This window comes from Nerophis ophidion, linkage group LG01 (genome assembly GCF_033978795.1).
Source record: "Nerophis ophidion isolate RoL-2023_Sa linkage group LG01, RoL_Noph_v1.0, whole genome shotgun sequence".
NCBI lineage: Eukaryota > Metazoa > Chordata > Actinopteri > Syngnathiformes > Syngnathidae > Nerophis > Nerophis ophidion.
The window spans coordinates 35,261,778-35,333,866 of record NC_084611.1 but is presented as its reverse complement, the minus strand read 5'-3'; the positions used below and the strand labels follow the sequence as shown (position 1 = coordinate 35,333,866).

Genomic DNA, 72,089 nt, shown 5'->3' with positions numbered 1-72,089 from the left:
ATCCTGGCCAGAACTTAGTCTTCTGTACAATAAGCCAATAACCCAGCTTGATTCTCTCTCTCTGTCTCTCTCTCTCTGCCTTCATCCTCGCCTGATTGAGGTGTGCGCCTCGACTTCCCATTTGGACTTTGGACTGCCACCCTCGATCCTTGACCCCTCGCATGGACACGGACTCTGACGCCTCTCTCTTGCCCTGGATCATCTGCCTGCCCTCGGACTGCCTTCCTGCCTTGTTTCTCCTCTCGCCCAACACATCACGTTAATACACAACAATCAATCATACACATAGTAAAGCACACATGCACCCCTCGTGGATTAGTCACACTCCCTTCTCTTGTTTAGTTTATATTATCATTGTCTGATTATTATATATGTATATTGTTTATATATATAATCAATCATAGAGCTATTCCGTCCCCTTGTGTCTGTGCCGTCAACTCCCTCCAACCATAACAGCATCAGTAATTAAAACATATCTTATGTGGTACTGGCAAAAAAATGTTTGCAAAAAAGATATTAAACGTGAAAAAATGAAGAAACAAATTGGTAGAACCCATTTGACGCCGACTCAGTCAGTGGTGCCGCTCGTTGTGTGGCGGGCATTTCCCTATTTCATCGCTGGGACAGCCGAGCTAGCTTCCGGGGTAGGATAACATCGTCTAACAAGATGTAGTTTGTCTTTAAATATCCTTCTTGAAAATGACCTTGCAAATATATATGGTGTCTTGTCTAATCATAAAGGAGGCAGACAAGGTGTGTTGGCTGAGTTCTTAAAGTTTACTCCACAAGCTGCTCATCAATAACATGTCTACATTCAACAACCTATATGGGGCTACTGCATGCGCTTCTCTACTATGGCATGCTGGGCAATGGAGTTCTTATGTTACTTAGGTCATAACTAGGGCTGCCTTAGGCTATCGAGAAGGCCTTACTGACAACAACGCGTGATCTAATTGGCTATCGCAACTGTCTGTCAAATGTTTGTGTTCGTTTACTTACAGTGCACTGACCTGGGCAGATTTGGTACAGCGTGGCAACATAAGCTATCTGAATTCTGATTGGATAAAAACTCTAACCTAAAACAAGAACACTGGAAGGAGCATAATATGACATCAAGAGAATATGAATACTTTTAGATATTTAGGGAAAGTAAATGAAAAAAAAATATTGGGTCAAATGCAGAGGATAAATTTCACCAAACCTATTGTGTGTGTGACAATCATTGGTACTTTAACTTTTTTAATTATGATCATGATTCCTGGTTATGTTAGGCCAGCAGAGAAGGCCTTGCTGGCCCTGACAGCCCACCACTGCTATTATTAGACCTCTTTTGCAAAACCAACTTTTTTTTTACCAATTGGTAGTTGTTTTTATATATTTGGGATCTTCCTAATTCCCGAAAATCCGACATCAAACCTTGAGGCATGGCGGAGATATTTATAAAAAACAATTTTTGCCTGTTCCATAAACGGGGGCCATAATGATGGAAAGATGCTATCCTGTGACTCTGTGTCTTGACTTTTGGAATAAATATGAGATGAGTGACGGAGGATCTCAGGGCCCGGGAAGGCCCTTAGGGTAAAAGCAAACCTGATAGACACGAAGGCCCAATACCATAAAAACATTTATAAACAATACAAAGAACCTTAAAATTGTTCCTGAAACACACTGGGAGCCAATGCAGAGATTTTAAAACTGGTGTAATGTGAGCCAGCCTTTTGGTCTTCGTCAGGACACGTGTCGCTGAATTTTAGAGTTGTTGTAAAGGTGCACCAACTTTTTTAGGAAGACCAGAAAGCAGGACGTGACAATAATCTATAGCAGTGGACAATAATCTATAGCCGCAGAATAATTTTTTATAATTTTTTTTTTCTTTTCTTTTTTCTTGTTTTTAATTAAATCAACATAAAAAACACAAGATACACTCAAAATTAGTGCACCAAACCAAGAAACCCCTCTTTTTTATGACGAAAAAAAAAAAAAACCCACCCCGCGCCGGGCCGCGGGACAAATTATCAAGCGTTGACCGGTCCGCAATTACAAAAAGGTTGGGGACCACTGATCTATAGGACTTGTAATAAAAGCATGCATTAGCGTCTTCCTGTTGCCCTGGGAGATAATTTGGCAAACTCTGGCTCTATTCTTAAAATTTTTAAAAATATATTTTTTTATATGTGGTATAAAACTAAGGTCAGAGTCTAAAACGACGCCCAGAGTTTTCACTTGTAGTGACGGAGTTAAAGACAATGATCGTAGTTTTGATATGTGTTTCTCTCTCAGGGCCTCAGAGCCAATGACTAAATCTTCAGTCTTGTCCTGGTTAAGCTGTAAAAATTATCTGCCATCCAGGACTTAATATCTGAAATGCAATTAAAAAGAGTATCAATTGGTCTTGTGTCATCAGGAGACGTGGGAAGTCGTCAGCATAAGTGTGGAAATTAATTCCATGTCTCCTGATAATAATAATAAGAGCTAAAATTGATCCTAGAGGCGCACCACATGTGATTTACTACGTCTTTGAGGAGCATGTATCCATACTTACCAAAAATTGTCCGTCCGACAGATAGGAAGTGAACCATTTTGAACAGTACCAGAGAGGCCCAACAGGTGTTTCAGTCCATGTAAAAGAATGAGGTGATCCACAGTATCAAATGCAGCACTTAGATCCAGTAGAACCAAGACTGACAGTTTTTGAGTCAGCACTCAACCTGAGATCCTTCAAGACCGTATCTATACTACCTCTTCTCGCTGGCCTTTGACCTGAGCTGAGTCTGCCCACTAGGCCACAATTTTCTAGTCCTACCCTCCACCCCTTCGCTTTATTTTTTATATTTTTATAAATATATATATTTTTTTCTATTTGTCTCACATTTTTTACTATGATTTTTATTTAGCAAATGTTTTACTTTTTATTCGACCCCTTTTACCGTTTTGCTTTTTACACTATTTTGTTCAGCTCATTCAATGTTTATGTTCTTTGTTTGTTTTCTGTTTCTGTTGCTCTATGCTTTTTTTTTAACCTGTAAAGCCCTTCGGTTGGATTTAAAAAGTGTTGTAAACGTGCTATATAAATAAAATTGACTTGACTTGACTTGACTATACAGTGGTTCACCCTAAAACCAGACTGAAGTTTTCTAAACTATTGCAACTATTTAAAAAAATATATATAATTGTTTAAAATCAGGTTTTTCTAAAATGATACTTAAAAATGGTAAGTTTGATACAGGTCTATACTTATTAAAATTGCCAGAATCTAGATTGCTTTTCTTTAACAGATATTTTAAAAAATCATCAGGAAAGAACCCTGTTTGAAGTGAGCATGTTTGAAATCTCCTCTCTCAAAGAACCTTAAAATATTCACAAAAAAAAATGGTTGGAATCTAAAAGACATGTGGTGGGTTTTATTGTAGTAAAAAACCCTATCAAGCATCTCAGCATGACAAAACTGTCCAAGCTACACGCATCCTCCGCTGTTGCCATTTCTAATACAAAGTAGCAAGTTCCAACTTATATCTGTCAGTAGAATCATTGGGGCAGCGCTAAAAACAACAACATGGCTAATGTGGAGAAGACACAGTCGAAGTGGAGGCACGTAAATAAGAACAACAGCGCATACTGAAGTGATAGTCAGAAAGTGACTTAAAAACGGTCGGCAAAACGTAATCGATGAAACGTTTTTGAGTAAAGAACCACTATTACATGTTGTGTAGACCAGTGTTTTTTTAACCATAAATCTGGGGCCCATTGTTCAAAGTCGTGTATAAAGAGAGGGCCAACTGAAAAACAGGCGCCATGACTGCTACCAAGGACGTGTGCGGCTCTCCACCGTTGTGTTCATTTGACATTAGTTTTTCTGACAAAATACTATATCTATATATAGTTCAAACATACACCAGTTCATAAACTTACAATAAAACATGCTTTCATGAAATTCTTATTTTGCAGCCGTATTAGACATGTGCTGCTGAGCTCTTGTAAAAAGAGTTCAGCAGTGCATGCACTTTTTGCGTCGGATGAAAAGAGCACAGCTCCCTCTCTCCATTTTTACCACATTCTACAGAGGCACTATAGAAAGCCTGCTGACCAACAGCATCTCTGTCTGGACTAGAGCCTGCAGTGCCTTAGACTGGAAGTCTCTGCAGAGAGTGGTGAGGACGGCAGAAAAGATCATCAGGACTCCTCTTCCTCCTATCCAGGAGATCGCAAAAAGCCGTTGCCAGACCAGGGCTCAGAAAATCTGCAGGGACTCCTCCCAAGGACTGTTTTCACTGCTGGACTCTAGAAAGAGGTTCCGCAGCCTCCGTAGCAGAACCTCCAGGTTCTGTAACAGCTTCTTCCCTCAGGGCGTAAGACTCTTGAACGCATCATAATAATCCCCTCAATTCCCACTCAAAAATGGATTCCCTGGCTGGAATAAAAAGACAATATAACATACATCCAGAAACGTGGATGCATATGCAAAAGGGCAATAAATACATCCGTACAGTAATCTATTTATTTATATCTGCACCTTATTGATTTTTTGTCCTGCACTACCATGAGCTAATGCAAAGAAATTTCGTTCTTAGCTGTACTGTAAAGTTAAATTTTGAATGACAATAAAAAGGAAGTCTAAGTCTAATGTATTTAGTGACCAGCAGACACTCTAACACGTACCCGACAGCGCAATAAATGTACAAAATATACACAAAAAAATAACTTATTACCCTCATTATGCAAAAAACCCTCTGAGAAATAGTGACTTTTGTGTGAAGTATGTCAATTGATGGCTGCCTTCAATGTATTTGTAATCCCTGTGTCATTGTGTATTATTATAAAAAAATTTTAAGCTAAGCTAAAGTTAAAGTACCAATGACTGTAACACACACACTAGGTGTGGTGAAATGTGTCCTCTGCATTTGACCCATCCTCTTGCTCGCCCTCTGGGAGGTGAGGGGAGCAGTGGGCAGCAGCAGTGGCTGCGCCTGGGAATCATTGGGAATTTAACTCCCAATTTGAACCCTTGATAATGAGTGCCAAACAGGGAGGTAATGGGTCCCATTTTTATAGTCTTTGGTATGACTCGGCCGGGGTTTGAACTCACGACCTACCGATCTCAGGTCGGACACTCTAACCACAAGGCAACTGAGCAGGTACTGACATCATGTGAGACATGCAAATATAAATTAAATACCCATAGGATATAAGTAAAGGAAATTAAATGAGCTCAAATATAGCTACAAACAAGGCATGATGCAATATGTACATACAGCTAGCCCAAATAGGATGTTAGCATTGATTAGCTTGCAATCATGCAGTGACCAAATACGCCTGATCAGCGCTCCACACAAGTCAATAACATCAACAAAGCTCACCTTTGTGCATTCACGCACAGTTTACAACCTTTGGTGGACAAAAAGAGACAAAGCAGGAGTGGCGTAAAACACGTCTTTCTGTGGCAGCGTCGGAGAAAGTTGCACATGTGAACAAACTAGGATGAGTTAAAGGATCGCTGAAATTAGGTGCTTGCCAAATACTCTCATCAGTGGAGCATGTATAACATAAACAGTGGGATTTCCAACAATTAGGAAGGTTTGTGTCATGTTTTTTCTCCTCCAGAAAATATATCAAAACAAAAAATGTTGGGTTGTTTTCTTCATCTTTTTCCATTTTCTCACATCTCTGAAAGTGAACTGAATTTGTGAAGTGAATTATATTTATATAGCAATTTTTCTCTAGTGACTCAAAGCACTTTACATAGTGAAACCCAATATCTAAGTTACATTTAAACCAGTGTGGGTGGCACTGGGAGCAGGTGGGTAAAGTGTCTTGCCCAAGAACACGACGGCAGTGACTAGGATGGCGGAAGCGGGGATCAAACCTGGAAACCCTAAAGTACCAACCGAGCTATACCGTGAAGTTAATTATATTTATATAGCGCTTTTTCTCTAGTGACTCAAAACACTTTACATAGTGAAACCCAATATCTAAGTTACATTTAAACCAGTGTGAGTGGCACTGGGAGCAGCTGGGTAAAGTGTCTTGCCCAAGGACACGATGGCAGTGACTAGGATGGCGGAAGCGGGGATCGAACCTGGAAACCCTCAAGTACCAATCGAGCTATACCGCCGGAAAGAGGTCCAGGGAGCCACTAGGACCCCCCGGGTTGGACTCATTCTGCTTCAGCATGGTGCAGCGATACGCCCAAATTGCTCTGGATTGATTTTGATGATTTATTTTTTTAATTCGATGAATATCATGTGCTCCGTCCTCCTCTCAGCGCCGTCATCTAATGTTGGTAACGCTCACATATTTGCTTGCTACTAAAAGCAATTCAATAAGAGACTGCTCTTATCTTAGAACACTCTCTGGCACTCAGTATCAAGGGTTGGAATTGGGGGTTAAATTACCAAAAATGATTGCCGGGCACGGCCACTGCTGCCGCTCACTGCTCCCCCCACCTCCCAGGGGGTGCTCAAAGGTGATGGGTCAAATGCAGGGAATAAGTTCGCCACAACTAGTGTGTGTGTGTATGTGTGTGTGACAATCATTGGTACTACATCGACGGTGAGGAGCTGGAGAGAGTCAACTCCTTCAAGTTCCTCGGCACCCTCATATCTGCTGACCTGTCCTGGACCCAAAATACAACTGCAGTCATCCGGAAGGCCCAGTGGAGACTCAACTTCCTGAGCTTCCTGAGGAAGAGCAGACTGGGGAGACAGCTGATGGTGACTTTCTACCGCTCGGCTGTCGAGAGCCTGCTGACGTACTGCATAACAGTGTGGTACGCCAGCCGCACTGAAGCAGACAAACAGGCGATTCAGAGGGTCATAAAGTCTGCACTAAAAATCATCGGTTGTCCCCTGCCCTCCCTGAAGAATTTACACAACTGCCGTTGCCTCAACAGGGCAAAAAACATTACCAAGGACAACACACACCCTGGTTTCCACCTGTTCTACCTGCTACCATCGGGCAGGCGCTACAGGTGCATCAGAGCCAGAACAAACAGACTCAGAGACAGCATCTTTCCCAAAGCTGTCACCATGTTGAATTCTAACTTATAATAATAATAACTCACCCCTATACAATATCAAGCCCTAATACCCTACTGTGCAATACTACCCTTCGAGTGCAATACGTCCGACACTGATTGTTATTTATTACTTCGGTACTCTTGTCTTGTTCTGTATATATACAGTATTTTGTATTTCTATAGTAGAATAGAATAGAATATAGTTTTATTGTCATTATTGCAATGAACAGGTTCAAAGAACAACGAAATTGGAGCAGCTCCTCCTAAGGTGCATATACAATATGGTAGTATAAATTAAAAAAAATAAATAAAATAAATAAATAAATAAAAAATAAATTAAAAAAAAAGATAGAGATGACAGATGTATCTATGTATACATACATAAAACATTATTTCACATTGTAGTCCAAAAAAATTGAAAAACATTTAAACATTACACATGAGGACATGATGGACATATGGACACTCAGTGCCTGTTTAGTGCTACTATGGCTCTTGGGTAAAAGCTATTTTTTAGTCTATTGGTGCTCGCTTTTAGCACCCTGTAGCGTCTGCCTGAGGGTAGCAGTTCCAGGTGGCTGTGCCCGGGGTGGAATGGGTCTTTCAGGATGCTCTGTGCTTTCCTGAGACAGCAGGAGCTGTACAGGTCAGCCAGGGAGGGGAGGGGGCATCCGATTAACTTCTGGGCGGTCTTTATGACTCTCTGGAGCGCCGTTCTCTCTGCGGCCGTGCAGCTGCTGAACCACACGCAGATGCAGTAGGTCAGGATGCTCTCAATGGAGCACCGGTAGAAGGACACCAGCAGTTCCTGTGAGAGGTGGTTGTTCCTGAGTATTCTCAGGAAGTGCAGTCTCTGGTGTGCCTTCTTGATGGTAGCCGTGGTGTTGGTGCTCCAGGATAGGTCGTTGGCCAGGTGGACTCCCAGGGAGCGGAAGTCGGAGACCCTCTCCACACAGTCACCACTGATGATCAGGGGCAGGGTGTCCGTTTTTTTCCTCCTGAAGTCTATGACCAGCTCCTTGGTCTTGGAGGTGTTCAGGGCCAGGTTGTTGACTTTGCACCAATCCGAAAGCTTCTCCACCTCATCCCGATATGCAGCCTCGTCTCCCTCCGAGATGAGCCCCACTACGGTGGTGTCATCCGCAAATTTGATGATGGAGTTGCTGGAGTGGGCAGGTGTGCAGTCGTATGTGTAGATGGAGTAGAGAAGGGGGCTCAGCACGCAGCCTTGTGGAGAGCCGGTACTGAGGTGCAGGCTTGATGACATGTGGCGACCCAACTGCACCCTCTGGGGGCGGTTGGATAAGAAGTCCTTAATCCACATGCAGATGGAGTTCGAGAGACCCAGGTCTGACAGTTTGGACACCAGTCTATCAGGAATAATGGTGTTAAATGCCGAGCTATAATCCACAAAAAGCAGCCGCACGTAGCTTCCCCCCGTCTCCAGGTGACCCAGGGAGGAGTGTAGGGCTGTGGCGATGGCGTCCTCTGTGGACCTGTTGGCTCTGTAGGCAAACTGGTGTGGGTCGAGCTCGGGAGGGAGGACTGAGGTGATATGGGTCCGTACCAGCTTCTCGAAGCACTTCATAGCTATAGGTGTAAGTGCAACTGGACGGTAGTCATTCAGACATCTGACAGAGTTCTTCTTCGGCACCGGGATTATTGTGGAAGTCTTCAGGCATGATGGGATGACGGCCTGGGAGAGGGACTGGGTGAAGATCTTCGTAAATACTCCGGCCAGCTGGTCTGCACAGTCTCTTAGTACCTGTCCCGGGACTCCATCTGGGCCCGTAGCCTTCCTCGGGTTCACTGCCTTCAGCGTGCGTCTCACCTCATGCTCCTCCAGTATAAGGGTGCAGCTGCTGTGGGTGTTGGGTGGAACTGTTGTGACGGCTGCAGGTGTTTTTCTCTCAAATCGGGCGAAGAAGCTGTTTAACTCCCCCGCTCGAGAGGCGTCGCCGTCAGCCGAAGGGTTACTGGGTCTGAAGTTGGTCATGTCTTTTATTCCTTTCCATACCTCCTTGGTGTTGTTGCTCTGCTGGTGGGCTTCCATTTTCCTCCTATGGTCGGCTTTTGCCTCTCTGATGCCTCTCTTCAGATTGGCTCTGGCAGCACTGTAGAGTGCCAGGTCCTGCGCTTTGAAGGCACTGTCTCTCTCTTTGAGTAAGCCCTGGACTGTTTTTGTCATCCAGGGCTTCCTGTTGGGGTAGACTCGGATGCGCTTGTCCACTGTGACAGTGTCTATGCAGTGTTTGATGTACCCCAGGACTGCTTCTGTGTACTGCTCCAAGTCTGGGTTTTCAAAAACTGACCAGTCTGTTGTATCAAAGCAGTCCTGCAGCTGTTCCATGGCTCCCTCCGGCCATGTTTTGACCGTTTTGGTTGTGATAGGAGCACTTTTTCTTATTGGTGTGTAAGCTGGCAAAAGGAGCAGGGATATGTGGTCAGACTTGCCTAATTGGGGAAGTTGTTTGGCTCTATATCCTTTTTTTATGTTGGAATAGACTTTGTCCAGTGTGTTAGCTCCCCTCGTAGCACACTTCACATGCTGGTGAAGTTTGGGGAGCACTTTTTTCAGGTCGACATGATTAAAGTCCCCCGCTATGATGTGGATGCCGTCGGGATATTTGTTCTGTTGTGCACTGATTGTATCGTGCAACAGAGCTAGCGCCGTGCTAGCGTTAGCATCGGGAGCTATATACACGTTTGTGATCAGGACAGCAGAGTGCTCCCTGGCTAGATGGAAGGGTCGGCATTTAACTGTAAAATATTCCAGATCTTGGGAACAGTGGCTGTTAACTACCTTTGAATCAGAAGTCCACTTGTTGTTTAGGTAGGTTAGCAGTCCACCCCCACGCCGCTTGCCGGAAGACACTGCGTTTCTGTCCTGTCAGTGTGCTGTGTTACCGGTTAGCTCCATGCTAGCGTCGGGTATTGAGGACGTTAGCCAGGTTTCCGTAAACAATAGGGCGCAGCTGTCCATCACAGTGTTTTGTGCTACACGGAGCCTCACCTCGTCCATCTTGTCCTCTTCACCATGAGGAGCGAGCGACCTCGCATTAGCCAGGAATAGACTTGGTATCGGTGGTCTGTTTGGGTTCATTTTTAGTCTGGCTAACACGCCGCCCCTTCGGCCACGGCGTCTTCGCCTCCGCCTCCTCCTCGCCGGGCACAGTAGCCATGGAGCTCCAGGGCTACGTGCTAACTCCTCTGGGATGTTGTGTCGGCTTGTAAAATCCACCGAAATAGTCTGCTCAGATCGCAATCCAATCTCCAACAAATCGTTTCGGCTGTACATAACCTTCGCCCAGCAAGTTGCTGACTGGGCTAGTAATAAACTATATAAAAACAATAAAAACAATGCACCTAAGGGGAGAGCCTGAAACATCGCGTCCATGCACGCCGCCATTTTCAAAAAAAAAAAAGTGTTTTGTATATTGTATAGGATTGCTTATTATGTGTATTGGATAGTAGTCTGTTTATTTCAATTGTTAGTTTTTTCCTTTATTACCTCTTGTGTTATTTATTTCACCCCATATTTGTTCCCACTACCGCACCTTAAATTGGACTCTTTAATCCCGTTATATGCAAATATAATGACAATAAAGTCCATTCTATTCTATTCTAGTCTACTTGAACTCTTAGGTTGAGGTACCACCGTATTTTGCCACTAAACACTGTTTGCACACATTTGACCGTATATACTGCATTTATTTTCTACTGAAAATAAATGTCTATTTACTCTTTGCCACAAATCCCGATCTTTCAGCTTACTTAGCTGCAAATTGTCATCAATTCACTGATGGGAATGAGCAGCCATCAAGTGTTTAGCATCCACGTAAAGCCTCATTACGCCCCCCCCCCCCCCCCTTTGCAAAAGTTCAGCGTACAGTAAAAAGCTGAATCAATAAGCAGCATATTTCTTGTATGTGACAGGGAATGACATCACACATCCACACAACCCCCCCACCCCTCATGTCACGTGACGTTTGTGGTGACGCACAGGCATTGCCGCTGAACAGAGGAGAGTAATTATGGAGTGTGTGTGTTTGTTGCACATGCCTCACACACACACACACACACACACACACACACACACCCACGCACACCCACGCACACGCGGCGGGCTCTTTGGCCCTAATTAAAACGTTGTCACAACAAAATATTCCAACTAATTGTCTCCTTCCTGCAGACAAGCAGCGGCCGTTACAAGCGTATAATGAATAATACCATTTTGTTACTAATAAAGCTGCTAATGTGTTAATGACATCATATTATGTTTATTCTAGCTTTAAATATCTACAAGGCCCAGCTACAGATGATACTGATGATGATCAATAAGGATAGAAGCCTACATTAATTACATCTAATTTGATATAATTGCCTGCCTGTGCATGCGAGTCCATATTCCAATACAGTATTGGTGTATTTCTATGAAATTTATTTATCCATCCATCCATTAATGTTTAATTTCAATTTAATTTAAAAATTAATATATTTTTAAATGAGGGTTCGAATCGCCGCCGTAGTGTCCCCAAGTGGAGTTTGCATGTTTTCTTTGTGCATGCGTAAATTTCTCTGGGTTCTCTGGCATCCACCTATAGTCCATTAATTGGAGACGCTAAATCAGAAGTTCCAAAGTGCATTTTTTGGCCCAAGAATCTTTTTTTGAATTTTTTTTTTTCTGTTTGTGTATTTATTATTATTATGTATTTATTGATTTTATATTTTTTTATTTTAGTTGTATATTTTTTTCACACATTTTAAAGACAACATTAAAACGACTTACACAAAAAAATTGAAAATGCAATTTTGGGAGAAATTGCATGTGAACGCTGAAATGTGTCAACAATATATATATATATATATATTATATATATATATATATATATATATATATATATATATATATACATATACATATATATACATATATACATATATATATATATATATATATATATATATATATATATATACATATATATATATACATTAAAAAAATGTATATATGCATTAAACGATGACGAACACACTTCTGGAGAACATCGGCCCTGCAACAAACCACAAACGCAACACAACACCAATCCAGAATGCAATGCATCCACGACTCCTGGCTACACAGCCATACAGATCACACTAATGGTTGTGATATAAAACTTCAACACTCCTACCAATACGTGCCACACTCCGCGAACCCACATTAAACTATGACAAACACACTTCTGGAGAACATCGGCCCTGCAACACATCACAAACGCAACACAACACCTACCCAGAATGCAATGCATCCACGACTCCTGGCTACACCATACACTCGCTGGCAGGTCCATTGTATGTGTCATACTTGATCATTTTGCGATATTGCCATATTTTTGCTGTAAGGATTTAGTAAAGAAAATCAACGATAAAGTTTGCCACTTTTGGTACTTCCTGAAAATGCCTCCCCTTTACCGGAAGTCACAGACGCTGACGTCGCAAGTGTGGGGGCTCCTCACGTATGCACATTGATTTTAATGGGAGCCTCCAACAAAAACAGTTATTCGGACCGAGAAAATGTCAATTTTCCCATTAATTTGAGCGAAGATGAAAGATTTGTATTTCAAGATATTGATAGCGATGGACTAGAAAAAAAAAAAAAAAAAGAGTTAAAAAAAAAAAACGCCATAGCATTGGGACGTATTCCGATGTTTTTAAACACATTTACTAGGATAATTCTGGGAAATCCCTTATCTTTCTATTGTGTTGCGAGTGTTTTAGTGAGTTTAATGTTACCTGATAGTCGGAGGGGATTGTCCACGGGTGTCTTGACGCCATGTCTCACGGGTGTCGACGGCAGCTGTACGGACGACACAATTTCAGCTGATGTCCGGTAAGTGGCAACTTTTTAACCACAATTTTCTCACCGAAACCTCCTGGTCGACATTCGGTTGGGATCTATGTCTGCTTGACCGCGCTGTGATCCATAGTAAAGTTTCACCTCCAGGAATTTTAAACAAGGAATCACCGTGTGTTTGTGTGGCTAATTGCTAAAGCTTCCCAACTCCATCTTTCTACTGTGACTTCTCCAATATTAATTGAACAAATTGCAAAAGATTCAGCAACACAGATCTCCAAAATACTGTGTAATTATGCCGTTAAAGCAGACGTGTGTGCGTAGCGCTCATACTTCCTAAAAACGCGTAACGTCTTGCGTACACGTCATCATTACATGACGTTTCCAAGACAAAACTCCCGGGAAATTTAAAATTGTAATTTAGTCAACTAAAAGAGCAATATTCGCATGTGTTGCAACGTTAATATTTCATCATTGATGTATAAACTATCAGACTGCGTGGTGGGTAGTAGTGGGTTTCAATAGGCCTTTAAAGTTGTTTATATAACAAACATCAGAGTAAAAGGTATGGCTGTTGACCAAGTATGCATTGGAATCTCGTTTAAGAAGCAGCGAAATGCATGCGTCCGGCCAGCACGCAGGCAGCATGGTGTAAAAGTGGGCGCGATGACATGCTGTAGAGCAGTGGTCCCCAACCACCGAGCCGCGGACGCAGAATAATTAATTTTTTTTATTATTATTTTTTTTATCCCACTCAATTTTTTACTGCATGCCATTGGTAACCGCAGGGGTGAGAAGGGGTTTTAAAATTAATAGCGCCTGCTTACTTTTACCGCATGCTTTGAATAAGCGCAGGAGTGAGAAGAGGTTTTAAATTAATAAGCGCCCCGGCGGCTATTCAAGGAAATACGGTATATATATAAATATATAGTCGAGGCTACTGGGGTTTATCCATTATACAGTGCTCAATACCGGGGTACGTTAGGTCAGGAAAAAATACAGAGGCTATTTTATAAGATCCCCTATATATATATATATATATATATATATATATATATATATATATATATATATATATATATATATATATATATATATATATATATACATATATATATATATATATATATATATATATATATATATATATATATAAATATATATATATATATATACACGTATATATATATGTATGTATATATATATATAAATATATATGTGTATATATATATATATATGTAGAAAGTCGAGGTTACTGTGGTTTATCCGTTTTACAGTGTTCAATACCGGGGTCGAGTGGAATATACGTTAGGTCAGGAAAAAACACAGAGGCTATTTTATAAAATCCCCTGAAGAGCGGGGAAACCGATGAAACTGGCTTGTAGGGATGAAATAGCCTCTGTGTTTTTTCCTGACCTAGAGTATACATATATATATATATATATATATATATATATATATATATATATATATATATACATATATATCCCTTGCGCACTACTTGACTGAAAGAGAGCGCATTTGCCTCGCACTCGCCTGACACAGCGGCGCGATGATGTCACGTTATCGTGAAAATGTATTTTTAGACAATTGTAACTGAGATAGGCACCAGCGCCCCCCGCCACCCCAAAAGGGAATAAGCGGTAGAAATGGATGGATGGATGGATCATTTGTCTGAGCGGCTAGAAGACACCGAGAGTAACAAGCAGCAGAAAATTGATTAGAAAGGACAGATTATACGAGATAATAATTTTTAAAAAAAGGTTAAAATTGTTTACATTTTATTTTTTTTACTCGGGACTTCCCGTGGGCCGGATCTTGGACGTTGGCGGGCCGGATCCGGCCCGTGGGCCGTGGTTTTGGGACCACTGACTTAGACAATACAGTTCAATACCGTACATCAGACTGATTGATTGATTTATTGGTTGATTGAAACTTTTATTAGTAGATTGCACAGCTAAGTACATATTCCGTACAATTGACCACTAAAAGGTAACACCCGAATAAGTTTTCCAACTAGTTTAAGTCTGGGTCCAGGGTTTTGCATCAATAAACACTAGGAAAGTAATTAAACCACAAAAAACACAATACCTCGTCGGCTGCCTGTAAAGAAAAGAGGTTCTAACAAAGACTTGTTTAGAGTTTTGCACAAATCAATGAATAAACTTACAATCTGACGATAAAGTACTCATACTTCTTTCCTGTCCTGCTTGTTCCCTCATGTTTATTGTCCGTGGATGCGCAACATCTCAACACTTGTTCCGCTTTGCAACACAATAAAATACATATACATTCTCCCCAGGAGGTTTTATAATCATACACTTTGTAATCATATTTTATAACTCTGCATCATGAACTTATTTATTGATATTTATTTATTAATGACATATATTTAAAGCATACACACTCTATACACTATTGAAATACTTAATGCATTGAAGTACACTTTATATTTGAACGTGAACTGACGTGAACCTGCACTCACCTGTTCATGCTTATGAGAGAAGTTAACAAACGCTGCTCTCTAGTGGTTGATAGTTAGATTGCTTCTGCGTGTATTTTGTCCACCCATTGGTTTGTTGGTTGAAGTTTATTTCGAACATGTATGCATCCTTTCTCTTTCTCTTTGCAACATGTCCGAAAAGTAGGAGGGAAAAGCAAATCTTATTTAATCCTATCCCCTTTTCACTTAATAGCAACTACTAATTACACATGTGTTCACTTCGTTCTCCTTTCATAAAACGATTTTGCAATACAACAGTTCTCCTGATAAACAGTTTAGTCAGTTATGATTCGCTTAATGAGATAAATGATACCTAATTTTCAAAAAGTATAATAATATATATATATATACATATGCATTTATATATACATATATATATATATATATATATATATATATGTATATATATATACATATCATATATATATATACATATATATATATATATATATATATATATATATATATATATACATTCATACATATATATATACGTTTCCCTGCTCTTCAATCAAATCCCCTGAAGGCCAGGGATACCTATGAAACAGGCTTGTCGGGATGAAATAGCCTCTGCGTTTTTTACCTGACCTGTTTTGCAGGTTTCGTTGCTCTTCAAGGGATTTTATTGAAGTATATACAATCCCCTGAAGAGCAAGGAAACCTGAAAAATAGGCTTGTAGGGATGAAATATGTGTTTTTTCCTGACCTAACGTATATTTAGCCCTACCCCGGTATTGTTTACCTGTATCTTACCTTTTTTGTAAGGGGCGCCGGAAGTTGGCAGACCCGTCAGCGATCCTGTTCTGTGTCCCTGTAATGTTTGATCCTGTTCTGTCTCCCTGTAATGTTCGTCTGATCTTGAATGGGATTGTGCAGAAAATGTTAATTTCCCCTCGGGGATCAATAAAGTATTTCTGATTCTGATTCTGATTGAGCACTGTATAACAAGCGCGATGATGTCACCTTATCGATGGGAAAATGCATTTTTAAGCAATATGATTTGCCGGATCGGCTAGGAGACACAGAGAATAACAATCAGTAGAAAATAATTATAATTTCAAAATATATATGTAAATCCTCTGCCGAGGAGGGAAACCTGCAAAACAGGCTTGTAGGGATGATATAGCCTCTGTGTTTTTTTCCTGACCTAACGTATATTCCGCTCTACCCCGGTATTGAGCACTGTATAACGGATAAACCAAAGAAACCTCGAGCTGGGTTTGGGGACCCCTGGTTTAAGACATTAATCAGACTTCTCCTTTGTACTTATACACGCTTGGTTTGAGCAGTCTCTTAAAGGGGACCTATCCAGCAAAACCAACTCCTCTCAACCGCCGGCACCTGCCCATGCGGCTCTGGAATCTGCATAAATCCTGAAGATAAAAAAAAAAAAATCTAACCTAATTTACAAACTGTTGGATCGAGTTGTTGTGTAGCTAGTTTAGCCTTCTATTGTTAGACAAGGGCTTTACCATACCCTGGCAAAATAAAGTTGGATTTTCCTAAGAATTACTTTTAATTGGATCAGTTTCTACTTTGTTTGGCAATGGACCAGTTAGTATTTGCGTTTTTTCAGTCCACCAACGTTGACGTCTGGGTGTGCGACCATTGTCCCAGTGTGCGATCGCTTCATTCATTCATTCATTTGACCTTTGCCATTCAGCTCGTCGCAGTAAGCAAGGGAACGAAAACGAACGCAGGAGTTCAATGAATGAAAAGGGGGTGGAGCCCACATGGAAGGCGGAGCTGACAGGTGTGCCTTTAAAGCTTGGCGTGGCCCCGCCTCTCCTGCCTGTGCTGTCACCAGAGCAGAGAGAAAATGATGGAACTGAGGCCAAAGAGCGAACAACACAACAAAGCTTTCGCGGCTGAGGTAAGAACACTTTTCTCGGCTATATTTTTCCATCCATCCATTTTTTACCGCTTATTCCCTTCTTATTCCCTTTGGGGTGGTGGGGGGCGCTGGTGCCAGGAGGCAACTTGTCCAGAGTGTACGCCGCCTTCCGCCTGATTGCAGCTGAGATACTCTATTTTTTTGAAAAGTTAATTTTTACGTTTGTACATTTTTGCTTTTTCTTCAACTTGATGCTTTGTTTGCTTTAAAAAAAGAGCTAAATTAAAGAAATGGAGTTTCAGGCCTAAGTTGTGTTCTGTACTGTTTGTCTATAACGTTTGTGTCAATATCTGTGGAAGTAGTGCAAGTCTCTTAAACCCCCCGTGTCAATATAGACTCTTTAACTTTTTAAACGTCTTACCTGAGGCTGTGTGTGTGTGTGTGTGTGTGTGTGTGTGTGTGCGTGTGTGTGTGTGTGTGTGTGTGTGTGTGTGTGTGTGCGTGTGTGTGTGTGTGTGTGTGTGTGTGTGTGTGTGTGTTTGCATAACAGGAGGAGGTGTACATCGACGTGGATTCAGAAGTTTCAGAAGATGTTGAAAAAACGACATACAGACACAAATACAGTTTGTGTGTCTTTTTTTCGGACTTGTACTCTTAAACATACTGTAACTGTACATACTATACTCACCTGAAACTTATTTAGGTGCCCCTGCCCAATTCATGAGGTCCCACACAAGCGCTCCTCTCTCCCTTTTGGATTTCAAAATGTACTTTTAGACTTTGACAAACTTAGACTTAAACAAACTTTGATGATCCACAAGGGAAATGGTTCCACACAGTAGCTCAGTTACAAATGATGGGAAAGATGGAGAGGACAATGCAGGTATGAAATAGACTAAAAGCAATATAAAATATAACATACATACGTAATATTTACATAATATATGTAAAGTATAAGATATTTTTGTTTGACTTTTTTTTATAGTGGATGTACTGTATAGCTTGCAGGAGGGTGTACCCACACTGTACTGCCAGAGCTGTTTCTAATATGTTGGTAACTTTGTCTATGTTGATTTTAAAAAAAATATATAATAATGATATTTTTTAATGTAGGCACCAATGTTTTTTGGGGGGGTTTTTCCCCCAAAAATTTAATATATATATATATATATATTTTACAATCCTTTGAGGTTTTTTTGCCCTTTGTTGTAGTTATTTTTTTTTAGGTAGGATGCAGTTCTTTATTTATTTTTATTTTTGTTTAGTTATTTTTTTTGTTGGTACAATCCAATCCAGCTTTATTTGTAACACACTTTAAAAATGACCAATGGATCAACAATCCTTTATTTATTTTTATTTTTTTTAATTTTTTGGTAGGATCCAATCCAACTTTATTTGTAAAGTACTTTAAAATAACCAATGTACCAGCAGTCCTTCATTATTATTTTACTTTTTTGGTAGGATCCAATCCAACTTTATTTTTAAAGTACTTCAAAATAACCAATGTACCAGCAATCCTTTATTTATTTTTATTTATTTTACTTTTTTGGTAGGATCCTATCCAACTTTATTTGTAAAGTACTTTAAAATAACCAATGGACCAGCAATCCTTAATTATTATTTTACGTTTTTGGTGGGATCCAATCCAACTGTATTTGTAAAGCACTTTAAAAATAACCAGTTGACCAAAGTGCTCTACAAAATACTTATTACGATACATTAAAAAAAGGCAGATAATATAACAAAGACAACAACGTAGAAAAAAAAATACACTGAAAAATACATTTGTCACATAATAAACATGGATAATAAGAATAACGAGAAAAAAAACACACTAAAAACAAGTGAAATACAATCAATAAAAAAAACTAAGGATGTGTTTGTACTTATGTATGTGTTTATGTTTTTACATATGTGTAATTTTAAAACAATGATTAATTTATACAAGCTAAAATAAAATACAAAAAATACAAAAAAACCTATTGTCAGGTTCAAACACCGATGACAGCTATTAAACAGACAAAGAATCCAGGAATTAAACAGAGACAGAATTAAATTTGGCTCAATTGAGGAGAAATGTCCGGGCTGTACTCGTGTACAGTGTTCCACCACGCTCTTGCGAAAAATTGTACGAGTCCTCTTTTATTTGGACTTTCCCTGATTACATGGCAACAGCTTCCTTCCCTTTCTGGAGGAATGGGGTTGTAAACAGCCGCTGCCTTTGGTCACAAAACAGTTCAGAGAAAAGGTGCCTGTAGGATAGTCAGGTCTTGCTTCCTCTCCGCTTTGTGGATCTTGTGTAAAAACAAAATCTTCCTGTGATTACAATACATCAAAGAAACCGACACTCTCATGTCGCTTCCCATCCTACATAGTGGAGTTTTACAAGCATTTTGCTTGGCAGGATCAAATACAGCTTTTGTCCTCTCGCCCGGAACTCATGGCAACACAAAGTTTTGTGATAACTTAGATACAATTATCCAGACAACTATTTTGTATAATTGTGACATTATTAATCATTACACATGTCCCCATCATGTATTCTTTTTATTAAGAATGAATTGGCCATTTATAATGAAAATTAAAACAATTACATTTCTGTAATCCTGACAATTCTTATATCACAAATCAAGCAAATTCATTTATTTGCTGTACTTTTGCAAGTTTCTTTTGGCAAAGTGAGTTTTAGCTTAGGAGTACATCAAATGTAACCACAGGATTTATGATAATAGCATGTTGACAATCACATTGCAGTTATTCCAGAAAAAAATGCAGTTTTAAAGTAAATACTTTTATCTTTTTAAGTAATAGGACTGGGCTGAGATTAACTCCTCGGTTAAAGTACAAACTCAAAAATACAAAATTATAAATGTATAAAATTACTTTGGGATTTTCTGATCTGATTAATGCAACTTCCTGTGGACCATGTATGTAAAATGTATTTCTGTGAGAGCCATATAATATTTGTTACCACTGAACACAACAAAATGTGTGCATTTTTAAGTAAGACCTACATTTTTAGAGTATAATAAGTCCCTTATTCTTTTTAAGAACATTGTTATTCTGAGGCTAACCAATAATAAATATTATACTTCTTAATGCGACTTCTTGAACTGGTGGGGTAGCAAAACGGATGGACGGATTAAAATGCATGAGAATGTTTTATATTTTCAACGTAGTTTTTAACACTTTAACACGTGCCATGAATTGATTTATGTGGACCCCGACCTAAACAAGTTGAAAAACTTATTATGGTGTTACCATTTAGTGGTCAATTGTACGGAATATGTACTGTACTGTGCAATCTACTAATACAAGTTTCAATCCATCAATCAATCAAAAATTGGTTACTAGCAGAATTATTCATTACTTATTGTGTTAAGCAATGTCAGCTAAGATTTATCTGAGAGCCAGATGTACTCATCAAAAGAGCCCCATCTGGCTCGAGAGCGATGGGTTCCCTACCCCTGTGTTAGGGTAACAGGACTTAGTGACAAGTGTGACTTTTATTTAAGTTGCTTTTTGTATTAAAAGTAATACAAATCAAAAGTAGAGTTTAAATAAGGGGTAACACAAATATGTAACAAATAAAAAAACACATTTGTGAAGAAATAAAATCATTATTTTTCATGGTAAAGTCAAAAATTAGGAAGCACAGTACAGATAAGTACAGATAAAAAATGTTTCACAGTTACTTTTATAGTGCATTTATACACTTTTATTGCATCCACATACACTGCAAACGGCAACAACAAAAACAAAGATGTTAAAACTAATTAAGTGTCGAATTAAACATTTTTTGTTTTTATTTGTATTTATTTATGTATTTATTTGACAGGGACAGTACAATTAAACATTGCTACCCGCAGGTAACCGATGTCAAAGTACATAAGAATTCTATCCATCCATCCATCCATCCATTTTCTACCGCTTATTCCCTTTTGGGATCGCGGGGGGCGCTGGTGCCTATCCCAGCTACAATCGGGCGGAAGGCGGGGTACACCCTGGACAAGTCGCCACCTCATCGCAGGGCCAACACAGATAGACAGACAACATTCACACTCACATTCACACACTAGATGGTCCCTAGGCGCCAGCGCCCCCCGCGGCCCCGAAAGGGAATAAGCGGTAGAAAATGGATGGATGGATGGACCATTTAGTGTTTCTAGCCACAGGCTAATTTGCGACCCTTGTCCCTGGTTAGGCTTTTTAAAAAAAAGTGAGAAAAGCGTAAAACTCATACAAAAGGATTAAGACAAGTACAAAAAGAAAAACACATAGGAAATAATTGGCCCCATTTGTCCACACTACATCCAGTTCTGGTGCTCACACTTTTGATTATCCTTAAGCCACTTTTTCAGTTTGTTGAGAAAAGTTTAATATTGTTAAGGCATATGCTTTTTTAGAAAACGCAAAATGCTCACACACTAAAGCAAATATATCATAATCAATTTTTTGTTGCAACTCTTGTTTTGGGTCTCGTTCAACAGGGTCGGGACCAAAAATAGGGCAGGGGTCTATTTTGGTTGGCTCACCAATGCATTTTTTTTTTAATAGAATATACACTAAAATGTTATGTATTTAATTGGTCAACACATTCCATGTTTGTTGACGGCGTGGCGCAGTGGGAGAGTGGCCGTGCGCAACCCGAGGGTCCCTGGTTCAAATCCCACCTAGTACCAACCTCGTTGTGTCCTGAGCAAGACACTTCACTCTTGCTCCTGATGGGTGCTGGTTGGCGCCTTGCATGGCAGCTCCCTCCATCAGTGTGTGAATGGGTAAATGTGGAAGTAATGTCACAAAGCGCTTTGAGTACCTTGAAGGTAGAAAAGCGCTATACAAGTACAACCCATTTATTTATTTATTTATCAAGTCTCGTCCAAGTTGTTTTTTTATATTTAGTTGTATGCAGTATGCAGTATTTTAGTGCGTTTTGAGGCTCTTAAGCTTAAAATGGGTGGTTTGACCTGCTTTCAGTTATGCAGGTACACATATGCTCACAGTGTAGCTACTGCATATAAAATATGCATACTTCTATGAAGTCTCACATGTCCTGTCCGTCTTTAGTCTGCTGCTACAGAAAATGGAGTCCTTCGAAAGATTTTTAGGACAACACAGAGAGACATTCCTGCTGGTTATGAAGATATTCATAGCAACATGTGAGTCGAACTATTGCTAAATGAACTTATTGTTGAAATTATTTTCATCATTTTACTGAGTCTGCCCTGATGAATATAACATGCTCACTTTGTTCATAATGTTGTTTAATGCATTTTATTTTCAACCATCCATCCATCTTCTTCCGCTTATCCGAGGTCGGGTCGCGGGGGCAGCAGCCTAAGCAGGGAAGCCCAGTCTTCCCTCTACCCAGCCACTTTGTCCAGCTCCTCCCGTGGGATCCTGAGGCATTCCCAGGCCAACCAAGAGACATAGTCTTCCCAAAGTGTCCTGGGTCTTCTCCGTGGCCTCCTACCGGTTGGACGTGCTCGGGTGGTATCCTGACCAGATGCCCGAACCACCTCATCTGGCTCCTCTCGATGTGGAGGAGCAGCGGCTTTACTTTGAGCTCCTCCCGGATGACAGAACTTCTCCCCCTATCTCTAAGGGAGAGCCCCGCCACCCGGCGGAGGAAGCTCATTTCGGCCGCTTTTACCCGTTATCTTGTCCTTTCGGTCATAACCCAAAGCTCATGACCGAGGTAAGGATGGGAACGTAGATCGACCGGTAAATTGAGAGATTTGCCTTCCGGCTCAGCTCCTTCTTCACCACAACGGATCGATACAGCGTCCGCATTACTGAAGACACCGCACCGATCCACCTGTCGATCTCACGATCCACTCTTCCCCTACTCGTGAACAAGACTCCGAGGTACTTGAACTCCTCCACTTGGGCCAAGATCTCCTCCCCAACCCGGAGATGGCACTCCACACTTTTCCGGGCGAGAACCAAGGACTCGGACTTGAAGGTGCTGATTCCCATCCCAGTCGCTTCACACTCGCCATGCAAACCGATCCATTGAGAGCTGAAGAACTTGGCCAGATGAAGCCATCAGGACCACATCATCTGCAAAAGGCAGAGACCTAATCCTGCAGCCACCAAACAAGATACCCTCAAGACCCTGACTGCGCCTAGAAATTCTGTCCATTAAAGTTATAAACAGAATCGGTGACAAAGGACAGCCTTGGCGGAGTCCAACCCTCACTGGAAACGTGTCCGACTTACTGCCGGCAATGCGGCCCAAGCTCTGACACTGATCATACAGGGAGCGGACCGCCACAATAAGACAGTCCGATACCCCATACTCTCTGAGCACTCCCCACAGGACTTCCCGAGGGACACAATCGAATGCCTTCTCCAAGTCCACAAAGCACATGTAGACTGGTTGAGCAAACTCTCATGCACCCTCAAGGACCCTGCCTTATTCTCATCATTAATTATTATTATTATTATTATTATTATTGTTTCAGCCTGGGTTGCCACAGTGATTGCAGCTTGCGTGCTGAACTTCCATCGGGCCATGGTCCTGTTGGTCCTCACCTTGGTGGTTCTCTTCTTCCTGTTTTGGGATTGGATGATTGGGCGCTATGGCGACTGGGCGATGGAGGCACTTCTTCCTGTCAGAGAGCTCGTCAGCAGACACAGGATCCGATGGTGAGAGATTGATTATTAATAATAATCATAGTTAATAAGAAGACAATGCAACATACATTTTTAATCCAAGTAGCAGTTGTGTTAGTTCCTCATTGCATCCAGCAGATGACGTTGTGGTGAAAAAACCTCCCTATCCACTCAAATGTGCAAAGTTGAAATATGAGGCTTACAAAATGAAAAATGAGTTAATTGCAAATAGTTTATAATATTTTAAAATTTTAAAAATAGTGCAGTGCAAAATATTAGTGTTCAAAAATAAGAAAAAAAAATACAAAAATTAGCGGTATTTTATTTGAACTAAGCAAAATTATCTGCTAATAAAACAATAAAATGTGGCTTGTCAAGACTTTCCAAAACAAGTAAAATTAGCTAACCTCAATGAAACCAAAAATACCTTCGAATAAGTATATTCCCTGTTGTGTTTGTTGTATTCTCCCTGCCTCCTTATCTGGTTTGTCAGTTTTTTCCCCAGTCTATTTGCCCTCAACTAGACACACCTGCTGCCAATCACTTCCCGGTAGTATTTAAGCGCTTCACCGCCAGCTGGTCCCTGCCGACTATTGTTCCTGAACTCCGCTCTGACATGTCCTTTTTGTATTCAGCTCCCCTGGTATGTTGCTCTCATATATTCATGTATTTTGACCTCGTTGTGTTTTTGATTTTTCTAGCCTCCTTGTTTTGAGGACTAGTTTTGCCACGCTGTGTGCGTCCTGGCCTTTTCCCTGCCATTCTCTGAGAGAGACTACCTTTGTTATATTTCCCATGGTGTGCACGTTTTCCCCATCTTCCTTAGTTACCATTTTGACTTATTAAATATTTGATTTTGTTACTATCGCTAGCCTTGCCTCCATTCTCTGCATCTCGGGGTCCACCCTTGAACTATATACATGTTTATATATAACCCTAACATTCCCACTAATAAATGTACTACTATATGAGTACGTATGTTCTATTGTTTTGTTGAAAATAAAACAGCAAAGTCCATTTGGCTGTCATGGGTTCCCTCCGGGTACTCCGGCATCCTCCTACTTCCAAAGACATGCACCTGGGGATAGGTTGATTGGCAACACTAAATTGGCCCTAGCGTGTGAATGTGAGTGTGAATGTTGTCTGTCTATCTGTGTTGGCCCTGTGATGAGGTGGCGACTTGTCCAGGGTGTACCCCGCCTTACGCCCGATTGTAGCTGAGATAGGCGCCAGCGCCCCCCGCGACCCCAAAAGGGAGTAAGCGGTAGAAATGGATGGATGGATGTTTTAATATGAGACACACTTGTGTCAAAGTCATGATTTTTTTTACATGCTTGAAATAAGAAATTATTACTTTGAAAAATCAGTTTTATACTTGTGAGTGTTTATGACACAGCTTTGCAACAGTTGATATTCTACTTTCAAGCATGTTTCACTCAATATAGGTCATAAAATCTCAGCAACAAGCTGTAATATCTTACTGAGATAATTTAGGACCAAAACCCTTAAAGAAGTAAAACACTCTAACATAAAATCTGCTTAGCTAGAAGAAATATCTTATCAGACAGAAAATAAGCAAATATCACCCTTATTTGAGATATTTCATCTTACTTAGATTTCAGTTTTTGCAGTGTTTGTGCATGGTAGTGCAAAGCAGTAACATTATTCACAAACATTAATCTTATAAAAATGTAAAAAAAAACAAAAAATACTTTACACTGTATACATACATACTGCAGGGTTGGTGCTAGGAATTTTCAAAATGGGGTCCCAGGGACCCCATTAAGTCATAAAAATGGGGTCCCACAATACATTTTTGAGGTCCCACTTTTTTGTAAGCGTTTTGAAAACAAATGATAGATGTATGCATTATCCTGTTATACCTCACATTCTATATTGTGATTTGGAAAAAGGGTGACATAAACGTTACTTAATTCATTAAAAATAATACAAAAGAAAAAAAAGTTTTATTCATGTGTAAATGTATTCAGTTATAAACATTTCATTCACTTTCTTCTTTCCTTCATGCATCTAAACCTGGGGTCACAAACCTTTTTGAAACCAAGAACTACTTCTTGGGTACTGATTAATGCAAAGGGCTACCAGTTTGATACACACTTATATAAATTGCCAGAAATAGCCAAATTGCTCAATTTACCTTTAACTCTATGTTATTATTAATATTTAATGATATTTATCTTTTTGGATACACTGATCATCTTAATGATTTCTCACAATAAATATATATTTTTGATGATATGTTTTAAATAGGTTAAAATCCAATCTGCACCTTGTTAGAATATATAACAAATTGGATCAAGCTAAATTTCTAACAAAAACATCTAGATTTTCCAGAATTTTTTTTTTTAAAGAAATTCAAAAGACTTTGAAATAAGATTTAAATTTGATTCTACAGATTTTCTAGATTTGCCAGAATATATTTTTTTAATTTTAATCATAATAAGTTTGAATAAATATTTCACAAATATTCTTCATCGAAAAAAAGAAGCTAAAATGAAGAATTAAATTAAAATGTATTTATTATTCTTTACAATAAAAAAAATAAATATACTTGAACATTGATTTAAATTGTCAGGAAAGAAGAGGAAGGAATTTAAAAGGTAAAAAGGTATATGTGTTTAAAAATCCTAAAATCATTTTTAAGGTTGTATTTTTTTGTCTAAAATTGTCTTTCTGAAAGTTATAAGAAGTAACGTAAAAAAAATAAATGAATTTATTTAGGGAAGAACAAGTCTTTAAAATATTTTTCTTGGATTTTCAAATTCTATTTGAGCTTTGTCTCTTTTAGAATTAAAAATGTCGAGTAAAGCGAGACCAGCTTGCTACTAAATAAATACAATTTAAAAAATGGAGCCAGCTCACTGGTAAGTGCTGCTATTTGAGCTATTTTTAGAACAGGCCAGCGGGCTACTCATCTGGTCCTTACGGGCTACCTGGTGCCTGCGGGCACCGCGCTGGTGACCCCTGATCTAAACTTTTGCAAGCCCCTCGTGGTAAATTTGTCCAAATGCAAACCGAGGCAGTATTTGTGATTAATAAAACTTTCAGCGAAGCAAAATGTATGACCAATAAAAACGCAATAAATGGGGACGGAAATTTGACCCGGCAAATACAAACAAAACAAAACACCGGCAGAAAGTGTTAATCGGATGCCTGATGTTTTCATCTCTTCATGCCAGTTCTCCTTGTCCTTTCTCTGCCGTGTGCGGCAGCAAATCTGTCTGCCTCCATTAGCCTAGCAAACAGTTACGTGATATTCATATTTGAGCAAGAGACAGAATTTCTGCCTAGCAACAAGCACCTGCTTACATTCACAGCCACCACGTTTGAAGTCTTGACTACTGCTGCTGCTGACCGTGTATGTCATGATGCAGGTGTACCTAATGCCGTGGCCGGTCCCATCAGGATTCTGTTTGCCTTCCAGGGTGATGCACGCGTGTGTGGCGGTGGCCATGGCGTGTTGGCTGGCAGTGGACACGGCCAAGCGAGGACCGAGACACCTTGTGTCCTTTTTGGGGTTGCTGGTCCTCATCTTGATCATGTTGGTCTTCTCCAAGCATCCGTTCAGGGTACGAGATCCGCCACATATGAATGAATGTATGGGAAACAATAGCTGTATAGTCCAAGGGGTCCTGAATTGTTTGTTTTTATCCTACTAAAATATATATATATATATACATATATATATAAGTATAAATATATATAGGTGTAACAGGGTCAATTACGTCTTGTAAATAATGTATTTTGTAATGTTTTATTATTGTTATAATTACACAAAATATGTAAGTTACATGTAAATACCTGAATATTGTTTGATGTTTTGTCAATGTGGAACCATTGTCTCGTTGTCCCTCCTACTGCAATAATTACTGTGACACCTGTCTTTTTATATGCGTTGGACACGCCCTCCAACTTCCCTTTTTGTCTACGATAACGGGAGAGGGGCTTGACGATGGTACAAAGTTTTTGATGATAATTGTATTCTGTATTATCAGTAAAGTGCAGTGGAGAAACCCATGGTGTCGGTCGTCTTCCGTAAATCACACACAACGCAGAGGAAAAGACCACTGGTCACATATATATATATATACAATGAGGAAGTCAATGGGAGCCGCAACTATTCTCGTCAATATCTGCTGGTGGTCACCCAGATGACAAGAATAACGGCATGCTATGAAGCCATTGCCTTAAACACCTTCTACAATACAGTATGTACAAACTGCTTGCCAGTCCAGCAACACGTTGTGAGAGGCTTCAGCAGATGCGCGCACACGACTGGAAGGCATACTGGGTGACACAGAGTACACAGATGGTTGTGATATAAACAACTTTAACACTCCTACTAATAAGCGCCACATTGTGAAACCACACAAAAGAAGAATGACAAACCCATTTCGGGAGAAAATCCTCACAGTAACACAACATGAACGCAACACAACAAGTACCCAGAATCCTTTGCATCCATGACAATTCCTGACTATGTTATACACCCCGCGCTCCTAACCCCGCCCACCTCAACCGCCCACCTCAGGGCAGGGGGCGGGGGTTGGTGCTCGCAGGGTGTATAACATTGTCAGGAAGTGTCATGGATGCAAAGGATTAATTGAGAAGTCTGTTTCGATTCTTTGTCAATAATATGTGTGTGTGTGTGTGTGTGTGTGTGTGTGTGTGTGTGTGTGTGTGTGTGTGTGTGTGTGTGTGTGTGTGTGTGTGTGTGTGTGTGTGTGTGTGTGTGTGTGTGTGTGTGTGTGTGTGTGTGTCTTCTAGTGGTCCTGGCAAGCGTTGTTTTGTGGACTTGGACTACAGTTTGTCTTTGGACTGCTCATTCTAAGGACCTCGCTGGGGTTAAAAGCATTGGAATGGCTCGGCAAACATGTAGAAGTACGTGAGAACACACGCACACAACATTAGGCAGTTCAGATAATCCCAGGGCCGCCCCAGTAATCTGCCCCATTATTTCTGCCCCAGTAGTCTATTTCGAGCCCTAATTACAAAACAAAAATGTCTTATTGATGTGAAACAATTTTTATATTTATGTTAATCAAACTTGAATCTAATTTGATGCATGTTTTCTACCTAAACTGCTGCTCGAGTGCTGACTAGAACCAGGAAATACTACCATATTAGTCTAGTGCTTAAGTCACTGTACTGGCTTCCTTTTGCCCAGAGAATGGACTTTAAAACACCTCTGCTTGTGTACAAGTCTTTCCATGGTCTTGTGCCAGAACACATCTCTAACATGTTAGAGACATGCGAACCATCTCGGGCTCTGAGAAGCTCAGGGAGTGGTCTCCTGCTGTTGCCCAGAGTCAGGACCAAACATGGTGGGACTGTGTTTCGTTTTTATGCTCCTAAAAGCTGGAAGTCTTCCTGAATATGTGAGACAGGCTTCAATGATGGCAATGTTCAAATCCAAGCTGAAAACACTTTTGTTAAATTGTGCATTTGACAATTGAAAATATTTTATTCAAACTCTTTTTTAATTATAATAGTTTTTATGATGATTTTATATAATGTGTTTAATTTGGATTCTGATTACTTTTATGATTACTTTGATGTGATTTTCTGTACAGCACTTTGAATTGCCTTTAAATTAACTTGCCTTGCCTAAAAAAAAAAATATATATATATATATATATATATATATATATATATACATATATATATATATATATATATATATATATATATATATGTATGTATGTATATATATATATATATATATATACGTACATACATACATATATATATATATATATATATATATATATATATATATATATATATTCAATTTGCCTAAAACTAATTAATTATGTATATGTATGTATATATATATATGTGTGTGTGTGTATATATATATCAGCCAAAAACATATACACTGCGGTGGCCTCTGCGGTATTCTGCGCCATCGTCTGCTGGCGTAGACACAGGAGCGGATCCAACAAAGCAACCAAGAGCGAGAATGCGTCCAAGGGTTGCACCGGTGTAGACTAACCAAACAAGTAATTCAAATGTCCTCCATGCAGATTTTCATGTCCTACTCAGACGTTGGAGCTCGCTTCATCTTTGGAGAAAGTTACCAGGACCACTTCTTTATTTTCAAAGTACGTGCATGATCAACTTCACTGTACATGTGGTCAACAAAGTCAAGTTTATTTTTTTACGCCCCTCACCCCCCACGCCAGGTAATGCCTGTGCTTATTTTCCTGAGCTCTGTCATCTCCATGCTCTACCACCTGGGCTTCATGCAGTGGTTGGTTTGCAAGGTGAGGAAGAGGATGCAATTGCAAATCACGTGAGGAAGAAGGAAGTGGCGCACACACAAAGAATGTCCAAGCCAGTTCCTATTCGGCTTCCTGTTGTTTCTTTTCGTCCTCAGATTGGATTCTTAATGCAGGTTACCATGGGAACATCGCCAGCGGAATCAATGGCTGCAGCTGGAAACATTTTCTTGGGCCAGGTGTGGCGCCATGACAACAATAATCGCCAATAGAAAGCATAAATAATCCGTAACATGACACAAGTGTGAATGGTCCAATCAACGTTTCTTTTTTTCCCGCCAGACTGAAACTCCTCTTTTAATCCGGCCGTACGTCGCTGAGCTCACGCTCTCCGAGATCCACGCCATACTGACGACAGGCTTTGCCAGCATAGCCGGCACCATTTTGGCGGTCTACATCTCCTTTGGGGTGAGGAAGACTATGTGTCTATCATATTTTTTATTGCTACTTCTACCTAGTGGTTAGTGTGTCCGCCCCTAGATCGGTAGGTCGTGAGTTTAAACCCCAGCCGAGTCATACCAAATACGATAAAAATGGGACCCATTACTTCCCTGCTTGGCACTCAGCATCAAGGGTTGGAATTGGGGGTTAAATCACCAAAAATGATGCCTGGGTGCAGCCACCGCTGCTGCTCACTGCTCCCCTCACCTCCCAGGGCGTGATCAAGGGGGACGGGTCATATGCAGAGAATAATTTCGCCACACCTTGTGTGTGTGTGACAATTATTGGTACTTTAACTTTTACATTGCTTAATCAATGATTATTAGTAGATTTTGTCACTTTATTAGGCATTTATTAATATATTTGAGAAAATATATTACTGTACATTGTAGTGCTGTTTTGTGACTTTAACAACATATCTTGTTAAATGATTTTATTCCTTTAGAAGAAATAGGTTTACAATATTTACTTTTAACTTTCTGCAACTACTTTTAACAGTCAAATGTATAATATTGGTGTGACAATATATAGGTTATATTGATACAATTTTAGATATTTACATTCAAATAATTTATATTAATAAATAATAAAGGATTTTATTATTTTTATTCCTTTAAAAAATAGGTTTACAATATTTACTTTTGACTTTCTGTAACTATTTTTTTATAGTCAAATGTATAATATTGGTGTGACAATATATAGGTTACATTGAAACAATTTCAGATATTTACATTCAAATAATTTATATTAAAAAAAAATAAAGGACTTAATATTTTTTATTCTTTTAAAAAATAAGTTTACAATATTTACTTTTAAGTTTCTGTAACTAATTTTAGTAGCCAAATGTATAATACCGGTGTGATAATATATAGGTTGTATTGATATAATTTTAGATATTTACATTAAAATAATTTATATTAATAAATAAAAAAGGATTTTATTATTTTTATTCTTTTAAAAATAGGTTTATAATATTTACTTTTAACCTTCTGTATCTATTTTTTAATAGTCAAATGTATGTGTGACAATATATAGGTTATATTGATACAATTTTATGTGTTTACATTCAAATAATTTATATTAATAAATGAAAAAGGATTTTATTATTTTTATTCCTTTAAAAAATAAGTTTACAATATTTACTTTTAACTTTCTGCAACTATTTTTAACAGTCAAATGTATAATATTAGTGTGACAAAATATAGGTTATATTGATACAATTTTAGATATTTCCATTAAAATAATTTATATTGATGAATAATAAACAATTGTGTTTATTTTATTCCTTCAAAAAATAAGTTTAAAATATTTACTTAAAACTTTTTGTAACTATTTTTTAACAGTCAAATGTATAATATTGGTGTGACAATATATAGGTTGTATTGATAAAATTTTTGATATTTACATTCAAATAATGTATATTGATAAATGATAAACGATTTTACTATTTTTATTCCTTTAAAAAATAAGTTTACAATATTTACTTTTAACTTTCTGCAACTATTTTTAACAGTCAAATGTATAATGTTGGTGTGACAATATATAGGTTATATTGATACAATTTTAGATATTTCCATTAAAATAATTTATATTGATGAATAATAAACAATTGTATTTATTTTATTCCTTTAAAAAATCAGTTTAAAATATTTACTTTAAACTTTTTGTAACTATTTTTTAAAAGTCAAATGTATAATATTTGTGTTACAATATAAGGGTTATATTGATACAATTTTTGATATTTACATATTTATAAATAATAAATGATTTTACTATTTGTATTCCTTTAAAAAATATGTTTACAATATTTACTTTTAACTTTCTGCAACTATTCTTAACAGTCAAATGTATAATATTGGTGTGACAATATATAAGTTATATTGATACAATTTTAGATATTTACATTCAAATAATTTCTATTAATAAATGAAAAAGGATTTTATTATTTTTATTCTTTTAAAAAACAAGTTTACAATATTTACTTTTAACTTTCTGCAACTATTTTTAACAGTCAAATGTATAATATTGGTGTGACAATATATAGGTTGTATTGATACAATTTTAGATATTTACATAATAATGTATATTAATAAATAATAAACGATTTTATTTATTTTATTCCTTTAAAAAATAAGTTTACAATATTTACTTTAAACTTTCTGTAACTATGTTTTAATAGTCAAATATATAATATTGGTGTGACACTACATAACCTATATATTGATGAAATTTTAGAAATTGACATTAATAATTTATATTAATATGTAAACTTATTTTTACAATTTGGAATATTTGTAATTGATAATAATAAATACTTATTGTGTGCCAATGTAATGAACTTTTCCCCCTTTCTTTCATTATATTTAGTTAAAAAATATATTATTGTAACTGTCCATATGTCCTTTCCAGGCTGATTATGTGGCCTCAATGACTTATATTACAAATTAGAAATGTCTTACCCTAAAATATTTTTAATACACTATAGTGTACTTTAGTAATTTTATCAACAGTTTGGCTTTTTTTTTCATAATATTTTGTGTGTATGTATACTTAAAATGTTATATTACAATATAAAATAATGTAATGTAACATAATATGACAAAACATATTTTAAATGATTAATGTATACATACTATAACATGATACTATTTGTATAATTAATATTTAAACATGTAATAATAATTTGCCAATGGAATCTGCTTTAATTACATTAAATTACAAATACATATATTTATATTTATTATATATTTCAAGGCTACTTATTTTGGCCACTTTTGAGTATTAATCCTCACCCTAAAATGTTGCAACACACTGTAGTGCACATTTGTAACTTTATCAACTGTTTGGTATATTTTTTTAGAAGTATTTTTTTTATATTATATCTATTATTTAATGTATACAGTATAAAGTGTAGTTCAAGATATATTAATGTGCCAAAAAGTCATCCCACATTACAACATTTATATTGTTATTGTTACATGTCATGGGTCCCTTTTAAGGCTACTTAATTGGCGTCATTATTATTCTGACTTTGAAATACTTTTAAAATACCTTTATATGTATATTTTGCTTTTTATATAATTTTTTTTCTTTATATATATATATAAATACCTTTATATATCGTAGAACACAGTAGTGTGCTTTGTTATTGATTTTTTTTTTTTGATTACATTTTATTCTTACATTGTATTTATTAATGCATGTGTATATAGCTATTTAATATTTGTATGATTACTATTTTTAATATATTACCAATATAATCTACCTTTTTTCATTCATTGAGTGAAATTATAATTCAACATTAACATGTATGTTGTTAATGGAGCGTCTACCTCCCATCCGTGCCTACATGGACGACATGACCACCTTGACCTCAACCGTTGCATGCACTAAACATCTGCTGGCAAAGCTTCATGCCAACATTACATGGGCACGGATGAAGTTTAAACCCAGCAAGTCCAGGAGCATATCTATTGTCAAGGGGAAACTCACAGACCAGAGGTACTACATCGAGGGTACTTCCATTCCGTTGGTGTCAGAGCTGCCAGTCAAGAGTCTAGGGCGATTGTACAACGCAAGTCTCAAAGACTCGGACCAGAGCAATCAGCTGAGGGAAGAAACCATCAAAGGCCTTGTCCGCATTGACAAGACCTTACTTCCTGGCAAGTTGAAACTGTGGTGTCTACAGCTTGGATTGCTCCCCCGTTTGATGTGGCCACTAACAGTCTACGAGATCCCCATGTCCAAAGTCGAGAAGCTGGAGAGAACAGTCAGTGCATACATCAAGAAGTGGCTTGGCCTTCCACGGTGCCTCAGTAACATCGGCCTATATGGTCATGGTGCCCTGGAACTGCCCATCTCTAGCCTCATGGAGGAGTTTAAATGCACCAAGGTGAGGCTGAGCATGACACTGACTGAGTCTCAAGATGAGGTGATCCGAGCGGTTGCTCCCAGACTGGTAACCGGGAGGAAATGGATCCCATCTGAGGCTGTGAAACAAGCCAAATCTGCTCTCAGGCATGGAGACATTGTAGGACAAGTGCAGCACGGAAGAGGTGGGTTTGGACTTGGGGCTAGTCGACCCACATGGCACAAGGCAACATCAGCCCAGAGGAGGAAGCTAGTGGTTGATCAGGTTCGACAACAAGAGGAGGCAGACAGATGTGCAACAGCAGTGGCACAATCCAAACAGGGACAGTGGACTAGCTGGGAAAACCTGGAGCATCGTAAGCTCACATGGAAGGATCTTTGGGAAATGGAAGGGAGCCAAATCAGCTTCATCATCAGAGCCACCTATGATGTTCTTCCCACACCCAAAAACTTGAACCAATGGTTTGGAGAAGATCCTTCTTGTGCACTCTGTCAAACCCCTGCAACACTCAGTCACATCCTCACTGGCTGTAAATTCAGTTTGTCTCAAGGTCGCTACACCTGGAGGCACAACCAGGTCTTAAGACAACTGGCGATCACCCTGGAGGAAAGGAGAAATAAAAACAAAGCCCTCTCTCCCCCAATCCCTAGTCACTCAATCACCACTCAGTTTGTAAGAGCAGGACAACTACCACCAAAACCATCTGCAAGAGTGGAGGCAACCCTTCTGGACTCTGCCCGGGACTGGAAAATGCAGGTTGACTTGGACCAGAAACTCATCTTCCCGCCTGAAATCATTACAACTAGCTTCAGGCCGGACCTGGTCTTGTGGTCAACCTCCCAGAAGATTGTGTTCATTGTTGAACTAACTGTACCATGGGAGGCAGCAGTTGGTGAGGCATATGAGCGCAAGCATCTGAGGCATGCGGACATAGCAGCCGAGGCAGAGCAGCGCGGCTGGCGTGCCCGAGTACTACCAGTTGAAGTCGGGTGCTGAGGTTTTATTGCTACATCCACAACCAAGCTCCTGAAAGGAATGGGACTGAGAGGTCAGGCCTTCCGGCGGGCTGTCAAATCGCTGTCTGATGCTGCTGAGCGAAGTAGCAGGTGGATATGGTTCAAGAGAAAGGACCCAAACTGGGCTGCTAAATGACATCGAGGGGTACAGGCAGAGGGGGGCACACCTGGGACGCCAGATGTCGCCGTTGAACCCTTACGAGAATTAGTTTTCTAAATGTTTAATTACTTTAAAGTTGTTGAAAGCTACATTTTTTAACCAAAAATCATTACAAATGTCTTTCAATATAGTTTATTGGTAGTAAGCATATTTTTAAAGATACTAATATGTACAGGTAAGGTGGTGATTATCACTCGTTCATTCGTTCTTTGTTAAGGTGGAAGCGACACACCTGTTGACCGCGTCATTGATGTCAGCCCCGGCCTCGCTGGCCATCTCCAAAGTGTTCTGGCCTGAAACCGAGACCCCCAGCCTGAACTCGAGTCGCGACATCAACATCGAAGAGTAAGAAAATCTCCCTGGGTGAAAGTGACACACCTGTAACGCCTGTTGCGTCCTCCAGGGGGAGCACTAACCTCCTGGAGGCTGCCTCCCGTGGAGCCACCTTCGCTGTGGGCCTGGTGGTCAACGTGGTGGTCCACCTCCTGGTCTTCCTCGCACTGCTGGCCTTTGCTGACGCCGCCCTCTCCTGGCTGGGAGCCATGTTTGACTACCCGCAGCTCAGCTTCTCGGTAAAGGCTTTTTTATACTCAATGCAGAGCAGATTGCGAGATTACATACACATAACCCAAAACCAATAATGTTGGCATGCTGTGTAAATGGTAAATGAAAACAGAATACAATGATTTGCAAAACCTTTTCAACTTATATTCAATTGAATAGATATTTCATGTTTTAACTAAGAAAAACATTTTTTTTTGCAAATAATCATTAACTTAGAATTTAATGGCAGCAACACAAAGTTGGCACAGGGGCATTTTTACCACTGTGTTACATGGCCTTTCCTTTTAACAATAAACACTCAGTGAACGTTTGGGAACTGAGGAGACCAATTTTTGAAGTTTTTCAGGTGGAATTCTTCCCCATTTTTGCTTAAAAGGGCAACATATGTTTCTCCAAAACCTGAATGTACCTTTCAGCATTTATGGTGCCTTCACAGATGTGTAAGTTACCCATGCCTTGGGCACTAATACACCCCCATACCATCACAAATGCTGGTTTTTCAACTTTTCGCCTAGAACAATCCAGATCAAAAGTCTCAAACACGCGGCCCACGGGCCGATTGCAGCCCGCGAGACATTATTTTGCGGCCCGCACCTTGATGTGAAATTTTAATGTTGGTGCAAGTTTTATATGAATGACGCTTAATAGCGCCATACTTGCATACCCTCGATTTTTCCGGGAGACTGCCAATTTTCAGTGCCCCTCCAGGGGTAATCATTCCCCCGAATTTCACCCAAACATCAATATTAAGGGGGCACCGTGGAGGCACTACCTTTAGCGTCCTCTACAACCTGTACCAACAGCGTGACAGCTCAGCCACATGTTGTATTTGGCTTCTGCAGACGCAGTAAGTGACTGCAAGACATAGTTGATCAACAGGGTGGCCGTATTAAACAACTTTAACACTGTTACAAATATGCGCCACACTGTGAAACCACACAAAACAAGAATGACAAACACATTTTAGGAGAACATCCACACCGTAACACAACATAAACACAACAGAACAAATACCCAGAATCCAATGCAGCCCTAACTCTTCCGGGCTACAATATACACCCCTCCCCCCAACCCCGCCCACTATTGTAGCCCAGCAGAGTTAGGGCTGCATTGGATTCTGGGTATTTGTTATGTTGTGTTTATGTTCTGTTACATTGCAGATGTTCTCCCAAAATGTGTTTTTCAGTCTTATTTTGTGTGGGTTCACAGTGTGGCGCATATTTGTAACAGTGTTAAAGTTGTTTATACGGTCATCCTCAGTGTGACCTGTATGGCTGTTGATCAAGTATGTCTTGCAGTCACTTCTGTGTGTCTGCAGAAGCCTCATAAAATATGTGACTGTGCCGGCACACTGTTTGTATGGTGGAAAAGCGGACGAGACGGCAGGTTGTAAAGGACGTTAAAGACAGGGCCATCACGGCACACCCTTAATATTGTTGTCCGGGTGAAATCCGTGAGAATGACTGCCCTGGGAGATTGTCGGGAGGGGCACTGATATTCGGGTGTTTCCCGGAAAGATCGTGAGAGTTGACAAGTATGTTGCTAGGGCGGGAAAGCCATACAAAGAAGGTGAATTCATTAAAAACTGCATGTTAGATTTTTCTAAGAAATCTTTTCTCGCCGCCCAGCCTCACACAGTTTCTGCATCCAGTGGCCCCCAGGTAAATTGAGTTTGAGACCCCTGATCCAGATGGTTCTTTTCCTCTTTGTTATGGAGGACACGGCGTCCAAAGTTGCCAAAAACAATTTGAAATGTGAACTCGTCAGACCACAGAACACATCAGTCCATCTTAGATCAGCTCAGGACCCAGCAAAGCCTGCGGCGTTTCTGGGTGTTGTTGATAAATGGCTTCCGCTTTGCATAATAGAGTTTTAATTTGCACTTACAGTTGTTGCGACAAACTGTAGTTGCTGACAGTGGTTTTCTGAAGTGTTCCTGAGCCCATGAGGTGATATCCTTTACACACTGATGTCGCTTCTTGATGCAGTACCGCCTGAGTGATCAAAGGTCCATAATATCATCGCTTACTTGCAATGATTTCTCCAGATTCTCTGAACCTTTTGATGATATTACGGACCGTACTTGGGGAAATCCCTGAATTCCTTCCAATAGCTCGTTGAGAAATGTTGTTCTTCAACTGTTGGACAATTTGCTTACGCATTTGTTCACAAATTGGTGACCCTCTCACCGTCCTTGTTTGTGAATGACTGAGCATTTCATGGAAGCTGCTCTTATACCCAATCCTGGCACCCACCTTTTCCGAATTAGCCTCTTCACTTGTGGGATGTTCCAAATAAGTGTTTGATGAGCATTCCTCAACGTTCTCAGTCTTTTTTGCCACTTGTGCCAGCTTTTGTGAAACCTATTGAAGGCATCAAATACCAAATTAGCTAATTTTTCCCCAAAAATAACAAGGATTTCCAGTTCTAACATTTAGTATCTTGTCTTTGCAGTCTTTTCAATTGAATATAGGTTGAAAAGGATTTGCAAATGATTGTATTCCGTTTTTATTTACCATTTACACAACGTGTCAACTTCACTGGTTTTGGGGTTTGTACAAGCCCTCACATTTCAACAAGCATTTTATTTATTTTGAATATCCATTTTTCTTTCAGCTCCTCTGCTCTTACGTCTTCATGCCTCTGTCCTTCCTCATGGGCGTTTCCTGGGAGGACAGCTTCATCGTGGCTGAGCTGATCGGCACTAAGACCTTCCTGAACGAGTTTGTGGCCTACCAGAAGTTGTCCGTGCTCATTAATAAGCGGAAGGCCGGGGGCCCGGAGTATGTGAACAACGTGAAGCAGTATATTTCCGTACGTTAAGCAAGAAATGTGCCATAATGCAACTGTCATCCATGAAGTATGCACTACAGGATTCAATTTACCATACAGTAGGAAAGGGATTGTATATGGACCCATTCGTCGTGGTTTACCTGACACATGAAACGTGACAAACTAGGGGCGCACAATCCACTTCAGCCGCCAGAGGGGAGTAGAAAATAGAGTAGCTTAAAATGTGTTTTCCAACTTTGACCACAGCGTCAGTTGCTGTTTAGACTGGCGCTTTCCGTCGTTTTCAGCAGACTTTATTGCAAAAGGCTCTTAACTCAAATGTTTGTGTAGAGGTTACCCTCTAGTGGGTTTTTCAGACCACCACACACTGCCAGGAGAGCCCAGAATTCAGGGTGTACCAGTTTGCTTTCCAGCAAACTGTCTTTCTCTCCCGCGTACGCTTAGCAGCACCTCCATCTCCACTTGTCTCAACCTGGCTGCTGCTAATAAAGGCGACAGGTGATTAGATAACAAGGCCCACCTGGGCCATCTACGTACCTGTCACTGTCTTCGAGGCGGGTCCTGGCACGCCCCGTTCCGCGGCAGGCCCACAGGCCACGCCCCCCTCCACCGTTTTGCTTGCAACTTAAATTATAACAGTTTGCCGAGAGACAGCTCTTATCTCAAAACAGTCTTTGTCGAGGTACCACCGTATAATAATTTGCAATTTCCTGTCCTAGGTTCACTCTGAAACCATCGCCACATACGCTCTGTGCGGCTTCTCCAACATCGCCTCTCTGGGATCGTCGATCGCTGCTTTGTGTGAGTGAACATAGAGCCAATAACTCATTACATCAAAGAAATATACACGTAGACACCAACTATGTAGGACCTCAATTCAGCAAGCATGAAAGGGTAAACAAACTGCAAGTGTGTGTTTTGCTTTTTCTTGACACATCCACGGTTGCCTTGTTTCACGTGTCGGTCAAAGAGCTCTTTCTTTTGAACGCTGGACACCTCCTACGTTCAAGATCATTTCACATCATACCTCAAGTCGTGCAAGAGTAGTTCAAGGACCTTAAGTTTGACAGTCTTTTCCATAAATTCTTGACATTTTCAGGTAAACCTCCCGCGGTTTAGGTAAAGAAGCATGTGTAGTCCAAACAAACTATGTGATTTATCTGCGTATATACATAGTTAATGTGATAATTTTTTTGTGATTAATCACAAGTTAACTCGTTATTTATATATATATATATATATATATATATATATATATATATATATATATATATATATATATATATATATATATATATATATGTGTGTGTGTGTATGTATGTATGGAAGAGGGGATCGAACCTGGAACCCTCAAGTTGCTGGCACAGCCACTCTACCAATCGAGCTATACCGCCCCACAATGAGCTCTAACCACAAGGCCACTTGTGGTTAGAATGTCTGCCCTGAGATCGGTAGGTCGTGAGTTCAAACCCCGGCCGAGTCATACCAAACACTATAAAAATGGGACCCATTACCTCCCTGCTTGGCACTCAGCATCAAGGGTTGGAAATGGGGGGATTAAATCACCAAAATGATTCCTGAGCGCATCCACCGCTGCTGCTCACTGCTGCCCTCACCTCCCAGGAGGTGGAACAAGGGTCAAATGCAGAGGGTAATTTCACCACACCTAGTGTGTGTGTGTGACTATCAGTGGTACTTTTTTTAACTTTAAAAAGAGGACAAACTATCTACCAGCGCACTTGTGTTTTGCTTGTGGGCACAGAAAAGCAAGCCCAAATAAGCAACCGCACGTTCAAAAACAGCAGCGACTCTCGACTCACGAACTTTGCGAAAGAAAAAAAAAGTGTTAACCGCTCACCAAAAGTGATTTTAAACGGAGCAAATGCGATAAGTACGACGTCTGCCCTGTAAAACACATCCGTGAGGAAAACATATTAGAGAAAAAAATCATTAGTTGACTTCATGACGGGAAAGAAAAATAGCCGACCAGGTGTGATGATTTTTGTCTTTCAAGATTCTATTTTCCTAAAGGACATGTGGTGTGAACTGTTATTATGATTATTGTTTGTTTTATTTGCTTGCAGCGTCAATGGCTCCAGCGAGGCAAAATGACATCTCCACTTGTGGCGTGCGAGCTCTGATTGCAGGCAGCGTTTCCTGTTTCACGACGGCTTGTGTCGCAGGTCAGTCACACTTTACTTGCTGACCGCCACCTCCGTCCACTTCAACGTGTTCTATCAATAATTGCCTTTCATTTTATGTGGAAACGGTTTTTCATGATGAAGCTAGAAAGACATGTTGTGCTAGATATGTGCCGCCACTTGCATGAATATGTCAGATTAATTGGCGGCACAGATGCTTGAGGGCAGTGGTGTCAAACGCGAACAGGTTTTATCTGGCCCACGGGATGAGTTTGCGAGTTATAAAAATGAGCCGAATTTTTTGAGTGAAAGAAACCGCTGTTGTAAATGTGCCCGCTAGATGTCGCAATAGAAATTCTTTGTATCTTTGTATATGACGCTACATATGTAAAAAAAAAAAAAAACAATGATGTTAGTGCAATTATCAAACTACACAAATAACATCCTGTAATTTGATTTTGACATTTTTTTTTTAATCTTGATAGATTGAAAATGAACACCAATGAGTTGACAGATGAGCATTATCACATCATTTATCCAGAAAATATAAATAACGACAAATAAATGTAGAATATTATTAACCGCAACGTGTAAGTGAAAAAAATCTGCTTGTTCTATTTTTTAAACAAAAGAAAACAATCTGGAGTTGTCTTTATTTTTAAGTTATTGTGCCAGGATTTTACCAGTCCGGCCCACTTGGGAGTAGATTTTTCTCCCTGTGGCCCCTGATCTGCTGGCCCCACTATGGGCTGGACTCTCACTATTATGTCGGATCCACTATGGTCTGGACTTTCACAATATTATGGTAGACCCACTCTACGTCCATTGCATCTGGTCTACCCTAAAGGGGGGGGTCACCCACATTTGCGGTCCTCTCCAAGGTTTCTCATAGTCATTCTCATTGACATTCTACTGGGTTGAGAGTTTTTCCTTGACCTTATGTGGGATCTGAACGGAGGATGCCGTTGTGCAGCCCTTTCAGACACTTGTGATTTAGGGCTATATTAAATAAATATTGATTGATTAAACATTGATTGATTTATAATGAGTTTGACACCCCAGCATTAGAGTCTGGATGGGAATAAATTTGGGCTCTGTGCTCCATTTAATTGTTTCGTTTTTTTTCCAAGTTCCTTAGTTCCTTTTTAATTGATTTGTATTAATTTGTTGAAACTATCAATAACACTTCCAAAACATGCACCTGGGGATAGGTTGATTGGCAACACTAAATTGGCCCTAGTGTGTGAATGTGAGTGTGAGTGTTGTCTGTCTATCTGTGTTGGCCCTGCGATGGGGTGGCGACTTGTCCAGGGTGTACCCCGCCTTCCGCCCGATTGTAGCTGAAATAGGCGCCAGCGCCCCCCGCGACCCCAAAAGGGAATAAGCAGTAGAAAACGGATGGATAGATATCAATAAAACTATTTCCCCCCCCATAATTAAATTATCATCGGCGGTCACTCGAACGAGTATGACGATCCTCCTGGTAGGGGTGTGTCACACCGCGGTGAATGATGTCTTGTCTTGGTTTTTTGTCTTGTGAATTGCATGTTTTATTTGAAAAGCAGCTCCTCTTGTTTCAGATCACTTGCCCTTGTGTGTCATCAGTCTGACGTCATCCCTGATCCCTGATTGTTTCCAGCTGTTTCCCATTACATTAATGTGTCATATAAGCCCACGCCTCCCCTTGTTCTGTGCCAGATTATCTCGAGTTTTCGTACCTGTCTCGTTTCCATGTCTATGTCCATGCCTTGCCTCGTCCCACGCTTATTTTCCTAAATCCTGAATTCCCACGCTACTATTTTGAGTTTGACCTTTTCTCCTCCTCAGTAGAGTGAACTGTGTTACTTATTTATTTTTTCAACCGAAGTGGTGAGTTATTTTTTTTTCCCTACTAATGTTTTTTTCCTCAAATGTTTGGAGTGATTTTTTTGTTTGCCATTATTAGATTAAGATTAAGTGTAGAAATTTTCATAGTCATTGTTTTCTTCCTCCTGTTGGAGCGTTTTATGTTAAGTTTCATGGCAGATACGGCGCAAATTATAGTTTGTCTTTGTTTTTGTATTTTCCTCCTTTTAGGAGTGATTCTCGGTTATTCCCTTTTTTGGAACCTTTTTCGCCGACAGTTTTTGTTATTTGTAGATATTGTATTACTCTGACTCTGGATGTGAAAGAGCCGTCAAAATGAAATCCCTACGAGGTAGCCCTACTCTGCATCTGAGTTCAATCCTTTGTCCAAGCCTGACAGGGTGTATCCCTTTATGGAGGATGCCTGTGCGTGATTTAGTTTAACGTGGGGAGACTGGTGCACAGACAGTCGCCACACGATCCTTGACAGAATCCGGTCAGGGTCCAGTGGCATGGAGTCCAAGACAACTGGGGACCCTTTTTTGCTGCAGCCTTCTTCCGCCATCGCAGCCGTTGTGGTAGTTCTTAAAAAAACTGCCGTCCTCCGCCTGCTCCACCGTTTAGGTTTTCACCGTATCCCTGGCTAGAGGGAAGTCAGGTACTAGGCCTTTGCCAAGGGCCACCTGGGGTAACAGTAGTAAAGGGGTTAACCTCCTAGTGCCCCAAGACCCCATAGAGGAGCCTCCACTGCCGGATGCACTTTAACGTCATGCCCAGGACAGGCACAATTAAAGTACTAATGCAATAACGATGTCATGTAACAACAAATATGGTATTGGCCAGAGGTGGTCCGAGCCTGTCTTCGGAGTTCATCCTCAGGCACAGGAAAAAAACGCAAATCTTTGCATGCATTTTTATTTATTTTTTCACGTTGATATCAGTCAAGATTCTGGATACATTTCTGTCTAACATCATGGTAAATATCAATACATCGATCAATCAAACTTAATTTTTTTGTTGTACTTATCATACAACACAAAATGCTTTACATCGGGGTGCTTCTCCAACTTTTTTCACCGAGCACCACCTCAGAAAACACTCTCCAAGTACAAACCCTGTTTCCATATGAGTTGGGAAATTGTGTTAGATGTAAATATAAACGGAATAAAATGATTTGCAAATCCTTTTCAACCCATATTCAGTTGAATGCACTACAAAGACAAAATATTTGATGTTCAAACTCATAAACTTTTTTTTGCAAATAATAATTAACTTAGAATTTCATGGCTGTAACACGTGCCAAAGTAGTTGGGAAAGGGCATGTTCAACACTGTGTTACATCACCTTTTCTTTTAACAACACTCAATAAACGTTTGGGAACTGAGGAAACGAATTGTTGAAGCTTTGAAGGTGGAATTCTTTCCCATTCTTGTTTTATGTAGAGCTTCAGTCTTTCAACAGTCCGGGGTCTCCGCTGTCGTATTTTACGCTTTTTAATGCGCCACTCATTTTCGATGGGAGACAGGTCTGGACTGCACTCTTTTTTTTTACGAAGCCACGCTGTTGTAACACGTGCTGAATGTGGCTTGGCATTGTCTTGCTAAAATGAGCAGGGGCATCCATGAAAAAGACGGCGCTTAGATGGCAGCATATATTGTTCCAAAACCTGTATGTACCTTTCAGCATTAATGGTGCCTTCACAGATGTGTAAATTACCCATGCCTTGGGCACTAATGCACCCCCATACATCACAGATGCTGGCTTTTGAACTTTGCGTCGATAACAGTCTGGACGGTTCGCTTCCCCTTTGGTCCGGATGAAACAATGTCAAATATTTCCCCCCAAAAATTGAAATGTGGACTCGTCAGACCACAAAACACTTTTCCACTTTGCATTAGTCCATCTTAGATGATTTCGGGCCCAAAGGAGCTGGCGGCGTTTCTGGATGTTGTTGATAAATGGCTTTCGCTTTGCATAGTAGAGCTTTTACTTGCACTTACAGATGTAGCGACTAACTGTATTTAGTGACAGTGGTTTTCTGAAGTGTTCCTGAGCCCATGTGGTGATATCCTTTAGAGATTGATGTCGGTTTTTGAAACAGTGCCGTCTGAGGGATCGAAGGTCACGGTCATTCAATGTTGGTTTCCGGCCATGCCGCTTACGTGGAGTGATTTCTCCAGATTCTCTGAACCTTTTGATGATATTATGGTCCGTGGATGTTGAAATCCCTCAATTTTTTGCAATTGCACTTTGAGAAACGTTTTTCTTAAACTGTTTGACTATTTGCTTACGCAGTTGTGGACAAAGGGGTGTACCTCGCCCCATCCTTTCTTGTGAAAGACTGAGCATTTTTTGGGAAGCTGTTTTTATACCCAATCATGGCACCCACCTGTTCCCAATTAGCTGGCACACCTGTGGGATGTTCCAAATAAGTGTTTGATGAGCATTCCTCAACTTTATCAGTATTTATTGCGACCTTTCACAACTTTTTTGTCACGTGTTGCTGGCATCAAATTCTAAAGTTAATGATTATTTGCACACAAAAAAATGTTTATCAGTTTGAACATCAAATATGTTGTCTTTGTAGCATATTCAACTGAATATGGGTTGAAAATTATTTGCAAATCATTGTATTCCGTTTATATTTACATCTAACACAATTTCCCAACTCATATGAAAACGGGGTTTGTACCACCAAAATTACCAACATTAACATACAGTAGCATAGTACACCTAAGTATTCATTTAAAAACAAGGAAGAGGTTTTATTTAACAGGTGCATTTCATATATTTGGCCCACTGTAACACTACACACAGTTTGAACAGTAACACTGCGTTTGAATACAGGAAGATAAAACACTGTACTTTTATCAAGTGATTATTTGCCATACCACTTAAGCATCATTGATTATCACCAAAAATAAATAAATAAATAAAAACAACGGGAAGAAAAATAAAACACGCACACACACACTTTGGTGCGTTTTTTTTCCTCCGAGGTGCAAAGCGGCTGGATCGGACATGGCGTGAAGGTAAAAACATGATTTTAATCTTAACTCGAAAAAAGGAACAAACGAAAGGCGCTCACAGCGATGTTCAAAACTTAGCTAAGAAAACAAAAACTTGCAAACCATGGCAAGAATAAAGAAAACTTTCTTTGAACGAGAAAAGAGCATGAAAAGCGCAGCATTGATCATCAGCATGAATAACAAGGGTGTGTAGAGGGTGATGTTGCCAGGCTGAATGCCTGGCTACTACAGGCTTAAATAGTGCTGTGGTGATTAACAGGTGCATGAGTCCAAATGAATCAGGTGCGTGACATGAGGACAAGTGAAAACTAATGGGTTGGCATGAAAACAAAACAATGGAGTGAAAAAAACGGAACTAATGGAGTCTTGAAGTAAAATAACACAACTCAACAAAACACGATCACAAAGACATGACACACACAGCATTATTGACAATAACAAAATATTGCGTGGCACTGAGGATTGAAGAAACACCTTTGAGGCCAGAAAAACAAAAAATGTACGTCATCAAAAAATAATATAAACGATATTTGAAAATATATGTTAAGTTTTCATATATAATTAAGAAATTAACGAATACAAATCGAAAATAGTGAGACTAATGGTAGTATTAATGGCAATAAATAAAATACAAATTAACAGCATACAAATCAAGAACCTAAGTTAGTTTAAAATGTTCTGTAAAAAGTTCGATTTGAAAAAAAGTGTGTTTTTAACTCGTGTTTGTCTTTTCAATTTCAACAGTTTCTGCAGTCCCGTGGCTCCTTACAAATACATGTCAAAAACATTTAAGTCGCCGTGGTAACAAACTAATACGGCATGAAACAGTCAAAAATCAATGCATGCATGTGTGTGTGTGCTGTAATTTACAGTCATGATGTGGACAATTGTAGACATTGGTTATACAAGGTTGTCACGGCAACAACCACCATTCAGTTTTTCTTATTATTACATTATGCAGTTTAAAGTGGTTTTCCTGCTGTCATTTCAGGGGGGATGTTTGGGGTGCAAATGTCTCTTTTATGAAAATAATATTTTGTGTCAATTGGGTACATAAATAAACATTTGTTACAAAGGGAAACAAATCCTTAAATTAATTAATAATATAAAAAAAAACCATACTTTTGCTGAATCAATTTGTTCGAACTTTTTTATCATCATTATTTTAACTTTATTATTCCTGGGCGATATGGCCTTTTTTTGTTTTTTAAATATCTCGATATTTTGCCTTAGCCTTGAATGAACACTTGATGCATATAATCACAGCAGTATGATGATTCTATGTGTCTACATTAAAACATTCTTGTTCATACTGTATTAATATATGCTCATTTTAAACTTTCATGCAGAGAGGAAAATCACAACTAAGACAATTTAGCAAAACTGTATTTATTAAACAGTTATTAAGCAGTGGCACAAACATTCATGTCATTTCAAAACAGAAAGTGCAAGATTGTCAGAGAAACAAGCTATTAGTGCACTTCTGTGCATGATGTCACTAAGATGACATATCAAAACAACACTTAATTAAAGTGCACTTTTTGTACAGACCCACACTGAAATAGTTTAAAACAAATAAAGTGCACTTTTGTGCATGATGTCACACATATTTAAAAAACTGTCAAATAAAAATGAGCTGTATAATAGGAAATCAAATAGTGTATGTCCTCGCTATGTGGTAGGTTCCTGCGGACTTTATCTCCTTCTGTTGTTGACCATTTTTTTCGTACGGTGTTGATGTGGAAATGGTTGCTTCGGCATTTTGTTGGTGTGACATCGAACGAAGATGTTGACATGCGGAGTTTCAAGCACTCTTCAGTCTCTAGTGCAGGGCTGTCAAACTCAAATACAGAGTGGGCCAAAATTGAAAAGTGAACAAAGCCGCGGGCCAAGGTTGAACAAATTAACTTTTTAATAGGGACCCAAACAAGTTTTGCATTGAATATTGAACAAGCAAAGTTTATATAACGTTATAGTGGCATACAAAATTGAGTTTCAAATAATAATAATAATAATAATTGAAAAATATAAATGGCATATGGAGGGGGTTTGAGGCGGACGGGGTTTGGTGGTAGCAGAGGTGTATATTGTAGCGTCCCAGAAGAGTTAGTGCTGCAAGGGGTTCTGGGTATTTGTTCTGTTGTGTTTAAGTTGTGTTACGGTGCGGATGTTCTCCCGAAATGTGTTTGTCATTCTTGTTTGGTGTGGTTTCACAGTGTGGCGCATATTTGTAACAGTATTAAAGTTGTTTTTACGGCCACCCTCAGTGTGACCTGTATGGCTGTTGACCAAGTATGCATGGCATTCACCTATGTGTGTGAAAGCCACATATATTATGTGACTGGGCCGGCACACTGTTTGTATGGAGGAAAAGCGGACGTGACGACATGTTGTAGAGAACGCTAAAGGCAGTGCCTTTAAGGCTCGCCCTTAATATTGTTATCCGGGTGGAATTCGGAAGAAATTCGGAAGAATGATTGCCCCAGGAGGTTTTCGGGAGGGGCACTGAACTTCGGGAGTGTCACCACCGCTGTATAATTCCGGCGGGCTAGCTTTAATCTTAATTTGATATTGCCTCAAGGGCCAAATAAAATTACACGGCAGGCCAAATTCGGCCCACGGGCCAGAGTTTGACTACCATGCTCTAGCGGGTGACTTTTCGAACTATGCTACATACAGTATTAGCAGTAATGCTACTTTTTGTAACAACGCTTTTGCCCCACACTTGAGAAATTACGGTTGTCTGTTCGACATCTTCCCGCTTGAAGCCAAACCACCGACAGACGATGGGATGAATTATTCTTTCATTTGTTACCAGATTCGCACCTTCTTTCTCTCGTATCTGTCACGTCTATGGGATCATGTTTTGTTTTGGTCATGTTCGGTTTTGTTTTTTGGACAATCAGTTCCTAGTTTTGAGCTTCCTGGTTTGTTTTGTTAGCATAGCAGCTCATTAGTTTCACCTGTCATGTCACACACCTGTTCAATCACCTGTATTGTTTAAACCTGTGGTTGCCAAGTGCTCAGCCTGGCGACTTTATCTCTACTCCCTTCATGCCATGCCATGCCTGTTAACCACACTTTCCAAAGTTTCCCTTCTGCCCATGCCACGTAAGTTTTTGGGTTTTTTATGTCACAGTTATTGAGTTTGGTCTTTTGTCCATAGTCATGCCTTTGTGCTAGTTTTTGTTTTCAGTCATGAAGTTTGTTCTCTGCCATTGTGCACGCCTTTTGTTTGCCTTTTGTTAGTTATAGTGTTAAAAATAAAGGATGTACTTACATTCACGTCTTGCTCGTGCCAACTTTCCTTTGCTTTCCGGAAAAACAAACCCCAAAGTCCACGTATTGACAGTATTACCACTCGCACGGCTCCGCTAGCACCACAGCTCACGTGACCCATGCCGCTACCTCTCTGCTCCGCGAGGGCGGATACGTATGTGACGTATGTAAGAAGGTGTGTTTGTTTTACGTCTCAGTGAGAAGGAGAGACAAGAAAGAGTGAGAAACGCCTGTAGTGTAATGCCCGCAGCTAAAAGCAACTGCGTGAGACCGTATACGCGAATATCACAATAAAGTCATTTTCGATATCGCACAGAGACAAACCCGCGATATATGGAGTATATTCGATATATCGCCCAGCCCTAATTACAACATGGCTAAAAGGGTCTGTTTGCAGTGTTGTAAGCGTGATGAATAATGAAAAATGATATTATGGTTTGTTAAACCACTAATAATACCATCAATTGCTTCATAAATAGGACTGAATTGTTTTCGTATTAGTTAAGAGTATTGTGTGCTGCCCTGCAGGTGTGTTGTACATCCCCAAACTGGACTGCCCGCACTTCCTCGGCCGGGTGTTCAACAGTACTAACGTGACACTCAGTATTCAACTACTCAGCTGTTGCACACAACTCTACAACAGGTGTGTGACATTTTTTCTTCATATGCATTGATTCCATTCATCTTCATCACAAACTGCTTATTTGGGTGTTGTGGATTTTTTTTCCTCCACCCAAGCATGACACTACATGAGCCATGGAACTTTACTTTGAAGGAGGAGTTCCCCGTGAGCAGTTTGCAAGGGTGCTGCACAGTTTCACCATCCGTACACATCAACTGCAGCTGGCTGCTTTGACAAATTTTTTATCACACACTTGAGATTCTACTCTCACGCAAAATAGTTATACCTGTGCTTGAGTGTTTTTTGTTGTTGTTTTGTTATTAAAAGCTACTTTATCTTCAGTGGGTTAATTTAAAATCAAACAGAAGCTATGGATTTGTGAAACATGTGTGACACTCCAGGGTGCATCACAGACAATAACGTGACCGCAGTGTCACAGTGGAATGATGAGTAAGTTGACTTTGGTCTCGGAAGCATCCCTTAGCGTTCCTCGTAGCTCTGCTGCGTTTTCATAAATCATATAAATTACATATTACAAAACAAAAATTATTATAACTGCGTAGGATAGTAGAATGCAGTGGAGTGTATCTTGTTTTTTTGAGGGCCACGTCACAATTAATGGCTGCTTGTAACAGTGAATATATATGAATAAGATATATCCATGTGTGTATGTATGTGTATATATATATATATATATATATACATATATATACAAACCGCTTTTCCATATGAGTTGGAAAATTGTGTTAGATGTAAATATATTACAATGATTTGCAAATCCTTTTCAACCCATATTCAATTGAATGCACTACAAAGAAAAGATATTTGATGTTCAAACTCATAAACGTTTTATTTTTTTGCAAAAAATAATTAACTTAGAATTTCATGGCTGCAACACGTGGGCTTCACGGTGGCAGAGGGGTTAGTGACATTTAGAATTAAATTTAAGGTATAGATTCAAGATTTGGGTTTAACATATCTGTGTTGGCCCTGCGATGAGGTGGCGACTTGTCCAGGATGTACCCTGCCTTCCGCCCGAATGCAGCTGAGATAGGCTCCAGCACCCCCCGCAACCCTGAACGGGAAAATGAATGGATGGATGTAGATGTATGGTATTCAGAGTCAACATTTAATTTGAGCCTAAATGTGATGAAAATGAGCTAAATGTAAGGAAAGTCAGGTAAATGTGAGAAATATATCTGCTGGAAAAGTGTGACTGACCTTTGACATCTGGCACCTTTTATACCAGCGTACGCCAGCAAGAGGCGCTGTTTCACCACTTTTGTCATAATTGAACAACGTACAGTTGACCACTGCTTGTGTTTTATATACATACAGTAGATCAGTATATATAGATATATATATATATATATCTATATATATAGATATATATATATATATATATATATATATATATATATATATATATATATATATATATACTGATTTAATGTACATATGTACTGCTATGTAAGTATGTCAACATGATCAATCCGATACATCTGCATAAATCAAGATCAAGGGTAATGGGTCACATGCAGAGAATGATTTCACCACACCTCGTGTGTGTTTGTGTGACAATCATTAATACTTCAACTTTTTTAATTATCAAACAAAAATATAAATAAAACAGATGTTTCAATTAATATTTCTATTATTAATATGCACAATATCTATTCATAATATTTTATTTAACATAACTGTGGAATTAAACTAACTTATTTGGTCAAAATATAACAACAGTTAAAACATTCGGTTTTTAACTAATGTAATATTTAATACATACAATAGGTAATAGATACTATTTTAATTCATTTTTTATTTTATTTAATTTTTTGTTAGGACAAAGATAGCGCAAATTAACATGCCTTAGATTGACAAAATTAAAGTGTAATAATTGTAATATTTCTAAATCCTAAACACACAATAAAATTGTATTGTACTGTATGTTGTTTAAAATATTTTTATTTTGTTTTAATTATTTAAACTAAACTTTGTGAGCATGTACTTGAAGCTATCAAACTATAAATAATAAAACAAATATATGTTACTTTTTATAGTATTATATTATACATAATAAAATTAATTTTATAATTGATTGAGTTTATAATTTATTTACAATTAATTGTGTATTGTTTAGAGTAAATAGTTAAAATCTAAGTAAATATATAGAGTAAATATATAGAGTAAACAACAGGGTTTCTCACAATGCTTTGTTGTTAAGGCAGCCGCCTTAACAACAAAGTGCCACCGCCTAAACTAAAGTCTTTTGAAAAAAAAAAAAAATATATATATATACATATATATATATGTATATATATATATATATATTATTATTTTTATTATTATTTTTTTGTCCTGTCCAGCTTCTCAGGCAAATCATATAGTCGATGTAGATGCCCATATCGGCTGTTTAAAATTTACTCTACAAAAGAGAAGTGTAGGATACTTCTCTTGTTGCCTTATTTGTATTTCACTTTATTAAATGTATTTATATTATCATTTGATGCTAAACTAATGTCTTAACAAGCTGCTACGCTTCATACTGCCTCTGCCTCTGTCAGTACGTCTCTGCAGCACATACTTAGTATCTCAGGTAACTAGGACTGTTTTGTGTTTTGTTTTTACTTTACAGAAAAAAATATCGAGATATATATCGTATATTGCCATTCAGCATACGGAGCAGAAAACACAACCAAAATTGTAGGCTTCTTCACGCGACGAAGCCGGCCTACTTCACCACAGTCTGTAGTCTATTGCTCCCCCCCTGGGCAGCGATGATATGGAGACATGATGAGGGCGACGGGCCAAATTACACTGTTCCTTACAACCACCCAGACCCTTCTCAGTCCACCACATGCGGACATCACCTTGGAGAGACACCACCTTAACTAACAAATATTCTGGGGGAAACACTGACTGTATACATAAATTTTTAGTCTACTCCATACTGCTGGTATATTTTGTTTTTCCAACGCAAAGGATGATTGATACGAGCCAGGCGTGAATGATGGTACATTTTTATTTATTTTCTAACAAAACTACAAAAAGGCAAACAAAAGGCGCGCACAATGGCGAACAAACTTGACTACTCAAAACAAAAACAGCACAATGGCATGCCTATATACAAAAACCAAACTAAACAACTGAGACATAACAAAACCAAAAACTTACTTGACAAGAGCTTGAGGAAAATAGCATGGCTTGGCATGAAGGTGTTGAGGAATACGGAGGTATGTAGATAGGTAAAGTTGCCAGGACGAAGAACAGAAACAGAATGGCTTAAATAATGACTATGATAATGATTAACAGGTGTGAGAACTGAGGACCGGGGCGTGACTTGGAGACAAGGTAGAAACTAATGAGTTACTATGGAAACAAAGAAAACAAGGAAGTGCCAAAGCCGGAAACAAGTGTCCAAAAAACAAAACCGAACATGACAAAAACAAAACATGATCCATAGGCGTGACACAAACCTGCATTACCCTTTCCATCCATACCCCTTTGTAACTGAGCTACTGTGTGGAATAATTTCCCTTGTGGATCAATAAAGTTTGTCTACGTCCAAGTCTAAGTCTAAATGAGAATGATCGAGTCACCAAAACCTTAAATCACTTCTCTATTCTACATACATAATATATGTTTACAGGATTTCATTCAAAGTATCCAAGTATTGAAATTTGGAGGAAATAATAGCAAAAATAAAAAATACTGCCTTAAGTTAATTGTGTTACAATAACACAACAACATAAAACTCACTAATTTGTTGTATTTGACTTTGTGTTTATTGAGTTGCCTTGCAGTGGCTTGTTAAAAAAGAAGTGTGTTGTTTCAATATAATACCACTGGGTGTCGCTAGTGTCCTCCCTAAGGGAAAATACTACATGAGCACATGGTTCACGTCCACACTGGCGTGACCGGCACCTCCACTCAGTGATTGACTGACTGGTAAACAACACATCCGTTCATTCATTCTGTCAGACCGGTGAGTGGATGAGGGATTAAAAAAAAAAAAAAAAAAAAAAAAAAAAAAAAAAAGATAGTGTCTTCGTTAAGTGAAGCGAAGTGAAAGGTCACACCTGCAGCAGCACATGAACATTTCACACACCCACTGAGAGTGAACATTGGACTCACTCAGCTGTCACGTTCTGACATTTGATTTTGGGTTATTACTTTTGCTAAGAAAGCTACTGTTCTGATCCTTTTGGTGCAAATCTGGGGGGAAAAAAATGTCTTGCCAACTCTTCCTGCCCTTTTCCTGCCGTCTCTGCCCAAAGACACGGTGGGGGCCTAATCTGCCTAGCAACAAGTGACCAGGCAAATGTGTGACATGACCATTCGACTGATAGCGAAAGCTGTCCGACTTCCTGTTCCTGACGACTCCCCCGTGTTTTTTACCTGCTGTGTTACGGCGGCAGAGTCCTCTGCCCTCAAATTGCCGCGGAAGCAAAGTCTGCCTAGCAACAGGTGGCAAACGTTCTCCCGGAAACAGCAAAGTGAGCGTAACTGATGCGAGCCATTTTGTCACTTTCTCTCTCCTTTCTTTGCCTTCTGCGGAGTCAAAAAGCATAAATTAGGTAAGACATGTTGTACTCACACGCTACAGATAAATAGTGTGCCGCGTCTCTCCTCGTATTGAGCAAAATTGAATCCTGTTTCTGTTTAATTCCTTTCTTCTGGTATTGTTTAATAGATGTTATCAGTGTTTGAACCTGACACTCTGGGTGTCAGGTTCAAATAGTATAGATTAATAGATGTTCCTGCCAAATCTCCCTGTCCTTTTCAATGCTGTGTGGGGCAACAACGCCTCTGCCCCAAATCCTATAGGAAACAGCAAAAAACATAAATAAGGTAAGTAATTTTATCTTTGGGTGTTTGAGTTGATGTTCCTGCCGAATCACCCTCGTTTTTATCGCTGTTAAATGGATTCCGCCATTTTTTTATTTATTTAAAAAAATAAAAAAATAAAATAAAAATATATATATATATATGTGGCAGCACATCAAAGTACGTGCTTTGAGTTCCTTCATTTTTGGTATTTTTCTCAACTTTTCTTGCTTTTTTTTAATCACTTATCTTTTCCATAAACCACTAATTATGGTTCTTGGGCACTTTTGTGTGGAACAATTTCCCTTGTGGATCAATAAAGTTTGTCTAAGTCACAGTCATATAGGAAGTATTACACATAAATATAATATTTTTATAACTAGAGCGGGGGTCGGCAACCCGCGGCTCTTTAGTGCCGCCCTAGTGGCTCTCTGGAGCTTTTTCAAAAACATACGAAAAATGGAAAAAGATGAGGGGGAAAAAACATATTTTTTGTTTTGATATGGTTTATGTAGGAGGACAAACATGACACAAATCTCCCTAATTGTTATAAAGCCCACTGTTTGTATTAAACATGTTTCATTGATCCGAGTATTTGGTGAGCGCCATTTTGTCCTACTAATTTTGGCGGTCCTTGAACTCACCGTAGTCTGTTTACATGTACAACTTTCTCCGACTTTCTAGGACGTGTTTTATGCCTCTTCTTTTTCCGTCTCATTTTGTCCACCAAACTTTTAATGTTGTGCATGAATGCACAAAGGTGAGTTTTGTTGATGTTATTGACTTATGTGGAGTGCTAATCAGACATATTTGGTCACTGCATGACTGCAAGCTAATCAATGCTAACATGCTATTTAGTCTAGCTATATGTACATATTGCATCATTATGCCTCATTTGTAGCTATATTTGAGCTCATTTAGTTTCCTTTAAGTCCTCATAATTTAATTTATATCTCATGACACACTACCTGTATGTAATATGGCTTTTAATTTTTTGCGGCTCCAGAAGGATTTGTTTTTGTATTTTTGGTCCAATATGGTTCTTTCAACATTTTGGATTGTCGACCCCTGAACTAGAGCATGGAAAAGCATTCGGGCGGAAGGCGGAGTACACCCTGGATAAGTCGACACCTAATCTTGTTTAAGGCCACAAAAAAAGAATAGGGCAGGTTTTCTGTCCAACTGAACCGCTTTTCGGGAACACAGGACACTTGTAAACACTTGTAGGTCTAAAGCAGGGGTCTCCAAAGTGCGGCCTGGGGGCCATTTGCGGCCCGCAGGTAATTGTTTACCGGCCCGCCACACATTCTGGAAATGCTATTGCGAAAAATGGAAAAAAAAACATTAAAAAACGTGAAATTAGGTGAAATCTAACTAGAAAAACTTGCAATGTTGACACAAAGCGAACATGCGGGCTGTTTTTTTTTTCTTTTGTCTATCTTTATTTTTCTTCTTTTGCCATTGCTAAAAAAAAAATGTTATAATGAATTATTGACCTATTCAAGCCTCCAATTGTTTCAAATATTTCAGTTAAAAATATTTTATGTGGAAAATATTGCATATATTGTGTGGTTGCCATAATAAAACATTGACGTTTTCTATGACAAAAGAGCATAAAACAAACAAAATACTCGTTCAAACGTAAAATCGACAGATTTATCTGAAGTTGATCTCCTAACTTAAGTGTTGAAAATAAAATAAAAAATCATGAAAATGAATCATTTTATGAGTGGGGCACCTTTTGGATCCCAAATATGTTTAATGGGATTTTATTTATCCTTTCACTGTGATTACTGAAAAATAATAATGAATTAAATAATAATAATAATTATCATTATAATAATAATGATAATAATAATAATCAATGTTGTCCTGTGTTATTGATCTTTTTAATTACTTCACATCTAATGACTTCACATCAAACATTTTCTTATGATCCGCTGCCCTGATCATATTATGTTTAGGTTTTGAATCCTTTTTGTATTATGTTCAGCTAATGTTTGACTTAGTTCCTGGTTGTACTTCCTTGTTTATTCTGTCACCATGGTTACTCATTAGATTCACCTGCCTCTTGCTTTTGACGCGCACCTGCCTCTTGATTACTGTCTTGATTCAAGCCCGACTTCTTTGTCCATTCGTTCTTGCGTCCTAGTTTGTGTTCGCACAACAGTGACGACTTTGATTCCCGATTCTGGTTACCAGTTATGTTCTTGCTAGCTTCCACGCTATGCCTTAGTTTTTCTAGCTTCCATGCTAATTCCTTTGTTGTTTCTCTAGCTCCCATGCTAGCTCTTTTGTTTTTTTCTAGCTCCCATGCTAGTTCAGTTCGTTTTGACAAAGTCTGTTTTATTTGTTAAATAAACCAGTGTTTCTTACCTTCTCGCTGTGTTCGAAGCCCGACTGCATCCAATAGAGAACGAACCCGCATTACAATGCGACCCAATTGTCACACATTTTTTTCTGAATGTTTTGGGCAATGGGGGAAATACTGCATACCGTATTTCCTTGAATTTCCGCAGGGCATATAGTATGCCCCTGCCTTGAATTACTGCTGGGTCAAACTCGCTTCGCAAAATAATTAGCGCATGCTTAGTTTTACCGCCTGGTCAAACTTGTGACGTCATGAGTGACACTTCTCCTGTCATCGTTTTCAAAATGGAGGAGGCTGATTTCAATACCAGTAATTTGAAATCACATAAAGGGAAGAAGATTAAGAGCCATTCAGTGAGATTTAAGGTCCAAGATTACATCACACTCAAATTTTTACTGCATGCCTTTGGTAAGTGCCGGAGTGAGAAGAGGTTTTAATATAATTAGTGCATGCTTACTTTTACCGCATGCCTTTGGTAAGCGCAGGAGTGAGAAGAGGTTTTGAATTAATTAGCGCCCCGGCGGCAATTCAAGGAAATACGGTATTTCAGTTTTATTGGAAAATAACAAAGTTGTCTTTTTTTACTTTATATCAACTTGAGGTTGATATACTATAGAGCAGTGGTTCTCAAATGAGGGTACGTGTACCCCTTGGGGTACTCCAAGGTATGCCAAGGGGTACGTGAGATTTTTCAAAAATATTCTAAAAATGTCCTTTTTTTTTCAACCAAAAATGCTTTGCTCTGGTTAAAAAAAAGGTCGAGAACCACTGCTATAGAGCAATGGTTCTCAACCTTTTTTCCAGAGATGTACCCCCTGTGAACATTTTTTTCATTCAAGTACCCCCTAAACAGAGCAAAGGATTTTTGGTTGAAAAAAAAGAGATGAAGAAGTAAAATACAGCACTATGTCATCAGTTTCTGATTTATTAAATTGTATAACAGTGCAAAATATTGCTCATTTGTAGTGGTCTTTCTTGAACTATTTGGAAAAGAATATATAAAAATAACTAAAAACTTGTTGAAAAATAAACAAGTAATTAAATTCTAAATAAAGATTTCTACACATAGAAGTAATCATCAACTTAAAGTGCCCTCTTTGGGGATCGTAATAGAGATCCATCTGGATTCATCAACTTAATTCTAAACATTTCTTCACAAAAAAATATATCTTTAACATCAATATTTATGGAACATGTCCACAAAAATGAATATTACATTGTTGCATTTCTTTTCACACTTTATGAACTTACATTCATATTTTGTTGAAGTATTATTCAATAAATACATTTATAAAAGATTTTTGAAAAGTTGCTATTTTCAGAATATTTTTGAAAAATCTCACATACCCCTTGGCATACCTTCAAGTACCCCAAGGGTCCGTGTACCCCGATTTGAGAACCACTGCTATAGAGATTTACTGTAAACGTTAAATAAATAAATAAATAAAAAATAATAATTTGACTTGTTTTTAACATTTTAATGACTTAGACCCTTTATGGTCCCAGAGAGCCCTAAAGGTAAAAAATAAACAAATCCATATATTTTGTCATGGTTTGAAAATGAACAATATCAAAATACCCCCCGCATGCTTTAATTTCTCCGTGTGCGGCCTTCAGTGGAAAAAGTTTGGACACCCCTGCTCTAAATGGATTGTCAAAGTAAAAGCACAATACTGTACCTCACTGGTCTGCTTCCTAAAAATCTAAATGTCTCCATGGGTGTAGAGAACGTTACCTGGGATGTGCTCACGATGCATTTGGCAGCTTTTAAAAAAGGCTTTTAGGCGCGGGGAGTTGATGATGAGCCATAAATGGGAATCATGCTCTGCTGCTCTGATCCCAGAATGGATGCATGTGTGTCCCCCGGCCTGACCACCCGCTTCACCTGCACAGAGTGTAAACACCAGCGCACGTGCATGCATGCTCCCAGCGGGGGTGAAGATCCACATGATGGAGGGCACGTGCAACTAAACACACACTCGGTCCAACGTCCGTTTGGTTATGAGAAACTAACTATATAACGAGAAGGCAAGCCGGCTTAGTTTCTCAGAAAAACACAAAAATTGAGGCACTCTTAACACAATAGATTGTGTTGGTTTCCCACCAGCCCCTCCCTCTTGTGCATGCCGGTGTTTTTTTGTTTTTTTTTATCTGCACCGTGATTAGGGAAGGTTGTTTGGATTTGGTCATATAAGTCAGTGGTTCTCAACCTTTTTTCAGTGATGTACCCCCTCTGAACATCTTTTTAATTCAAATACCCCCTAATCAGAGCAAAACATTTTTGGTTAAAAAAAAGAGATAAAGAAGTAAAATACAGCACTATGTTATCAAATATTGCTCATCTGTAGTGGTCTTTCTTGAACTATTTGGAAAAAAAGATGTAAAAATAACTAAAACCTTATTGAAAAATAAAATATGGGGATTGTAATAGAGATCCATCTGGATTCATGAACTTAATTCTAAACATTTATTCACAAAAAAAAAATATTTAACATCAATATTTATGGAACATGTCCACAAAAAATCTAGCTGTCAACACTGATTTTTGCATTGTTGTATTTCTTTTCACAGTTTATGAACTTACATTCATATTTTGTTGAAGTATTATTCAATAAATATCAGGGCTGCGAATCTTTGGGTGTCCCATGATTCGATTCAATATCAATTCTTGGGGTCACGATTCGATAATATATCGATTTTTTCGATTCAACGCGATTCTCGATTCAAAAACGATATTTTTCCAATTCAAAACGATTCTGTATTCATTCAATACATAGGATTTCAGCAGGATCTACCCCAGTAGGCTGACACGCGAGCAGAGTAGTAGATTTTTTTTTAAAAAGCTTTTATAATTATAAAGGACAATGTTTTATCCACTGATTGCCATAAAGTAAATTTGTTTTAACTATTTAACTTATTTTATCTTTGTGAAAATATTGGACACAGCTTATGAGATGCGATGCAAGTGTAAGCCACTGTGACACTATTCTTTTTTTTTTTTTTTTTAGAAATGTGTAATGATAATGTCAATGAGGGATTTGTAATCACTGCTGTGCTGAAATTATAACTAATATTGATACTGTTGTTGATAATATTCATTTTCGTTTCACTACTTTTGGTTTGTTCTGTGTCTTGTTTGTGTCTCCTCTCAATTGCTCTGTTTATTCCAGTTCTGAGTGTTGCTGGGTCAGGTTTGGTTTTGGAATTGGATTGCATTGTTATGGTATTGCTGTGTGGTGTTTGTTGGATTGATTAAAAAAAAAAAAAAGATTTTTTTAAAAATGAGAATCGATTCTGAATCGCACAATGTATTTGATTCGATTTCATATTCAATTCAATTTTTTCCCACACCCCTAATAAATATATTTATAAAGGATTTTTGAATTGTTGCTATTTTAAAAAAAATCTCATGTACCCCTTGGCATATCCTCAAGTACCCCCAGGGGTACGCATACCCCCATTTGAGAACCACTGATATAAGTAAACTATGTACTCCGGCGACTTTAATGTACAATAATGGCAGATTTAGTTTTGTGGGCAACAAATATGGTAGCAATCATATCTGTAGGTAGTATTATAAGCACCCCTGGTTGGTAGAGTGCCTGGACTAGCAACCTGAGGGTTCCTGGTTCAATCCTCACCTTCTACCATCCGAGTCACGTCCGTTGTGTCCTTGAGACAAGACACTTCACCCTTGCTCCTGATGGGTCCTGGTAAGTGCCTTGCACGGCAGCTCCCGCCATCAGTGTGTGAATGTGTGTGTGAATGGGTGAATGTGGAAATAGTGTCAAAGCGCTCTGAGTTCCTTAAAAAGGTAGAAAAGTGTTGTACAAGTAAAACCCCGAATGAGATCCTCGTTCTCTTTTATTACAACCCCCGTTTCCATATGAGTTGGGAAATTGTGTTAGATGTAAATATAAATGGAATACAATGATTTGCAAATCACTTTCAACCCATATTCAATTGAATATGTTCAAACTGATAAACATTTTTGTTTTTTTGCAAATAATCATTAACTTTAGAATTTGATGCCAGCAACACGTGACAAAGAAGTTGGGAAAGGTAGCAATAAATACTGATGAAGTTGAGAAATGCTCATCAAACACTTATTTGGAACATCCCACAGGTGTGCAGGCTAATTGGGAACAGTTGGGTGCCATGATTGGGTATAAAAGCAGCTTCCATTAAATGCTAAGTAATTCACAAACCTATGTGGCGAGGGCCACCACTTTGTAAGCAAATTGTCGAATAGTTTTAGAACAACATTTCTCAACGAGCTATTGCAAGGAATTTAGGGATTTTACCATCAACGGTCCGTAAAATCATCAAAAAGTTCAGAGAATCTGGAGAAATCACTGCATGTAAGCGATGATATTACGGATATTTGGAATCAGAGGACGTGGTGTCCTCCAGAACAAAGAGGAAAATAACCTTTCGGATTGTTATAGGCGCAAAGTTCAAAAGCCAGCATGTGTGATGGTATGGGGGTGTATTAGTGCCCAAGGCATGGGTAACTTACACATCTGTGAAGGCACCATTAATGCTGAAAGGTCCATACAGCTTTTGGAACAACATATGTTGTCATCCAAGCAACGTTATCATGGACGCTTATTTCAGCAAGACAAGTGTTACAACAGCTTGGCTTCGTAAAAAGAGAGTGCGGGTACTTTCCTGGCCCGCCTGCAGTCCAGACCTCTCTCCCATCGAAAATGTGTGGCGCATTATGAAGCGTAAAATACGACAGCAGAGACCCCGGACTGTTGAAAGACTGAAACTCTACATAAAACAAGAATGGTAAAGAATTCCACTTTCAATGCTTCAAAAATTAGTTTCCTCAGTTCCCAAACGTTTATTGAGTGTTGTTAAAAGAAAAGGTGATGTAATACAGTGGTGAACATGCCCTTTCCCAACTACTTGGGCACGTGTTGCAGCCATGAAATTATAAGTTAATTATTATTTGCAAAAAAAAACAAAGTTTATGAGTTTGAACATCAAATATATCGTCTTTGTAGTGCATTCAATTGAATATGGGATGAAAAGGATTTGCAAATTATTGTATTCTGTTTATATTTACATCTAACACGATTTCCCAACGCATATGAAAACGGGTTTGTATATACTGTATATAAATAAATATACATATATATATATATATATATATATATATATATATATGGCGACTTGTCCAGGGTGTACCCCGCCTTCCGCCCGATTGTAGCTGAGATAGGCGCCAGCGCCCCCCGCGACCCCGAAAGGGAATAAGCGGTAGAAAATGGATGGATGGATGGATATCTCTACACACACGCGCACACATACACACACAGTATATAGGCCCTGCGATGAGGTGGCGACTTGTCCAGGGCGTATCCCGCCTTCCGCCCGATTGTAGCTGAGATAAGCACCAGCGCCCCCGCGACCCCAAAGGGAATAAGCGGTAGAAAATGGATGGATGGATGAATATTGAATATATATATATATATATATATATATATATATATATATATATATATATACTGCTGACTCTCTAATTTACAAAATATGAATCCAGTAGCAATAATAATAAAACAATGAATAAAAATAGTAAATACAATAAATATTTGCACCCAAACTGGAAATAGAAAAACTATGTTCACAAACAAATACATATGCATATACATGTGTTTTTGGATGTGCTCACACAACTACAGGTATGTCGCATTCAGGTTTCAACTTTGTTATGTGCCATCACTTTATAACACAACACTGTACAAAGGACAATATTTCTGACTTTCTTTTTATTTCTTGCCTATTATGCGTCTAGTTTAATGATGTGGTTATAGTAAGGATAGGATAGGATAAGTCTTTATTGTCAATGCACAAGTACAACAAAACTTTGTTTTCAGCACAAACCCGTACAAGATTAGACAAACAAACGGTGTACAGGGTTACAGAACAGGAACGCTGATGGGTCGCCATGAGGCGCCCTGTAAAAGATGGGGAAAGAGGTAAAAAGCTGGGGAAAGATGAGTAAAAAACTACAATCTAGACTGGCCTCTCATCTACAAACCCCGTTTCCATATGAGTTGGGAAATTGTGTTAGATGTAAATATAAACGGAATACAATGATTTGCAAATAATTTTCTACCCATATTCAATTGAATATGCTACAAAGACAACATATTTGATGTTCAAACTGATAGACATTTTTTTTGCAAATAATCATTAACTTTAGAATTTGATGCCAGCAACACGTGACAAAGAAGTTGGGAAAGGTGGCAATAAATACTGATAAAGTTGAGGAATGCTCATCAAACACTTAATTGGAACATCCCACAGGTGTGCAGGCTAATTGGGAACAGGTGGGTGCCATGATTTGGTATAAAAACAGCTTACCAAAAATGCTCAGTCTTTCACAAGAAACGATGGGGCGAGGTACACCCCTTTGTCCACAACTGCGTGAGGAAATACTCAAACAGTTTAAGAAAGACGATTCTCAAAGTGCAATTGCAATGAATTTAGGGATTTCAACATCTATGGGCCATAAAATAATCAAAAGATTCCGAGAATCTGGAGAAATCACTCCACGTAAGCAGCATGGCTGGAAACCAACATTGAATGACCATGACCTTCGATCCCTCAGACGGCACTGTATCAAAAACCGACATCAATTTCTAAAGCATATCACCACATGGGCTCAGGAACACTTCAGAAAACCACTGTCACTTAATACAGTTTGTCGCTACATCTCTAAGTGCAAGTAAAAGCTCTACTATGCAAAGCGAAAGCCATTTATCAACAACATCCAGAAACGCCACCAGCTTCTCTGGGCCCGAGATCATCTAAGATGGACTGATGCAAAGTGGAAAAGTGTTCTGTGGTCTGACGAGTCCACATTTCAAATTGTTTTTGGAAATATTCAACATCTTGTCATCCGGACCAAAGGGGAAACGAACCATCCAGACTGTTATCGACGCAAAGTTCAAAAGCCAGCATCTGTGATGGTATGGGGGTGTATTAGTGCCCAAGGCATGGGTAACTTACACATCTGTGAAGGCACCATTAATGCTGAAAGGTACATACAGGTTTTGGAACAACATTTGCTGCCATCTAAGCGACGACTTTTTCATGGACGCCCCTGTTTATTTCAGCAAGACAATGCCAAGCCACATTCAGTACGTGTTACAACAGTGTGGCTCCGTAAAAAAAAGAGTGCGGGTACTTTCCTGGCCAGCCTGCAGTCCAGACTTGTCTCTCATGGAAAATGTGTGGCGCATTATGAAGCGTAAAATACTACAGCGGAGACCCCGGACTGTTGAACGACTGAAGCTATACATAAAACAAGAATGGGAAAGAATTCCACTTTCAAAGCTTCAAAAATGAGTTTCCTCAATTCCCAAACTTTTATTGAGTGTTGTTAAAGGAAAAGGTGATGTAAGACACTGGTGAACATGCCCTTTCCCAACTACTTTGGCACGTGTTGCAGCTATGAAATTCTAAGTCAATTATTATTTGCAAAAAAAAAAATTAAGTTAATGAGTTTGAATATCAAATATATTGTCTTTGTAGTGCATTCAATTGAATATGGGTTGAAAATTATTTGCAAATCATTGTATTCAGTTTATATTTACATCTAACACAATTTCCCAACTCATATGGAAGTGGGGTTTGTATAACTGTGGGTATAGATGGTAACTTGGGACTCAGAGGGCTATGCTTCCCCGACAAAGCAGAGAAAGGACCTGGCACAAACAGAATGTCAGACGGACACCAATAGATCTGTTAGTCTCATCTGATTTTTTTTTTTGTTTGTTTGCTGCAAGTTGCGGCAGAAGACTTAACGGAGCGATCCATGCTATCCATCCATCCCTCTCGTTTTGGTCAATATTCACTGAGTTAGAGTTGGCGTTGTACAGTGTGCACGACTGGTCTGTTACGATATCCACAGTCTTAATGGATTTCTGATGGCTGTGACAGTTTTCTTTCTGTTTTTCTGTCTTGAAGGCGTACCCACTGTGAAAGTAGCCAGATCTCCATGGTGACCACCGATGCAGAAGAGAGCAGTTGGAGGGCGCTTGAAGGTGCATTAAAACCTCTGACAAAGACAGGATGCATTTGCTAATTGTAGCAAAAAGCTTGGTTTTAGCTTTGCTGTCGACAAGCAACTGCGTTGAGTTTGGGCATCCTCCACAACACACAGTATGACCACGTGCACTTATGATATAATAATTTGCCGGCTCAAAAAATTATTTCTACTCAGATAAAATTAATTTATTATTTTTTTTATTTTTTGGGAGGAATTAGGCTGACTGACAATTAAAACAAAAAGAAAATGTTTAAAAACACATCATGTGAACAAATAAATTTATTATGATGAAGACAAATTTGTAATTTTATGAGAGCAAAGTCCAAATATAGGAACAAAGTTGTAATGACACAAGGAAAAATATAGAACAAAAATGAGTTGTTTTAGAGAATGAAGTTATAGTGAATACAATTTTGTGTAAATGTCATGAAAATATGGCGAGAATGTTCCAACGTCCTAAAAAAATTACAAGACGAAAATGTAATAATAAAAGGAAAAAAATATATTGTATAACGAGGGGAGAAATACTAATTTAACAAAAATAAAGTCATAATGTGACAGTAAAAAATTGAATTTATAATCCAACAAAGTCATAATGCATTTTAAAATAAAGTAACACTGATATGAGGAGGAGGAGATGTATTTAAAATTCATAATTATACATAAAATAATAAATTTACAAGAATAAAATAATTATATTACCAGAAGGGAAAAATCTAGTTTTTGGAGAAGATGAAGTCATATTGTGAGAAAATAGTCATAATAACATGAAGTCACGTGTTTTTTTGTTTTTTTTTAAATGTGTAATATTACAACAACAAAGTCATCATAATATATACATACAAACCCTCTTTCAATATGAGTTGGGAAATTGTGTTAGATGTAAATATAAACAGAATACGATGATTTGCAAATCCTTTTCAACCCATAGTTAGGTGAATATGCTACAGAGACAACATATTTGATGTTCAAACTGATAAACTTTTCTTTTTGTTGCAAATAATCATTAACTTTAGAATTTGATGCCAGCAACAAATGCAGTTTTTTTTATATCCTATCTTTAAAGGAATAAAGTTGTAAATCTGCATTTGAGGGTAAAACCAATTGTGCAGGTTTCCTTTTGTCGTTCATAAAGCCTTTTTTTTTACAGGTAGAATAAACAAATAATTTCAGTTGTTATTAAAAAAAAAAAAAAAAACGTGTGAAGAACCTTGAAGGGCTGCCTTGTGATCTATAGAGATGATTGCCGATAGAGGCTTACAAGGACGACTAATAAGTGCGGCAGAAGATGAAAGAGCGACACTTGAGGGTGAAGTGCAAATGACAATGATGATGGGCGTATATATTTGTGACAATATACCGTAACTTCAGATGTCAGCTATCAGTCCCTGCAACAATTAAATGCTGTCAGTCCACAAGACGGAGACGTGCCGAGTCTCCTTGACGACACGCGTGTTGCTTACATGTTTTCACTTTCCTTAAAGCAACATCCAGTACACGTTGTTGTATGTGTACTGGATGTTGTACATCATAAAATATGCATCGTGCGACATGCGCGTCGCACAACGTACATGGTGTGATGCGTGCATTGTATTTGTCGTACAATATATTGTATGAAGTGACAGCAAATCTCCCTTTAATTCCTCCTCCTCCTTCATCCCAATGGCTTCCTGCTGCTGCTGACCTTTCATTTCATATCCGGGCTCATCAATTCCGGGCATTAACTGGCGCTCGCAAAGGCGCACTCGAGCACACACAAGCAGGGGCGCCCATAAATGAAGACGCCATAAAACACTGAAAAATGTGACCAAACAAAAAATCAACTGCTGTCATCTCCGGTATGAATAAAACATTGACGGAGACATCACAGGAAAACAAGCATTTACTGGGATTAGAAGGCCATTAATCTAGGATCTTTTACTTGTGCCGTAGGTTGTTAAAAACAGCAGAGCGCCTCTCTTGATATGGAGGACGTTTTTCCATTTAGAGCAGGGGTGTCAAACTCAAATACAGAGTGGGCAAAAATTTTAAAATAAATTGCACATACAAAGTGCACTTTTGTGCATGATGTCACACAAGATATTTCAATAGCTGTCAAAGAAAAATGAGATGCATAATAAGAAATCAAATGGTGTATGTCCATCGCTATGTGGTAGGTTCCTGCGGACGTTATCTCCTTCTGTTGTTGACAATTTTTTTCATACGGTGTTGATGTGGAAATGGTTGCCTCAGCATTTTGTTGGTGTGGTACCGAACGGAGATGCGGCATAGCTCGGTTGGTAGAGTGGCCGTGCCAGCAACTTGAGAGTTGCAGGTTCGATTCCCGCTTGTGCCATCCTAGTTACTGCCGTTGTCTCCTTGGGTAAGACACTTTACCCACCTGCTCCCAGTGCCACCCACACTGGTTTAAATGTAACTTAGATATTGGGTGTCACTATGTAAAGCGCTTTGAGTCACTTGAGAAAAGCGCTATATAAATATAATTCACTAATTCACTATGATGACATGCGGAGTTTCAAGCACCCTTCATTCTCTAGCACAGGGGTGTCAAACTCAAATACAGAGTGGGCCAAAATGTAAACCTGAATAAAGCCGCGGGCCAAGGTTGAACAAATTAACCTTTTAATAGGGACCCAAACAAGTTTTGCATTGAATATTGAACAAGCAAGGCTTATATAACTTTATAGTGACATGTAAAATTGAGTTTCCAATAGTAATAATAAATAAAAAATATCAATGGCATATCAAATAAAATTTAAGTAAAAAATGAATGCCTCTTTTATATTTGCAGCCTTCTGGGGTACATATCAAAATAAAGTTTTTTCACGGGCTAATATTACATTTGAAAATAAAATAATAATGAATTAATAAAACATTCAAGCCTTGAAGTAGCAAGAGAAAGTGCATGAATAAAATGTTAATTATTGCTCAGTTTGCTACACTGATTTGCTTTAACACTGACTACGGAACAAGCAACACTTACATAATTTAATAGTAAAAAAATAAACTTTCAAAAAACAAACGAAAAAACATCAATGATATATTAAATAAAAAAAAAATAAAAAAATGTAAGGCCTCTTTTCTATTTGCAGCCTTCTGAGGTAAATATCAACATTAACTTTTTCCACAGGCTAATACATTTGAAAATAAAATAAATATGAGGTGGGCGGGGTAGGGGGTGCGGGATTTGGTGCTGTGTATTGTAGCGTCCCGGAAGAGTTAGTGCTGCAAGGGAACTTGGGTATTTGTTCTGTTTTGTTTATGTAGTGTTATGGTGTGGATGTTCGCCTTAAATGTGTTTGTAATTTTTTTTTTTGTGTGGGTTAACAGTGTGGCGCATATTTGTAACAGTGTTAAAGTTGTTTATACGGCCACCCTCAGTGTGACCTGTATGGCTGTAGACTAAGTATGCCTTGCATTCACTTATGTGTATGTGCAAGCCGCATATATTATGTGACTTGGCCGGCACGCTGTTTGTATGGAGGAAAAGCGGACGTGACGACAGGTTGTAGAGAACGCTAAAGGTAGTGTCTTTTAGGCACGCCCCCAATATTGTTGTCTGGGTGGAAATTGGGAGAAATTCAGGAGAATGGTTGGCGTGGGCGATTTTTGGGAGGGGCACTGACGTTTGGGAGTCTGTATAACACCGGCAGGCCAACTCTAATGAGGGCGTGGCGCAGTGGAAGAGTGGCCGTGCGCAACCCGAGGGGCCCTGGTTCAAATCCCACCTAGTACCAACCTCGTCACGTCCGTTGAGTCCTGAGCAAGACACTTCACCCTTGCTCCTGATGGGTGCTGGTTGACGCCTTGCATGGCAGCTCCCTCCATCAGTGTGTGAATGTGTGTGTGAATGGGTAAATGTGGAAGTAGTGTCAAAGCGCTTTGAGTACCTTGAAGGTAGAAAAGCGCTATAAATAAAGTACAACCCATTTATTTATTAATTTGATATTGCCTCAAGGGCCAAATGAAATTACATGGGCCAGAGTTTGACACCCATGATTTTGAGCAGGGGTGTCAAACTCAAATACAGAGTGGGCCAAAATTTAAAACCGAACAAAGCAGCGGGCCGAAGTTGAATAAATTAACCTTTTAATAGGGACCCAAACAAGTTTTGCATTGAATCTTGACCAAGCAAGGCTTACAGTATATAAATTTATAGTGACATGCAAAATCGAGTTTCAAATAATAATAATAATTAAAAAATATCAACGGCATATCAAATCAAATTTAAATAAAAATGGAATGCCTCTTTTCGGCGGCGGGGTTGAAGTGGACGGGGTTTGGTGATAGCAAGGGGTGTATATTTTAGCGTCCCGGAAGAGTTAGTGCTGCAAGGGATTGTGGGTATTTGTTCTGTTGTGTTTATGTTGTGTTACGGTGCGGGTGTTCTCCCAAAATGTGTCATTCTTGTTTGGTGTGGGTTCACAGTGTGGCGCATATTTGTAACAGTGTTAAAGTTGTTTATATGGTCACCCTCAGTGTGACCTGTATGGCTGTTGACCAAGTATGCCTTGCATTCACTTGTGTGTGTGTATAAGCCGCATATATTATGTGACTGGGCCGGCACGCTGTTTGTATGGAAGAAAAGCGGACGTGGCGACAGGTTGTAGAGAACGCCAAAGGCAGTGCCTTTAAGGCCCATCCCCAATATTGTTGCCCGGGATGAAATTCGGGAGGGACACTGAACTTCGGGAGTCTCCCGGGAAAATCGGGAGGGTTGGCAAGTAAGAGTATTAGCGGTGAATGCGGTGTTACAGCAGCGGGCCAGCTCTAATGTTAATTTGATATTGCCTCAAGGGCCAAGTGAAATTACACGGCGGGCCAAATTTGGCCCGTGGGTCAGAAATTGACACCCATGATTTAGAGCATGGGTATCAAACTCTGGCCCGCGGGCCAAATTTGGCCCACCGTGTAACCTCATTTGGCCCTTGAGGCAATATCAAATTAACATTAGAGATGGCCCGCCAGTGCTATTCAGCGGCGGTGCCGCTGTAACACTGTTAGTACTCATACTTGCCAACCCTCCCGATTTTCCCGGGAGACTCCCGAAGTTCAGTGCCCATCCCGAAAATCTCCCGGGATTACCATTCTCCCGAATTTCTCCATATTTCCACCCAGTCCACCATATTGGGGGCGTCACGTCCGCTTTTCCTCCACACAAACAGTGTGCTGACCCAGTCACATAATGTAAGCGGCTCGCAAGCACACTTAAGTGAATGCAACGCATACTTGGTCAACAGCAATACAGGTCACACTGAGGGTAGCTGTATAAACAGATTTAACACTGTTACAAATATGCGCCACACTGTGAACCCACACCAAACAAGAATGACAAACACATTTCTGTAGAACATCCGCAACGTAACACAACAGAACAAATACTCAGGATCCCTTGCAGCACTAACTCTTCCGGGACGCCACGATATACACAGCTACCACCAACCCCGCCCACCGTATTGTTATTTTATTTTCAAATTTATTAGCTTGTGGAAAAAGTTAATGTTGATATGTATTTACATATTCAGTGTTAAAACAAATCAGTGTAACAAACTGTGCAATAATTAACGTTTTATTCCTGGACTTTCTCTTGCTACTTCAAAGCTTGAATGTTTGATTCATTCATTATTGGTATTTTATTTTCAAATTTATTATTAGCCTGTGGAAAACATTTGATTTGATATTCACCTCAGAAGGCTGCAAATAGAATTGGGCCTTCAATGTTTATTTAAATGTTATTTGATACACCATTGATATTTTTTAATTATTATTTTTTGAAACTCGATTTTGCATCTAACCCTAAAGTTATATAAGCCTTGGTTGTTCAATATTTAATGCAAAACTTGTTTGGGTCCCTATTAAAAGGTTAATTTGTTCAACCTTGGCCTGCGGCTTTGTTCAGTTTTTAATTTTGGCCCACTCTTTATCTGAATTTGACACCCCTGATTTAGAGGATCTTTGGATGTCGTGTTGTGCCGATACCAATATTTTGGTACCGGTACCGGCACCAAAATGTGTTTTCAATACTATTCAGTACGTTTTGATACTTTTCTAAATAAAAATTTTATTATTTGCTTTATTTTAACAAAACATCTTATGGTACAATAAACATATGTTTCTTATTGCAAGTTTGTCCTTAAATAAAATAGTGAACATACAAGACAACTTGTCTTTTATTAGTAAGTAAGCAAACAAAGGCTCCTAATTTAGCCTGATGACATGTGCAGTAACATATTGTGTCATTTTGCATTCTATTATTTTGTCAACATTATTAAGGAAAAGTGGTAGGAAATTAATTATGAATTTACTTGTTTATTTACTGTTAATATCAGAATCAGAATCAGACATACTTTATTAATCCCCGAAGGGAAATTACAAGTTTCAGCACAATCACATTTAAGATCAGACAAACATTACAGGGTGACGGAACAGGATCGCTGACGGGTCTGCCAACTCCTGGCGTACCTTACAAAAAAGGTGAGATACAGGTAAACAAGTGGGGGGAATGGGAGAAAAAAATTAAAATAAAATAAAATACAATAAACAGAAAAAAATCGGTCTAAGCCTGCGCCCCTGGAGAGGGGGTAAAGACTGAGGCTGAGGGAAAAAAAACAACTCATAGCCATAACATACATCCCTCTTACATGTGTGTAAGAGGGAAACATAAAACATCAAAGAAAACAAAGGACATTAAAGACAATAACAGAGCAGAGCTGATGCAACCAGCCACTTCTACACACAGCTATGAATAAAAAGTAAAAGAAACATATACACTGTGGTGGCCTCTGGCGGTGTTCCACGCCATCATCTGCCGGGGTGGAATCTGCATACTTTCTCTTTTAACATGTTCTATCTACACTTCTTACAACCGCCTGACAATTCTGGATGTGGATAGATTGGGCCATTTTGGACTGAAAGACGCGTGCTTGCTGGACCTACTAGCTAGCATGGGAATACTTCGCCGGC

At 38.9% G+C, this 72,089-nt stretch overlaps 1 protein-coding gene across 1 annotated transcript; it reads left to right on the top strand.

The window, feature by feature from the left end:
- The first annotated feature begins 12,493 nt into the window (after positions 1-12,493).
- Positions 12,494-50,149, top strand: LOC133553394 (solute carrier family 28 member 3-like). The gene is made up of 18 exons (XM_061901540.1): positions 12,494-12,884; positions 17,015-17,224; positions 17,736-17,812; positions 22,253-22,344; positions 23,653-23,836; positions 27,249-27,393; positions 28,592-28,705; positions 29,851-29,928; positions 30,010-30,090; positions 30,204-30,284; positions 30,388-30,513; positions 35,811-35,938; positions 35,997-36,165; positions 38,774-38,971; positions 39,670-39,751; positions 41,035-41,133; positions 49,773-49,887; positions 49,983-50,149. Exons 2-18 carry the CDS (start codon positions 17,171-17,173, stop codon positions 50,098-50,100), a joined length of 1,941 nt encoding a protein of 646 aa, XP_061757524.1. The 5' UTR covers positions 12,494-12,884; positions 17,015-17,170; the 3' UTR covers positions 50,101-50,149.
- The last annotated feature ends 21,940 nt before the right edge of the window (positions 50,150-72,089 follow it).

What these genes read in the sequence shown, in the direction of transcription:
- LOC133553394 (XM_061901540.1), top strand. Translation starts at nt 17,171, where the DNA reads ATGATGGAACTGAGGCCAAAGAGCGAACAACACAACAAAGCTTTCGCG. An exon ending in TACAGACACAAATACAGTTT is followed by an intron (nt 17,813 to 22,252) that starts GTGTGTCTTTTT and finishes GTCCGTCTTTAG; the next exon opens with TCTGCTGCTACAGAAAATGG. An exon ending in TGCAGTGGTTGGTTTGCAAG is followed by an intron (nt 30,091 to 30,203) that starts GTGAGGAAGAGG and finishes TTTCGTCCTCAG; the next exon opens with ATTGGATTCTTAATGCAGGT.